This window comes from Cucumis melo, chromosome 2, assembly GCF_025177605.1.
Source record: "Cucumis melo cultivar AY chromosome 2, USDA_Cmelo_AY_1.0, whole genome shotgun sequence".
In the NCBI taxonomy this organism is placed as follows: Eukaryota; Viridiplantae; Streptophyta; class Magnoliopsida; order Cucurbitales; family Cucurbitaceae; genus Cucumis; species Cucumis melo.
Genome location: NC_066858.1, coordinates 2,288,072 through 2,349,019, shown reverse-complemented (window position 1 = coordinate 2,349,019; position 60,948 = coordinate 2,288,072). Strand labels below are relative to the sequence as shown.

Below are 60,948 nucleotides of genomic sequence, written 5' to 3'. Positions count from 1 at the left end.
CAATTGATCGATTAGTTTAGAACGATTTAAGCCTTTGAATTTTATTTAAAATGTTGTCGATTTGTATTTTTTCCCAACAAAAACCAACCAAACCTCTTCTAACTCCCACCGACTATGGTCGATTATGATTGGTCGACTCGATTTTTGATCTATCATGCTCATTCCTATAAACAACAAAATCGAACAAAACAATTCTCTTCACACACCATATCGGTACACAATCCTCCTTGTATTCCACATCAACTTCAAATTTCCATTACACAAATGTACCATGGATCCAAATTTTTCCACAATGAACAAAACAAAATCCAACTTCCAAATGATAAAAGAAAAACAATCTTCTAATCTTCCATTAAAAAAAGATTAAAAAAGAGGGACATTGTTTCATTACATCCCTTTGTCTCTTGATTCAAGATGTAAAACACTACACTACCACTAAACTACTACTAACCCCTAAAATCACCTAAAAACTACCAAATCTTCCCTCCAAATTACAAGTATAATTCCAAATAAACAAATATTAATCTTTCTTTTATTAATTTTTTTTGAACAAAAAATTGTAAATATAAATACAATATTTATGTGTAGATTCTTCATTCTTCATCAAAATTCAATCTCATCAAAGAAACCCTGTCCCAGCAATTCCATGGTGAAGAAGATTGTGAGCAATATGATCTCTAGCTTGAATCGCACTCACCGATCTCAACCCATTATTTTCCGGCAACATTTCATCATCATAAACCTCAAATTTCAGCTCCGGATCGAATTTCTCCTTCCTCATTTCACATATATTATGAAGAACACAACAAGCTCCCAACACCACCGGCAACTCCTGCAGTTTCACCTCTGTTCTTTTCTGTAAACAAGTCCACCGCCCTTTCAACCGCCCGAACGCCGCCTTCGCTGCCGCCTGAATCTCCCCAACTTTCTCATTAAACCCATGTTGTGTCCATGTCAAATTCTGTACTGTATATGGAACTAACAACCAATCCATTAATGGGTACCCTGAATTTCCGACGACGAACACATCGTTCAATAACCCCATACTTGCCCTTTCGTAAAGCAATGATTTCTCAAGAACTTGATCGTCCGGCATAGATCCCGGCCATCCGATGCAAACGTCGGTGAATACTCCGGAGGGATCGACGACGCCTTGAACAGTGATGGAGTACGAAGTTTTTTGGTTGCGTTCTGTGTGGCGTTTGTTGAAGTAAGCAGCTACGTTGTTTTTTGGTGCGATTATTGGGATATGTGTTGTGTAAATTGAACCACCCACTTTGGGAATTCCTGAAATCGATTCGAATTCTTGTTTGATTTTGGTTAATTTTGATTCATCTGGCCATTGGAGGAATTTCGGCATTAGAACTTTACGAATCGCTGAACAAACTTCCAGAACTAATTTATGGCAAGTTGAAATCCCTAACCCAAATCTTTTCGAAACTAATCGGAGTGGCTCTCCGGTAGCCAATCGCCATATACAGACTGCAACACGCTGCCGTACCGGAATCGCAACACGAAGCATTGTGTCTTTTTTCATCACCGTTGAATCCAATTCTTTACAGATCATATCGAATGTGGATTTACTCATACGGAATGCTCGTCGGAACTCCTCATCGGGAAAATCCGGGTGGTTGCATTGATCCCACCAATCCTTGGATCGGTCTTTCACCCATAGCCGTCGCTGCTGAGTTCCTCCACCACCGGCGGGGTTATTTTTCACCGGAGAGGGATTTTCCGGCGATGCACGGCGGGGTTTTTTGGGAATTTGATCGGAGAGATGGAAATCGTTGGTGGGTTTTGGTTTTTGGGAATCCATGAGCCAACTTTGTGGAGATTCGGGTTGGGGATCGAACCAACAAGGGAGTTTTAGTAGTGGGTCATCAGTAGGCTCATCGTTTTCATCAGTGAAAGAAAAATTGTTGAAGTCATCGGAGTTTGGGTCAGATCTTCGCCGTTTTTTGGGTGTTGGATTCACATTGAAAGGGGTGGTGGGATTATTATCCATATCGGAGAAGAGATTGAAGATAGGTAAGAATTCTTCTTGATTAAGAAATGGGAAAGAGGAGATTTCCATGAAATGGAAGTGGGTATGAATGGATAATTTTGTGTTGAGCAAATGTGAAAAGAGAAGATGGAAGTGAGAATGAGAAATGAGGAGAAATGATGATATTTATATGAACAAACAAAGAGGAAAAAAAAAAAAACAGTGTGTTTGAAGAAACGTGTGGGTAAGTGGGAACGCGTAGAGGATTGTTTGACGGTGACTTGAAATTGGAGATTGGACCCATTTTCCTTTTCTTTCTTTTCTCATAAAATTAAGGCAAATTTATTATAAAAGGGAATGCTACTTCAAATATTTACTAAATATATATATAAAAAATAGATTGTATTTATTTTAAAAATTATTAACGAAATTTTAGATTCTATCCACGATAAACTATTTCTAAAACAACTTCTTCTTGCACTTGATTAATTGCTTGTTATTGTTCAAAATGAATAGTTTCATTTTTTTATAATTTTCTAACAGTTCCATATTTTATAAATATTTTGATCTATTTTATTATTTTTGAAAATACTCTTTTAAATCGTACTCAACAGAATAGGCCAAAAGGAATCGAATCGAAGGCTAGTAATTAAGCAATCGAATCGAATCTAAAGAATTAAAATGAGACCGATATGTACTCTTCGATAGATGAGATTGGTTTGAACATTTATTAAATACAATATAGTTGGTTTGGTGGTCGGTTTGGTAGAAAACTAACATTGACTAACCGTTGCATATACCTACTTCCAAAGTATTGTGATAGTTGTAATTATATGCTCAAATTTATGTACATGATAAAGATGGACTCGTGAATTTATATTATTAGAGAAAATGTTCAAGTTTGAGGGGCTAATTTTTATTGTTTAGGGTTTAGTTTATGAGTTTGAATGTCTACTTTAAAACCTGTAAAATTTTGAGAGTTCAAATTTTTCCTAATTGAAAGTAGTTTTTACAATTTAACGTAAGGTTAAACAGTGAAAAACATATTGTTGGTCCTTTCGTAATTTTTTAGTTTAGTTAAAATTTAGTATATAGTTTTAAAATATTACAATTTTATCCATTTTTACTCCAAAACACTTTTTCGTTTTTATTATTTAATTTTAATATATATTAATTAATTAAAAAAATTACAATTAATTATATTATTCACTATCTCCATCTCATAAAAATTAAACTTAAAACTCACATCATAATTATTTTAAATCAATTAATAAACAAAAATGAGTATTTAATAAGATAAAAAAAATATCAAGAACTAAAAGATTACAAAATAAAATCATAACATTTGGAAATAGAAAAACGAAAAATGAAATAAACCCAAAACTAATTGATTTTATATATATATTATTATTTATTTTTGGCAAGGGATCTACGCGGTCAGGGCAGAGGGAGGGTTAAGTAATGGGAGAGCGAGTAGAGGAAGAAGGAGCCGAAGGTTCCAGTTTTTAATCATTTTGGGGTTCAATAGGAAACACGTTCACGCGGACCACTAGGCGCGTTCCCTCGGCATGGCTCACCATCTACGAAGCTTCTTCTTTTTCTTTTTCTTTTTCCTTTTCTTTTTCTTTCTTTTTTTTAAATACATATATGCTATCATTTTCATTTTCTTTTTTCCTATCAATTACTTTTCTTTCTCTACTTTTATTTTTCTAAAAAAGGTTAAGTCAAAAAATATACTTTTGATTTTTAAACTTTTTTTTAAAATAACCATTTAATTTCTGATTTTTGGTTTATAATGAATTAGTTGTATTCTTTAATTAATTTGTATTAATTTAGTTCATGAACTTTTATATGTAACAATTTAGTTTTAATATAAATAAGATTTATCAAAACTCGATGTTAATTTTTAGTATTTTATGACGTAGACATTTAATTTTATATTATTATAGAGTTTTTAAGAAATCTATTGATCTATTTATGCAAACAATCTCATTAAAATTTCATATTCAATTCTACAATAGAGACTAAATTACTACAAATGTTAGAGTATAATAACTAAATTATTACAAAATTGAAAATTAAGAGACTAAATTGTTTGCATTTATAAAAGTTTATGAACATATTTTTAATCCAAAATAAAAGTTTATTTATCTTCGTTTTTTCCTTAGGGAAATTTTTCATTTTTTTTTTCTCAAATTGAGGGTTTCTGATATTATTTCTATTTAAATAAAACATTATAAAATTTCCTAAGAAAACAATGATCTTGTAGGTCTAAATATACAATATTAAAATGTTAGTTCACTATAATTTTAAAAATTATAAAATTTAAATTATACAACGTTGTAGCTTTTCAACTTAAATATTACAACATTTGGAGTTTAGAGACGGGTAGCATTCATTTGGGTCCCTGTTTAGTTTAAATGGTAACATCTTCGTGTTTTAAGACGATAGATTTTAAACTATACAATAATTGCAGTGTTTTCAACTTTAATATTACAACATTTGGAGTTTATGGACAAGTAACGTTCATTTGGGTCCCTACCTAGTTTAAGTGATAACATTTTCATGATTTGAAATGAAAGATTTTAAACTATATAACATTATATTGCAGTTTTTGTCAACTTAAATATTACAATATTTGGAGTTTAGGAGTAGTAGTGTTCATTTGGGTCCATCTTGGTTTAAATGGACATCTCAAGTGAGACTTTACACAATACATCATGTATTACAATGAATTGCATCTTTCTTAAATACATCGGTTGAATTCTCAGTCATATTCTAAAAACAAAAATAATATTTTAAAAGTATTTTTTCTTTCAAAATTTGACTTACCTTTTAGATCGACGTGGATAAAATATAAGTAACAAATAATTAAGGAAGAAAAATGTGAAAAATAAAATAAAGATAAATTCATCTACTAATTTGATTTGGTTTTTAAGTAATAAATAGAACATATATTGATTAGTATTTGGGGGGAAAACATCAAATTGGTTCTTTATTTAAAAAACCAATTAAAACTAAATCAAGTTGGTTTTTTTTTAATTATTGAAAAAAAAAATAAAACTCTAGCCTCAAATGCCTTTGATTAATCTAATCTAGAAAAATGCATTTAATCAATATTTTAATTATTATGGTTTATCTAAATTTGTTGTCTATAAAAAGAATCACACATATATATTATATATATGTGACCCAAATTTAATTTGAAAACAACATAAGGTACCAATATTTCAAACACAAAGGGGAAAAAGGTGAAAAATGAAAAAAAAAAAAAAAAAAAAAAAGCAAACAAACAAAAACCAATTAATTGATTTTCGTTCTTTACCGAAGAATATCATTCTCTTTATAAAAATGACTAATCTGGTTCGATCCAAAACCAAAAAAATATTTATTCAATTTATGAGTCCAAAAAATCTCGATTAAACAAGAAATGGGAAAAAAAGCAAGAAAAAAACAAACTTTTTTCATTGATAATTAAACAGGGACCAGTATTTCCTGTTCCCACTCAATAACTGTTTACACATATCCATACCCACAAAACTTGATTATTTTTAAGTAAACGTTAATTATTACATACCTCCAAAAATTTAATATATAACATTGCAATGACCTAACATATAAAATACATATTTCAATATAGATATAAAAGTATAAAGTTGAATGCTAGACTTAGATATTAAAATTCTAATTTTTAAAAAACATGGTATTAAATATTCTAATTATATATTTTGAAAAATTTCTTGACACAAAAAATAAATAATCCCGTAAAGAATATCTCAAGAATAAAAGATATAATAAAAGACAAAGGAGCGTACTAGGGGATAAATATGATAGGCGGAAAAATCAAGACTGACTGACCAAAACTAACCAACCGAACTGAAGTCGATCGGTTAGAGGTAAAGAGAGAATGGATGGGTGTGTTAGTTGGGAAGGAAATGAAAAGAGAGGGGTAAAGCGTCCTATCCTGTGGGCTGTGGGGAAGAATGAATGTTGGAGGAAGGAGTGGTAGAGTAGATAAAGAAGTAGAATAATAATAAAGTATGAAGCGCACCTTAAGCATGTGCGTGCACTTGGTTGACTCCCCATTCAACCTTTCTTTTTTTTAGGGCGGACTCGCTCTTCAACTTAACCAACCTTTTGCATCAACCAATTTTATATATATATATATATATATATATATTAAACCTTAACCAATAAATAAATAAAGCTGATTACTATGAAAAATGTTTTTTTTTTCGTTTTTTTTTTTGTCTATATTTTCATTCATTACAAATATTTTAAATGAAAAATTATATAGTTTTGAGTTCATATCGTTTTAGAAAGTGCGTTATTATATTATAATTTGTTTGGTAATTTCTTATATAATTAAAGTTAAAAAATCATTTTTAGTTTCTAAATTCTTTTGGGGAAGTAACCATTTAGTTCTTCAATTTTGATTTGTTATGATTTAATTTTTAGACTTTCAATTGTTTAACTATTTAGTTCTCAAACTTTACCGTGTAACAATGTAATCTTTGAATCTATTTAAAGAAAAATCAATAACGGGAAGATATATAATATGAGAATTTTGGAATCGAACTAACAAAATTTTTGAAACCTGGAGTCCAAAAAGTAGGGGTAGTTATTCAAACTACGGTTGGACCATTTTTTTTTTTTTTATTGAATCGAAAATGTTTCGAATTATTCGGTTTTGTTCGATTTTAGCTTTGAAAGTCGAATTTGAAACAAGTTACTAATATATAAATATATCGTTGGTAAACACTAATAATATAAATTAAATGTTTATCATTGATAGAATATGAAATTTTATTATACTTTATAAAATATTTTAGTTCATTAAATATTTATCTAGTTTATTTATTTTAATATTTTACTAGTTGTTGACTTTTTTATTGAAAAAAAACCACACACTAAAATGTATATATTATGTATTGTTTAAAATGGGAAAAAGTCAGAAGGGTGCATCCCAATGGGTAGTTTACTTTGAAATTGAAGTTGAAATGTTTTTTAATAGAGACTTAAAAGTTTGCAATTGGAAGATTAATAATATTTAACCAAATACTTATAAAATTAATAAAATAAAACAAAATTGACTTTGGAATTAATCAAAAGGGTTGATAGATGGTAAGACCTCTTTAAACTTTCAACTTCACGAGGACTACAAATTAATCAATGGATAGTCGATTAGTTCACGAGGACTATAAATTTGTTTGTGTTCGTTTAAACCTGTAGAGTTCTCTCCGTTATTTCTTTTCTTTTTGATATTGAGTTGAGTAATTAATATTAAGTACTTAATGATTTTGTCAAATTTGAGTAGTTTGAGAAACTGATGTTTTACTTAAATTTATCATCGTATTCTCCTTAGATGATTTCACTAATATGCTTGCAAAAGTGAATAAGAAATTGTCTTTGAGACAACGCTTATAAACAACGTACATTATCATCCACCTTTTAAATCTTACGATTAGTTTTTGAACTTTTTATAAGTTTTTATAAGCGTATCTAGTTCTTATATTTTAATTTGCCAAATACTAATATCGCTCATTTTTGTCACTGTACTATAACAAATTCGGTTTCTATCAACAAAAGTTACACCTAAATGTATTGAAAACCAAAATGTCATATCCTTTAATTATACAAATTCCCTCACTCCCGAATGTAATTGCAAAAAAAAAAAAACCTTAATCTCTTCTCAAAGTTGTACTAAAAAAAAAACTCTTCATATAGTATTCACTCTCCTCACGAGAACAAGTTTTAGATTCTTTTATCACTACTCATTTGCCTGAAACAAACTATTTGAACTTGACGAGATTGACATAATTATCTCTTACCCTTCGTTTAGATTAAAACACAATTGAAAAAAATGTAATTTAAAGTCCAATAAATAATTTTAAATCAATTGTTTTGTTTGAAATGAGAAAATTTTAAAATAAATATATTTAAAATGTTTAGAATAGTAATTGAAAAGAAAGTGAAAATTAAAAAGTTACTAATACAAATTTTTATAAATAAACGTATTAATTGAGGATTAGAAAATCTTACGAAATCTAACTATTTTTTACCCTAATTTTTTTTTAAAGTAAAAACACGAAGGAAGCTCATTTTAAATTTGTAGATCATTGTCTTTCCTCCACATCAACAAACAACAAAATATTCATTTGATATTTATTATGAATTAAGTTTAAAAAAAACTTAATCATTAATTTAAAAACAGATTAAATACAAATTAAAAAGATTAAAAAGATAAAAAGTTAACAATTAAAGCTAAAAAAGCACGTGCGGCACGCGATTAAATTACGGCCGCAATTGCCAATTGGCATATATTTATTATCAGTGACGCATCATAAAAAAATCACCTTTTACGTCACAAATACATTATAAATATATATATTTAATTTTATTTACTTCTTCTTCTTCTTCTTCTTCTTCTTCTTCTTCTTCTTCTTTTATGCTTAAATTAAAATTACATCTGCTGGGGGGGTTGACCTTTGACAAACAAGAGTTGTTAGTCAAATAGCGTAGGCGATTATTATTCTTTTATAGGTTTACGATTTTAATAATTAATTTATTGTATTAATCAAATTTCAAGTGGGGAATTTTTTATTTTAAAATTGTTTAGAATTATTTGCATCGTCATCCAGTAATGCCAAGGATGGTTGATATATATTTAAAGATGAGTTGAAAATCTGGGAGGTATTTTGAAACTTGATTCTTTATTTTTTTAAAAAAATTGGATGAGTATTTATGTTTGTTTAATAAAAGCGTGTGAACATTATTAAAAGGAGTAATTTGGGCATGACCGTCGAGTTTTATTTTTAAAAAATTACGTCATATAAAATATATTTGTTTGCTAACCAGGAGAGTGTTATATATATATATATATTTGTTAAGTTATTAAGAAAACTATTTATTTTTAGAATAACTGACCAAGTGCTTTAGATTAAGAAAAATCAAAACAAAAGATGGAGTTAGTGTCATGTGCTTCCATTCTGTGGGGAGGAAGACTAACTTCTTCACGGTTGGGGTTGTCCGATTGAAGTGTGGCAAACTAAAATGACGATATTGTATGTACCATTCTCGTTTTCAATTAGGTTAATCATTTTTTTTGTGTGTGTAGGAGTACCTCTCGTATAATATTGATAAGATGTGGAGCTAATTTACATTTCAAATCGGTTGAATTTTGTATTTGAAAATGTTCTTTTATATATATATATATATATATATATATATATATATATATATATATATATATTGGTTAGGATGGAGATCTCTTTAATTTCCTTGAATTCTCAATTTGACTCTTGTTCCAGATCGAACAAAGGGTAGATAGATTATGTACTGCTTCAATCAAATTGAAAACTCACGAGAAATTTTGCTACTCATTCTCAAATGGTAGTGGTGATTAAGGTGGTGTCTCACTGTAGTTTTGAAAAAAAGGTAGATAATAATCAAGTGAGCAAATCTAAACAACAACGAACTATGGCAAACCTAATTTTCTTTTGACGTTGTTTATGTTTTTCTTTTAAACATCCTGTTTTTAGGTAAAAAAAAAAGATATAATCAATCGAAACTTTCAACGTAGAAGTAAATAATGTTTTTAAATAATTAATCTGTACTATATTATTGTCAGCCATTTAAAAGTAACTTCAGATGTATATTAATTAAACAAGAAAATCAAAAAGTAATAATTTAAATAAAATTTGGATATGAATATATTCCTTAATCTTTTTTCAAGTTTGAAATCAAATTTGTATAACCAAAGACAAAGTGCCACGTAAGTCTCAAGTGGAAAGTTCTATCCAAAAGAACCTTCCCAAGTCTTTCATTTGCAAGAAGACTATAAAAGTAATTGCACACATAACACAACACACCATAATATATATACATACACAATGGGACCCACATGTCAAAAGATGATACGTAATATTATTATTATCTTCTAAAGGTCGAAAGTTCCGTTCCTTAAATCGATAGATATTGTATTTAAAAAACGCACATTGTGAATGATGGAATATTATCACACATATAGAGAGTTAGTGTAATCTATAATCAAATCGTGCAATCTTATGTTTTTTTTTTTTTTATATTGTATAAAATGACGGGAGACTTCTTTTGAAAAGATTTATGGTCACATTTCTTGTGGAGACTTTCTATTTCAAGTTGTGTTGTATGTCTGGGTTTTTGTTATCTTTGACTTTTAGTTTATGTCAGTTTGAATGTTTGCTCGTGTGTTCTTGACTTTAAAGTATGAAGTTTAATTCTCTTTGTTATAATATAATATATTTGAGAAAGAAAAAAAATATAGTAAAAAGATAAGCACAATGTAAGACTTTTTTTTAATTTATTAACATATGGTATATGTACATGTACTTTTATATCTCAACCAATTAGAAAGTATATTTTCATATATATTAAAGTTTTGAGACAAACCCAAAGAAGCAGGAGTAAGGATTTATTCCACTTTATATACCTTCTAGATTATGCATTTTGAATTTTGGTACTTTAGAAATAAAAACATAATCGTTAAAGATTGAGATTCTATTTGGTAAGTATTTTATTTAAAGAATTTTTTTTAATATTTTGTACTCTCGTATTTCAATAATGACATGCATTGACTTTTAATCGGAGAGTTAAAATACGAGCTAAATTTAAAAAAATAACGAATTTTAAAATATAGTCAACAAATAAATCAGGCAAACAAGAAGTTTAATTATCGAGGTCTGTATGTGCACACAAATTTTATTTTTTTTAAAAAAATTATCATGTTTCTTAAAGGAAACGTTTGGAGTAAAGAGTGAGTTATAATAATCATAGGTTATTATAGTTAATGTTATAATAGTTTGTTTTCTTAACATAGATTATATTAGTTTGAGTTGTAATAGTATATTTTTTAAGATGTAAATTATTTTAGTTTGAGAAATAAATAGTACGTAAAGACTGTGACAAAGAAAAAAGATTATGAATGTTAAACAGTAAAAATTATAGTAAACAGTATATTTTGTAGCAAATGAAGGGTTTTGAAGTAGCGTGTTTATGATATATAATTGGAGAATTTTAAATATTACTTGTTATAGCAGAGGGTAGTTGTGTTATAGTCTTAGATAGTTATGGTTGAAAATAACCTTTATTATAGTATAAAAAACATAGTAGTTGACTATATTAGATTCTTATAGTTGGTAAATAACTTAAAACTAAAGTATTAATAAACTAAGTAGAGTTATCAAACTTAAAGTTAATACGTTAGAGTTAAGGAGTTTGTGTTTAGAATGTAATATTATAAAATGCAATATCTCGAAAGGACGTAAAAAAAAAGTAGAGAAACTGAGCTGATCCATCGAATCGAAGTCAGTCGGTTGGAGAATAAGAAGGAATCGATCGGTGTCGGTTTGAAAGAAATTCTAAATCGAGAAATTTCAAAAGATACTTTAAAGAGTTAAATCGATTGACCTGACCAACAAAAATCCAACAGTGGTCGACTAACATTTACTCAACAATGGTCGATGCCGGTATGATCATTTATTAAACCAACCATAGTCAGTTCGGTCGAAAAAACAGACTCCAACTGACCGATCATCACCGCTAATAAAAATATGGATAGATAGAGTTATTCAATAATACAAACTTCAATAGTTCTACTGTTTGTTATCGTTTTTTAATATTTTACATTCATCATTTTTTTTTATTCTTTTCTATATAGTGTTTATTCATTCCTTCTCAAACTAAAATAGTTTATACATCAAATACACGCTATTAAATACAAACTATAATAACCAAATTCTTAATGTGTATAATTGGGTTGGTTAGTTTAAAGTATATTTTAATTTTATTTAATTAATATTTATGTTACTTTTCGAACTTATAAATCACATTTTGTATTCATATATTACTTTTTAAATGGAAAAGGTCTCTCCAACAATTAAAGTGATATAATTTCATCTATGTCATCCTATGACGTTTACATCATAATTACCCTTTTACTTCATTCCATTAGTGATTGATCGACAATATTAATTATTTTAATTATATATACTTTACCTAATGTTTATGGGTACATAAATCCAAATATTATGGACTAGATAAGTTCATCATTTTAGCAACGTCCAATATATGTTTAAATCAAATTCTTTTAGGAATTAATAATTACATTTATTTAATTCTATCGATTAAATATTTAAACTTGAATTTTTATAATTGATTGTAATTTTAGGGATAATAGTCAAGTGTATAACAACACTTAAATATATATATATAACAATATTTGCAATATACCTGTATATAGTGATAGATTTTTTTCGATTTTGCTATATTTAGTGTGATTAAATAAAATTGATGTTGTTTGCCATCCCGATAAATCGAATATTGGTTTTAGGGTTGTGTTGCATGGACCTGATGGGGAGTTATTGACCAGAGCGACAAGAGACTACATTTATTCACTAGCTCCCCCCCGGTCCGTCTCTTCCTTGGTTTCATATTTGTTTGATTGAATCAATGGAAGAAACCAATATGGATTTTTAGATAGAAATTTCTTTACAAATCGTCTATACATTTAGTCTTATAATTTACTTTATAAAATCGACAACAATCGAAGATAATTATCAATGAATTTAAAAGTTTTAATTATTTTAAATTACATAATATTAGTAAAACAAAAATATGTAACACATAGTATGACGTCACATCATAGGTTTTATTTTAACTTAGTTAACACTTTATGACTAAAAAAAGATATCCTGTATATTTGATAGGACACATTAAAAGGCTGAATAAAGATAAGATTTTGTCAAAATTGAAAGATGACAAATCTTAGGAGAGACCAAACTACATTTGGCCATTCAATTTATTAAACAAACAGAATGATTATTATAATGTGTAAAATATAAATTCTTTTTTCTTTTAAAAAAAGAAAACCATTTAAAACGTGGTGATAAATAGAACTAAAAAGAAAAAAAAAATACTCAAATTATAAAGCCACACGTGCAACATGTTTTGCACGTACGAAATTGTCCTTTTAGTATCCTTACCATTTTCCACTTGTGTTGTGTAATATTACTTTATGATGATAAAATTATTTGATTTGGTTCTAAAATCTCACCATCATTTTACCCTTTTTCTCATAATGGGCCAAAACAGTAATTTGTCCTTTTCTTTCATTGATTTCGAGGTACAATTTTTTTTTTGTCTTTTTCCATATTATATAATAGCGTATAATAAAAGTTGAAAATATTCGAACCACAGACCTTTTGGTTAATAATATTGTTGTATGCCAATTAAACTATGGTTACTTTGATATGTGTTATTGTTTTTAGTCTATTTTATCTATGGTAAAAAGAAATTGTGTAATAACTTTATTTAATTAAATAATTTAGTATATACTATATAAACATGGAATATACTTAAAATGTTATCACATCGGCTAAGAGGATGAATCATTTTTCAATTACTTTATTCCTTTACGAATTTTAAATTTATAACATTATCCTATTTTGTAAGATAATCTTTAGGGTTACTTTTGATTTAATTTTTAAAAAATATAAATACCACTATGTATATGATTTTTTTAAAACAAGTATTTATTATTTAATTTTAGAATCGATTTATGCTTTACGATTATTTAATTATAATAGAAAATAAAATCATCATTTTTATTTATTATCCTTTTAAATCTCACACCCATACATAATATGAAAGTTTTATGAATTTACGTTGAAGGGAGAGATTACAAAACTTTTTGTAAACTTTATTTTTCACAACCTTATAAAAACTCATTATATGTTTTATTTTAGCGTATAAAATGGTCAAAATTTCGTATTTTAGAGTTTGTTCAAATTTGATCGATGCATTTTTAAATATTTAATTTTAGTCTATGAAATGTAAATCTTAAATATAGTCCATACTACTGGTTTATCGTAGATTTTTCATTACTTTTTACTTTTTTTTTTTTTTTAGCATTTTCATTATGAATTTTAAAATCATATTCAAATATTGTGTTTGTTTCCATCAGTGGCTCCACTTTTGTATAAAAATTTGTATGTGTTAATACTTCGTAATTTAAGAGAATACTTTTAAGATATAAACTTAAGAAGGTAGGAAATTGATATAAAGTTAATTGTGAAGTGAAGCACGAAAATACTTCGAGTATTCTTTTTCATTATTGGATTTATATAGCAAGAATACTTTGTGTTTTTCCTTCTAGCTCTTTAATGTGTAAAGTTTTGAGTTAAGTATATATGAACCAGAATGTTTTTGTGTTAATCGTGCGACGAATCACACAATCAAGAACCAAGGAACTATAGTTAACATTGAATTCTCACACCAAAGAGGAGATTACTTCAATTAAGGAGATTCAATCAATATCAATTGGTCATAAGCTTTATAATTGATCTAGTTGATGCTATAAGATGAAACCAATTGAACTTTATATTTTTTTTTGTGTTGCAAAAAACACACCTTGTTTGGGTTATTTTATTATTGGACTTTATATGTTTATTTGGGTTTTAGTTCATTTGAGTTAGGAGTAGACTAGACTCTAACGAAGATTTTCTGGTAGAAAACAGAGTCTCATCGTCAATTATTTTGTAATTCTTGATTCAAGGTTGCATATTAGGAACATTCAAGTAATTTTGATCACATTGCTTGTCGAGTACTGTTAGAATTTGATTCATAATTTTCAAATCCGAAGGTTTTCATATCATTTGGTATAAGAGCCTAGGGCTCTATATAGAGTATATGTTTGATTGCTTTTTTGATTGAGTCTAATTTCTAATTAAGGTTATTGTTTTATTCTTGTTTGGAAAAGAAAAAAGGTTGATTGTGAATTTGAACATGATTGTGATGCTGCAACTGGAAGGTTGGATTTGAGAAAATGGAAAAACAAATTACAAAGTATAATTGGTTTCATCTGGTAGCATCTATCGAAACCAATTATAAAGCTTCCAACCAATTGTTTGTTGCTTGAATCTCCTTAATTGCGTTCACCTCCTCTTGATTCTAAAAATTCAATGTTAACTTTAGCTTTTTGGCTCTTGAACGTGTGATTCGTCTTGTACGTAACACAAGAAACTCTTGGTTCTCATAAAAGGAAAAAGAAAAGAAAAAGAAAGAAAGAAGAAAAAATCCCTCTTTCTTAAACGACTCTTCCTCTTCCTTTATGAAAATGAATGATTGGATTACTCCAACTTCTCACATCTTCAACGTTCGAGTCCCTTCAATTTCTTCATTTATTTTTTTTTCTAAAATTTAAAACGAAAAATTGTCCTAACAATAATAAAATAGTCACCTCATCAATATCTTTTAATTTTGAATTAGTCCAATTACCATCATAGTCTATTCCGATAACTTGAATATTATCAAAACTCAGAAACACACGTGTTGAAATTTGAAACATAAAAACTAAACATGAACTAAATAAAAAACGTAGGGACCAAAACATGCTTTTTTTCCGATAAACTTTTAATCAAGTTATATTCAAACTATACTGCACATATTTTTGCAAAAGGAAATAAACTATTAATTTTAGCTTACTTACACGATTATATTACAAATAAAATTGCATATAATTGAAATTTGGTTGAGTTCCTAATTCCATAGTTTAGAAGAAATAAAATTAAAAAAAAAAAGAAAGAAGAATTTAGTCCCAATTTTTAAAATTAGAATGGAATCATTGCGATTTGGTAAATTTCAATTTGATCGAATTTTTTTTTATTCGATAGTTTTTCATATTTGCAAATTGGAAGTATATTATTCATATTTACAGAAGTGGCCATGAAAGAATGTGGCTTTCATTTCATCGTGTTCCTAAACGCTCCACAAATGCTCACTTCATCGACAAGATAAAGCGAGGGAAGGCTGACCTGCTCTGTAATGGCGTCCCTTCTCAGCCCATCAACTCCGCCATCCGCCATTAATCTCAAACGCAAGGTTTTCCTTTTTTCTACTGTTTCTCCGGTTGTATTGAAGCTAAACGTTTCAATTTTACGGTCTTTTTTTTTTTTTATTATTATTTTTATCGTCTATTTCTTTGTCGAATCATTTCTTTTGTCTGTGTTTATGTAACTTGTAGCGTAGTTATCGATTTGTAGATTGTTTGGGAATTTTGTAGTTGAAGTTTTCCTAGAGTTAGGATGCGTACCGTTCGGGAGGAAATTTGTGAAAACAATTGCAATTTCTTTGAGGTTTAGGTAACCATTTGGTTTCTGGGTTTTGAAATTTAAGCCTGTACATCCATTTCAACTCTAAATTTCTTGTTCAGAAACCAAACCAAAATTTGAAAACTAAAACAATTAGTTTTTTTATTTTTTATTTTTTATTTTTTATTTTTATATTTTATAAAATTGGTTTTGTTTTTGGTAAGAATTCTACTCTTGTAATTGGGATGAATTAAGCATTTTCAGTAACTGGAAACCAAAAATGAAATGGTAAGTTCATTTTTAGAATTGATATTTGTATAGCAAGAAAATGGCAATAGAGTATTCCCTCCTTTTCTTTGAGTAATGGTTTTAATTATAGTCTTGTGATATCATTTTGTTTGCAATGTTAAATGAGTGTTGGCCGTTTTTTTTCTTCTTCTGAAGAACAGGTGAATCTTCTCAATTTCAGTTCTATATCTACAAACTCTTCATTAAAAAAATCTGGGAAAATTGAAAGAGTTGGTGGTTGTGGTTATCATGGAATTTGCTTTACAACAAGAGCCAAGGGGGGAGTTGAGCAAGATGTGCTTGAGAAGAGTAAAGAGCCAATTGAAATTGATGTTGAGAACGGTAACCTTCATGTTCTAAATATGTTCCTAGTTGCTTCACAGATGCACGTTAAGCTAACTAATCTCTATTATGGAATAAATTTGACTGTCCTTTTTTTTTTTTTTTTTGGAAATAGAAGCATTTCATTGATGAATGAAATAGGGGAAATCTGACTGTCCTTTCAAACCTTTACCTGTCTAGTTTTGCTCATATTTGTGTTTAGTGAGGTACGAACAAAATGTGCCTAAGATGATAGTAGTTGCCACTTTTCCTTTTCTTTTGTTTGGAGATGTTTACTGAGTTCTATTGAACTATAGATTATGGAGCGGTTGGCGTTCACCACGTTGGAGTACTCTGCGAGAATCTGGAGAGGTCACTTCACTTTTATCTAAATATTCTAGGCAAGTCAATTCTCTGTTGATCACTAAATGCATGTTGAATATTCATAGGTGGTATAATTTAAAGGATGAATTTCTACTGTAAAATAGGTCTTCAAATAAACGAAGCAAGGCCACACGATAAGCTTCCTTATAGAGGTGCTTGGTTGTGGGTGGGTGCTGAGATGATTCACTTGATGGAACTTCCAAACCCTGATCCTTTATCTGGACGACCTGAACATGGAGGCCGCGATCGTCACACTTGTATCGGAATAAGGGACGTATCAAAGTTGAAAGCAATCCTTGATAAAGCTGGTAAAAATCTTCCCTTAACAAAGGGGAATAGCTTGTTACTTTTCATGTTACAAGATTGTCAAGACATAATGGTAGAATTACATTTATTAATTAGTAGCCAATACTAAAAAAACGGGTTTCCTTTTGTTGTGGGTTTTTCCTTTTTGGATGCCCACTTATTCTTTCCTATTTTGTCTTAATGAAAGTTTGTTTTGACATAATAAAATGCATATATTTGTGTGTGTCTGTGAGAGAGATATATCTATGTTTCATACTTTTACTGTCGGATCATGCAGGTATTCCCTATACGCTTAGCAAGTCAGGAAGGCCAGCAATCTTTACAAGAGATCCAGATGCAAATGCTTTAGAATTTACTCAAGTGGATGGCTGATTGAGTTCTTGTCAAATAGACTCCTTTTACTATCTATGAGCTTCCACTGCTTTAAACACCTCACGATCTTCAAATCACTGAAAAGGTCAGTTGCAATATACTATGGGTTCGGATGAACAAACAACATGATATCATCTTACTGCAAGGAAACTAGAATATGAATATATGTATGCATGTCGTGTACAAGTAAGCCAGCAATATGCTATAGCCTGTAAATGTATAAACCGAGCATCTTCTCTTCTGAAAAGATTATCTCTGTATTTCTCTTTTTTTCTGTAAGCCATAATATTAGTGGTGTCTTACTGGTCTAATCTCTGAGGTTGAAGGATACCAGCTGTTGGTAATTGTTTTTAACCTTCGAAGGGTAGTTAAGAAACAGAAGGCTAATTTAAAGTTGGTGCCTAGTTCAACGGCAGGAATAAAACTACTATGCGGATGTGGCCTCCCTTGTTGAAAAGGAAGTTGATAATGATTTTGTTCAAGAATTCAGTTTGAAGAAGAAAGTATTGTGAAGCATTTTAACGCTATAGAATCAGGCGACAATTTTCGCTTTTCAAATTCAACAAAGTTAGAAATAAGTTTTCAAAGACCGAAAAGGGAACAATATTTTACTGAAACAGAAATGATGATGCAGTTGACGATCTTCATACAAACATGTAGGAAAAGGAAAGGAGGAGCTGATTGAGAGAGCGATTAAACTTAGAATTAAGACTGGTGACAGAGAGAGAGAAAGCACACAGAATTTCTAGCATAAGCGGCCATGCAAGAAACGAACCATGTGTGCTCCCTCTCTTCTGTCACCTTCCTTGAGATTACCTTCCATTTGTTGAGCAAATTTTCCTTCAGCCATTAAGTTCTACTGGAAAACGTTGATAAGTTGCACCAGAAATAGAGATTTGGATCTGATTTGATATAAGACAATACTAATTACTGATATTTGTAGGAAGGTTGCTTCTGTTTCCTCTTAAAAAAACATAATAAAAATTTGCTTTAAACTCTTATTGGTCTCCCTATCATAAAGCTCTGATTGGAAGTATTTACACCACTTGGTTGGGGAGTGGGCACTATTAGACGTCAATGAACAAAATTATTCTTAGCCCATTGGAACCAATTTTAAATGTTTCTTTGTTACAGGTCACGTGTGCAATAAAATTGCCGGTCCTTTACTGTGTGATAATTTGTTAACATTTTTTCAATGGAGACACTGGTAACGTTTCTTCAGTTCACAAAAAAAGCATCTAATCCATGCCTTGTACCCACTTCCTATCTCAGATTATCATTTGATTTCATCGTATTTGTTGGTGTGGGAGTTCTTTTGTGAGTTCTTCTTGGGCTATCTGTCGGGTTGCTTCTTTAATCTAGTTCGAGCTGACTTGCGAGAGGGTATGTGTTGTCGAATCGACCATACTCTGATGCCTAAGTTAAAACAAGAGTGTATAGTTCATCTAAACACACAAAGTAAAGTAAATGTTCTCTTTTGGAGTTCACTTGCTTCCTCTCCTTAGGAGTTGTCGAATGTGGCTATTTGTAATGTTCTCTAGTCTCCATTAGCACTCGCATGTGATTACATATAACGTCGGTGGGTCGAGCTTGACTCAGTTATGTCTTGATTAGTACAATTCTCTTGGCTCGGCTAGTTTGACCTGACCCAAGTTTATCACTTTTTTCTTTGGGACACATGTTTCTCCATTCCCCTCCTAGTTTCCAATGGTAGGAACCCATCCATGAGCTTTGAGCCTTGACTGGTGTAACCCTCAACCATATTTATTGTCAAATTTTTGTTGGATATTAATGTTATGTAATCTTTAACTTGTAGGTTTAAAAATAATGAAGCTTTCAGGAAATGGATTAAAGAGGCCCAATCGTCAAAAGGTATTGGGAAAGGAGTTTCTAGAATAACAAGATTCGATTTATTGCTGACTTAATGTTGTCGTAGAAGTAACAAAGAATTTGGAGAGTTTTATATTGTCAATATATTGACTGGCCCATTGAATAATGTGCTTTGCCACTAGGGGGACACTAGGGGGATTATTGATTTTGCTAACAGCCATCTCTATAGAGGAAGAGTGGTGATGGGAGAAAGATTAGGGTTAATATTATTATATGTTGCCATTATGGTGTCGACACGTAGCAAGCAATAAATTATAATTTAAAAAAATAGTAATAATTAACTTTGAGATCTCATAAAATAAATTTGTCACAAAGAGGAGACAGCATTTATGCTTTAGGATATAAAGCAGGTAAATTGTGCCAATTACCATTTCCTATTCTCATAGAAAATAGAGATTATTTTCTGTTTGCCTTCTGAAAAGTAGTTGGATGGAATATTTGGAAGCACAGTGGAACAATCATTATTACTCATTTTATTAACTGTCTTTTGAGCTTAGCTTCCAATAGGAATCTGGTGAGAGGTATAATAGCTATTTTTTAAACAGAAAATCTTAAATTAGTATTGACATGTTACGATCCTTGATTGGTAGAGTTTGGATTCTGGGTGCTTGTGCTTTGGGCAGGGATCGGCTTGCATAATGGCAGAGCTGAGCTCATAAAAGAATCTATTAAACCATTGAAGACAATACTTGATCTGCGTGGATTTGTTAGATATACTTGGTCCACGAACTTGAGTTGAGTTGAGTTGGTTAAATTAATCAACTCATTGTTTAACACTGACTTCATAAGTCGATGTTAAATAACTCAACTTTACCAACTTCACCGGTGTTCACTATTGAAGTTTGCACATTTATTGATAGACTCCATCTTCCCTTCCTCTTCTCTCTGATGTTTCCAATGACTATGTCGACTGTTATTGACAACCAACTCCATCAACAACCGTCGAAATGAGATTACTAAATGATAAATTGTTTACATTTTTTAATTCTCTATTGACATAAAAAAAATTATACTTTTTTATATTACAAAAATTCTTAGTTTATACACCTCAAACACAAACTTTCTATCTACAACTCCACACTCCAAATACAATATTTTTAACTCCCCAGACACATTAACTCTAAACTTCAAAGCTTAATGACACAAAAGTTTTGAATGAAGTTAGCTTGGATGATCAACCACACTTCAAAGAGCTTAGAAACTATGACGAGGATTGGTCAATGAGCTTATCTCCTTCGCTGGATTTCCTGAACGCGTACTTGCTTTTAAATAGAATTGAAATAGACTAATTGAATTGTTGTGAATCAAACATGCTGGATTGACTAGGTGACTAGCTCGCTTGAATTCTTTTGTGTTTTAGCTTGGCTGGTTATATGATCTTAGATGCTCAAAACCCTGCCTTAACGAGTTTTATGTTCTTGAAGGAGTGTCAGAAACTCACTATTCTACTTGCCTATTTGTTGAGCAATTGTTGAAGGAATCTCAAAGCTCAAGTGGGCTAGTTACATGAGCTCAGTTCAAGTTTGGTTTGGTGTAGATCTTTTGAATGACTAATCCAGTTGTGTGTAAGACAAATTTTAATTGGAATTTTATGTTGGAAAATGCCAAATTAGTTTTTATTCTAAAAAAGAATAGGTTAAAATATCATTTCTTTATCCATGTACTTTTAAAAAATCGGTTTTTACTTTTTCAATTAATTTATCTTCCCCTTTCTTCTTCTCTTTCTTCTTCATCCTCATCTTTTCCGTCAAACTCCGTCTCTCTTTCCCTTATTTTTCTTTAATATTTCTTCTCATTTTTTTCTAATCCTTCGCCCAACCTTAAATTAGTTCACTTCAAACTGTTTGGATCATTTTCTTCTAAAATGATTGAATGGTGAAGGAATAACCCCACTAAATGTAAGAACATATACTTAACTTTTATCTTAAAATCTCAATACAGAAAATACGATTCATCTATTACAGAAATCTCTTTTGTGCAATTGAGATTTTTGGATAATTAGATTTATGGGAGAAAAGAACCCATCCACAGACACTAATGCTTCAAATGGGTAGATCCATTGTCGGTGGTTTGGAAGCCTCTGCAATTTGGGTACAACTAAGACTTTGAGTTGGAAGAAGCCATTCATGGAGATGAAAGATGTAGATGAAGGAGAGGGAATGCGAAATTAATTTAAAAAGTAAGAATTAAAAAGAAAAAACCGATTTTTTTTAAAAATTTTTTCATAAATAGAACAAACTATTAAAAAATTTATGGCCTAGGTAACAAAGTCCATAGGTTTGCCTTTTCCTCTTTTTGCTGCAGTTTTTTTTCTACCATCTTTTTTCTTTCCTCTTCTTTTTTTTCTTTTTGCTGCAATTTCTTTCTATCATTTTTTATTATTTTATTATTTTTTATGTTGTTTAGATTTAGTTAATCAAATTTAGAAGATAAAAGATTGTGTATAAAAAATCTTGAAAAAAAATCGTTTAAATTGAAGTAGCCAAATCTGGATGATCGTGTAAAAAAAATAAACGATCATGTACCTGAATTTAAAAAAATCGTTTAGCTAAATCTAAACGATCGTGTACGAAATTTTGAAAAAAAAAATTGTTTAGAATTGGGGTAACAAAAAATAAGCAATTGTGTAAACAAATCTAAACGATTGTATAACTAAAATCTAAACGATCGTGTAATCAAACGATAAAATTGGAAAAATAAATCGTTTAGATTTGGATCCAAATTTAAACGATCGTGTACCAAATATGTTACCTCTATTGTTGACAGGATATTTTTGGTATTTTTTATTGTTGGCTGATATTTTCCACGGTGGATTTATGAGTTTTTCCATTTTTGGAATTGTTCTATACATGATAAATGTTATATTTTTTAGAAGACTCTTTTTTAAACCAGATATTTTATTTTAAATTTGTTTTTAGATTTTTTAAAAATAGAAAAAATATTTACACAATAGAAAAAAACACATTTAAAATTTGTTATACTTGATTTTTATACGGAGTTTTCTAATTTTTTACTATCGATAATTTTCCTTTTCTTTATTGGGAAAATTGTTATGCATAACAAAAAAAAGAAAAAAAAAAACTAGTTACATAATACAATGATGGACTAGAGAGTATTCAATGGATTTTACTGGATTTTATAAATAATTTCAATATTTTGCTACTTTTGAAAATGATCATTGTTTTAAGTCTAATTTAATAGCTAGGACTACTACTAAGCTCTATTGATCGAGTAGGGACCAAAATTGGACAATTGAAAGTACATTGATCAAAATGAAACAATCTTCAAAATATATAGAACCAAAAAGTTAAAATATAATAATCTTATATCGTATAATAAGTTAAAATAGAGTAATCTTATAGCATATAATAAATAAAACATTATAACGTTATTTTAATTACAATAAACTATTAAATATAGTAAAATGTTACTAATTTTATGAATAATTATAATAAGTAGTAATTTTAAGTCTAATAATTAAGTGTATAGTAACATTTTAATAAGATAGTAAAATATAGTAAAATCTATTAATGTAAAGACTTCTGTCATAAGCGATACATTAGTATTTTCAACGTGATCTATTAGTGATAGAATTATATCGAACAATCCATTGAACTCATTACCTCTTAGCTAAATATTGAGACAATATCTCCCTTTTTACTACTAGGTCAGCCCACGATGATTTTTTAATTTTATATATTTATTTATTGTTTATTTTACCCCTCTTTTTCACACACACATAAGCCTCAAAATATGCAATCAAAGTGTTATCGATTAGTAGTTGAATTTCAAAGAGACATTGAAATGGTTTTAAAAAAAATCATTTGCGTTTAAACACTTCTTATAAAGACTAACAAACAAAATTTTGAGTTTATTTGGTTATATCATTTCAAAAATCTTTTTGTTTTATACGCAGGTTTGCTTGGTCTGGTGATATACTCAAGAGTGTAATAATGTTTATAATTTTGTGTTTAAACACACTTTCACTAACCCATTTTTTTAACATATTGGAGTGGGTGGTCGGAGTTGCTCATCGAAAGTTATCGTTGACGTTAGCCATTAGAGGTGGTAGTCATGCTTAGCTAAACATTAGAGATGGTGAGATGATTGTTGGAAGTAATTGATGAATATGGTTGCTGAAAGATTCCATCAAAGCGAGGCAATAATAGTCTTAGACAAAGGTTGTCGAAGTTGATCATCAGAGAGCATGTCCTCAGAGTTAGTTGTTGGCAGTCCTCTGCAGGTGGAGTCCCCAAAACACATTAGAAGAGAAAAAGAAATAAGAGAAGATGAAGTTTCTCGATAAATATATAAACTTCAATAGTGAACATTATTAAAGTTGGTGTAGTTGAGTTATTTAATACTATAAGTTTGTGGGTGAAACATTTTGTTTAGTTAAAAACTTACGTCACTCAACCAACTAAATGTTTTAAACATCCCTTAGTATCTAAGTTAAAATTTAAATGTAGTAAAAAGTCATAAACTTGAGGATTAAAAACAGATTACTTTTCTAAACTTAAAAACTCAGCTTCTTATTTTCATTTAAATCTCTGGAAAAAAAATACTCATCAACTTAAATAAAAATAAAAGTGGTATATAACATAAATAGAAAAAAGAGGAAGAAATTAATGAGTATAAAAAGACCACGAAACATAGAAAATAGAGAAGGGAGAACAAATGGAAAAGCGAAAAGAAAAAGACCCATTTTTCAAAATTAAATCTATATTCTCTTACTTTCGAAATTAAGTATCATGATATGTCTCTTTGCTCTAATATGCATATTTCTCTCGTGAAATGTTAAAACTCTTAGTCAAATTTTAAAAACAAAACAAAATTTGTACTATTCAACCTCTTATAAAACAAATACCGATAAATTTTAATGGACACATTTCAAAGAAGAAAAGATTAAGAAAAAATTATTTTTGAATGTCTAATTTAAAAAATGAGTTATATTAAAAAAATTAGTGTTTGTTAACAAATCAAAATAAAATTTGAAGTGTGTTTTAAACAATTTTATATCGAAAAAATCTATAAAAATGAATTTTCTAAAAAACATTTTTTACTTAAACTCTTATTCAGAAGGCCAAAAGGCCAAAATGAGTTTAACTCACTGTTACCTGTCTTCATTAGAAATCCAAGGTTCACCCCAAAGTTATTGCACTAAACAAAATTTATTCAATGAAACGAATAGGAGGCTACAAGTTAGTTAAAAGGGATAGAAGAATGTATTTAATTGGAACAAAATAATGAGTTGATTGAACAAAAATTTCCACAAAATCTCAAGTTAAAATGATCCTCTCTCTACTCAAAGAACATGAGAATGGCTAGTTTATCATACCAATGGACAAGGAATAAGCATTGATGGGGCCATACAAGTGTAGAAAAATGTATGCAATTCCATAATACAAACTGGCTGCACCTTCAAATCCCTGAAGGATGGGGCCAAAAAAGAAAGAGAAAAAAAAAAAGAGAAAAAAAAGGAGAAAATTCTACAGAAATTAGAAAGCCAACAGAGTGAAAAATCTGCATAACATTTTACATTATCCGGCAAAGTTTTTTTTTTTTTCTCTCGTACTCTTGATGTTTTAGTGCTTAGTGCTTTGCTGTTGACACAGAAGAACAAAACAAAGAAAAATGCATCATCAAACCCTAGCCACCAATAGAAAACGACCAATTATTCTGGTTCACAGTATCAAACCAAAACAGTAACAAATCCCTCCAACTATAGCAGTACAAGGCCAAGTTCACTTGGTTTCAATGCGTCTCGAATCCGATAATTATACAGGTAATAGTGAAGTTGCCCATCACCTGGACCAAATTTTAGTTCCTTCAGGAAGGATTCATTCTCCATGACATCCAATGCATTGAAAACATCAAAGTCTCTCTGTTTTGCAACAATAAGAGCATCATTCATCAACTGTAACAATGGAGTTTTGGTGGAGACGTTGTAATATGAATAAGCTGCCTTCAAAGTCGAGTATGTCTGGTTTCCAAGAATTGATGAAGGAAGAGTATAGAAGCTGCAGAAGTCAGTGACTTCATGAGTTTCGGGACTCTCAACCAAGAAACTGTCGACGACACTCTCCTTGGGAAGTAGCCAATGCTCTACGTCGGTTTCATCAAAATCTGGGGCAACAACAAACTGGCTCAAGTAGTTTCTAAGCAGCCTAGTAACAGCAGGGACATCACGAAGTTCCATTTTTCGAAATCCAGGGGTAGCTGGTGAATCTGGTAACTTATAAAGTTTAATGGTTCGACTCATTGTCATCCTTGCCCCAAGCCTTGAAAACCCAACATCAATTAGCTTCTTTGGGTTTAAAGATCTGTGCCAATATTGGCAAGTAGTTATTGGGGTAGGAAGAACTACCCCAGCTGTATAAGCTGCTTGAAATATATTTTCCAGGTGAACCCTCCTTGTAACCTCTTTGATCATAACGGGTGCAAGTCTCTTGGATCTAAGTTTCTTGTGAACACACAAGAAATTGATCTCTGCCATCTTCACAACATCATTGCGTGCCCGGATTCTAGCAGGCACACCACTGATGAAAGCAACCAACTTCTTAGAAGCTTTAGCACGAACTCCAATATGCCAGCTTGGGTAGTACCCTGGAGGTCTCAAAGCCCAACCAAGAAATTCCTTGGAATAGTTAAATCTGAACAAGTTTTCATCATCTTCAACATAATTATTCTTCAAGAGATTGTACACCTCCAAACAAGTCTCTTCAGAGTCCATATCACAAGTTGTCCATTCATAGGAATTAGGAAGATTATAAGGCTCTTGTTTAATCTCAGATAATGGAGTTGGTGGCTCAATTGGCCCATCAGACAAACTAGAATCCCCAATGTCCTTAAATTGTCCAACAGGTTGAGTCTCCCAGAATTTGTGCCTTTTGCCAATGGACATAGAATCTTGAATCCTCCTAACCATGTTCTCCAATGAGCCATCGTCCTTGGTAACTTTTCCTGCTTCATTTTCCTGATCTGGGTTTTCCTTAGGAGATCCTGGAGAACTATTGTTATCCTCCATCTCAACAAAATATTTCAACTTTAACAATCAATCAAAATCCTTCCACTTGATCAGAACTACCTGACAAACCACAATCTTCAAAATCCTTCTAAAAAAACCCAATAGCATAAAAACAGCGTATGTATATTTCAAAGCCAGAAAAAAAAAAAGAGAAAAACAGCACGAACTCGATAAACAATCAACAGATCTTCAAAAATGCTACAGAATCCAAAAAGGGCAAAACAATAAAATTCCTTAAAACCCAATGCAAAATTTCACATCCTTGATGTGAGTATCAGTCACACGGTCAACGAAATGAAAAGAAACAAAACTGAAGAAGCGAATCAAGTGAAAAGAATAGAATGAATATGGAAGATAAGGAAGTACCTGAAGGCTAGAGAGAATGAGTCGAGGAAGAAACTTGTGGGATGAAAGAATCAGATCCTGAAAGGTGAAGTGGAATTTGATTGAGCGCTTGAAAATTGGACAAGTGAGGTTGCGAGTGCGACGGAAATGGCTATTAGGGTTATTTAAAAGTCCATTTTTTTTTCTCTTTTTTCAGCTTCGATCGATCAAATTCTTCGTTGGAGATGACGATGGGCTTTCGTGAATTGCGAGGCGGGCTTTTGGGCCTTCATCTTTCACCCCCTTAACCACTCCGTAAATTTAGGGTTTCTTTCATTCTAAAACTGTAAAAATGTCTTTTTGCAATGCAACTCCTCATTTGTTTTCTGTTTTTTTCTTTTAAAAAAAGATTTGTTTTTAAAAAACGAATGTGTTTAATAATTAATCAATTTTTTGGTCCATTAAATAAGAAATTTGTTCTTAAAATTATATAAAAAATAAAAATAAAAATAACGAAGAAGTTAAAAAAAAAAACAATTTGCTGTTAAAAAACAGAAAAATATGATTTTTGTTTTTGTTTTTCGTTTTTTTAAATTATAATAATTTTATTATTATTGTTTTTCTTAAACAGAACGTCATGTCGTTTGTTATTCGCCGATTGCTATTCGTCGTTCACCACAAAACAACGATACCGCTTACTAACAGTTCAGGCAGTTGCTTCACGAAGTTTCTCCGGTGAGACATCAAGGGTCGTCTTCCGATTTTCCGGCGTCCTTTTCTGGCAGTCTCGCCGCCGCAACTGAGTTGACAGCTTTCACTATTATCGTTTGAAGCAAATATCGAGCGACTGAAAATTGAGCTGTAGCAACAGATCATCAAATGTTGGCGGACGCAACAAATTGGGACGAAGCTGCCTACAGAGAGAGTATATATAAAGAAAGAGAGATTCAAACTCGTACTGTGTTCAGAACTGCCTGGGCGCCTTCTTTAAATGGCTGCCCTGAGACCATTGTAGCTGCATCCAGTGATGGATCCGTTGCCTCTTATTCTATTGCTTCTTGCATCTCTAAGCTGGTAAGGTTCTTGATTTTTGATATTGATAGTCATTTTGCTGTTTGATTTGCCTATGAAATCAGATGTTCTTCGAGGGCTTTTTTGGTTTGACTAGTGAAGGGCCAATACCGTGTTTAAAACCAAAATTCTTTCTTAACCCATCCATTTTGGATTCACTGACATTGAATCCTCAGAACTTCGCTCTTGGCAAAATTTATATTCTATCTGCAAACAAACTCAAATATCAGTAAATTGTTTGTGATTCAGACAACAGATGAAATTCGAACTGGATAAGACACATGTTGGAACGATTTGACCTCTAGGTTTCCCATTTATGATCATGAGTATTAAAACTTGATTGAAAGAAATTAATTATTTTAAGATCAAATTTAGTGCTACCCTTTCAAAGTTTTATCATGAGTTGCAGAATACTTGCCACTTCTTACGATGGTTGATTCAAACAATATGTAGTTGCAGAAGAAAAAAAGTTTATTTTGTGTATTTGGTGTTCATTGCCTGCACCCCTGTAGAGTTCCTCTTTGTTCTTCATTAGTAGTTTTGGACTAGGTATGTTGTGCATCTTACGAACTCTTTTCCTGATTATACCTATTTTTCATGCCTGTTTCAGCAATTTGGTTATGGAAATACTAAAAGGCAAGTCCATTTATCTCTTGTTTCAAGTTATTTCTAAATTTCCGGCTGCAAACTTGTAATAATGTTTCACTATGTGCCTTGCTTTAGTTTGTTAGCAGCAGAGCCTCATTGCTTCCTTCAAGGGCACGATGGGCCCACATATGATGTCAAATTTTATGACAATGGCGACAATACTCTATTACTGAGGTTCCTCTCTTTCCCAATACTATAATAGTGCGGGGACTTTCTTTTTTACTCTTTCATTTCTTGTAAATTTCATTCTAGTTCTATATCGAGTATTGTAATTGTATCTGTCATCTCATCCCAATGATCTCAACGCTGATTCTAAAGTGAATTTGAATATATATGTATGTTTATCATGGCTATTTTTTTGGATGGTGAGATGAATCCATAAACTTAGCTGTTGGATATCCATTATTTCAACTTCCAGAGGGTGATCTCGTAGTTTTCTTAAATTAGTTGACTTGTAATTATTTGAAATTCAAAGCTGCCTAAATGCTTTTGATTGGTTGTTGAATTTATAGTCATTGAAGAATAAAGATATACCTACAGATTGTAAAATTGAGTTAAACGGCAAGATAGAATGGGAGAAAAACTTGGGCTTGTTCTTGTCTTCTCGATTGAAATATCTGATTGATTGTGCACAACATTTTAGCTGTGGGGATGATGGTCACATTCGAGGATGGAGGTGGAGAGATTGTACAGATATAGAAGTGCCCATTTATTTGCAAGGTAATAGTTTATATATTTGTTATCTGTGGGAGTATCACAGCTTTCATGACCCCAGGGGCAGTCTTTTCATCTGTTTTTTTTTTTTTTTTTGACCGTCTGAAAGTTCCATTTTCTTGTTCTGCTATCACTCATTTTAAGGTTTTTGACTAGGTGTATCGTTTCAATTTTCAACTGTTATAATTACTTCATTCCTTTCTTGTTACTCCAGGTAGTCATATTGAGCCTGTAATGGACCTGATGAATCCTCAATTCAAGTAGGCTATTGACAAATGTTTTGTGTTTTTTTTTTCACTTATTTTTCATTGGCATTCTAATTCGGCCTGTAGTTAATCTGGTGAATTCTGGAAATGATTTGGTCGCCAAAAGATATATAATTCTACAATTGGCAATTATTAGATTTAGGTTTATATTCTGTTTGGCGCCTGTTTTTTTAGCTTTGGTCCTCATACTTTCTGAAAAGTGGTCACTTTTTTAAAGTACAATGGACGTTTTGAAAATACATAGACTAAAATGAACAAAAGTTGTAAGTATATAAACTAAAATGAACGTTTTGAAAGACAAGAGACCAAAATGACCAAAGGCTAAAAATATGAGTTTCTAACTTATATTTAAACCTAAAATTTAATATCCTGTGAATAATATTATACAAAAAGGAAAATCACTGGTTTTCCTTGGTTTTATGTTTCGTACTACTTTCTTCTAATTTATAAGAAACAGACCCCCATACTTTAATTATCTATCTGAAATTTCCGTGTTGAACATTAGTTTCGACTTTCAAGTATTGTCTTTTTGACTCCTTAATGAGATGTTTATCGGTTTATCTAATCATCTATATATATTAATACAGCAGCTGCTCTTGGAAAATGTTCAACATATAATCAAGGATGCTTTTAGTTTTTTTCCTTCGATAGATTTGTCTGACATAGCTTTATGTTTGTCTAATTTCTGATTTATAACTTAGCTGAAGATAAAATAAATATGGATTTGTTTCCCTTAGCGCATGTGATATCTCTTAATGCCCTCTTATTTTTTCATGTATCTTATTGCTGTCTTCTAGAGGTCCTTGGGGTGCTCTTTCTCCAATCCCCGAAAATAATGCAATTGCTACTGATGCCCAGGTTAACAATTTTGATATTTCCCTCTCTTACTCTATAACTTGTAAGCTAACACATGTGTTTTGGATGATTTTTGACTTTGCAAGTATGATTCTATTATATAGAAGTTGTCTTTGTTGATAATGTTGATTAATGCATAAATAGATCTTGTTATCAAGATTTATTAATCATTATCTTTGGTGTACTCTTAATAATTTAATTAAAATACCAAATAATTATATATACACACGTAGTAAGGTTTAGATTAGGATAGCTTCTTATCCACACACAGAATGAAAAGAGTATAAGAATAAGAACAGATGAGGTGATATCTTATTTTATTGGTATTTTACAGAGTGGATCCATTTTCTCTGCTGCTGGAGATTCTTGTGCGTATTGTTGGGATTTGGTACGTGTATTTTAAGGTGGATGGTGTAATTGTAAAAGTTTCCATTCATATCTTCTTTGCAGCCAAATAATTAACTTCCTCTTAGCTCTAACTGAGTTTCTGGCTTTCTGCGTCTTTAATTTCCAGGAGAGCGGTAAAGTAAAGATGGTGTTTAAGGGGCACTCTGACTACTTGCACTGTATTGTTGCTCGAAACACTGTCAATCAAGTAAAGTCTTTCCTTCTCTTTCTTCTTTGTACCATAGATTTTGATCTTCATTTCTACGTTAACCCTCTTTTGTATTTTGTATAGACTAGCGTAGTTTGTTCGTTTGTCTTGATTGTGGTCGGCCTCCTGGCAGGTTAACTAGTAATGAATTGGAAGAAAATGTCATTTCAAGGAAGTATACTTGCACAAATAAAAGAGCATTAGGCGTAGATGCATAAGATAGTTGGGATGAAGGTCTTGAAGTTATAAGACAGTTGAGTAAACAAGTGAAGCATCAAATGGATCCGGATGAAAACTGGAATTTTAAGAGAGTTCCTACTCCCCCAGAAATTGACTTCTCTGGCTAAAATCTTTTCTAGTTCTGCCATTGGCTACTTCTCTTTATCTTCAACTTTATCTCCACCCAACACTGTCCTTCACAACCCCCCGAGTCTGAGTAATCTGTCTCACTACATGTTTGCCAGGAATATTTGCGCTCTTATTAACTCTCCCATATAACATCTCCTCAGTTGTCTCATTTATTGCCTCCAGACTTGATTGTCTGTTGATCTAAATTAATGAATCAGGAGTCTATTGCTATGCCTGGTAATCTTTCTCTTTTAATAATAGTTTAGGTATGCAAGTAGTAGAGTGTTGCCATTTTCCCATACATTTATGGAAAGCATGAATTTTTTTAGATCTGCTTCAAGTTCTTTTCCTCTCCTTCATAGTCAATAGTTTCATGTTCTGTCACCAAGCTCTAAGTTTCTAACTCTATGGCAATTAAATTCACTTCTGAAAGTAAAGATACTTTATTATTATTATTGGTCCATTTCAAAATTAATTATTATGTCTTCGCTTGTTATAGTTTTTCTTTCAGCTTTATGTGTCAAAACATGTAATAATCACTAGATTTTGAACGGTACTTTTCATGTATATTCACACTATTTGTTTCACACCTTGAATTCCAGATCATAACTGGTTCAGAAGATGGTACAGCACGAATATGGGGTAGGGAATTATGCATCTATTTATATTTATTGATCTGAATAAGAAGGCTTAACCATTTTGTTCCTGCACTTGTATCATGCGTATTGAAAATTCCCTTTAACAAACGTAAATTTGTTGAGAGAACATAATTTAGCATGGTGGTTAGGACTTCTCAAAAAGAACACGGGTTTGAATTCTCTTTCGTTATCAGTCTTCAATCAATTGCAATCTTTACTTTATTAGATGGTAAATTTGGTTTGGGAGAATTTTGGGAATATGTAAACTATAAGAGCTTTTTTTTGTATCTTATACATTTTTATACTATCAAACAAACCAGATTGCAAGAGTGGAAAGTGCATTCAACTAATTGACCCTGCTAAGGATAAGAAGCTGAAAGGGCATTTCTCATTTGTTAGATGCATTGCTCTTGATGCAAGTGAAAGCTGGTTGGTAAGTACTTACTTAAAAAATCAGGAAATTCTCCCTTTTTTCTTTGTAATGTCTAATATCAATAATTTGTGTTTACGGCTACAGATTTGGGTATGGGTTTTCTGTGCAGTTGTCTTATTTTGTTGTTTGGCCTGTTTTCCATTTATTGAAAAAGAAAGAAGAGAAAACACAAGGTATACGTAAAAAGCCCCAGTACAGGGAGAAAAATTCACGATAGAAGTCTTTCTTATTATTTTCTAATAATCAAAAGAATAGGAGGGGTAAGAATATATATAGGCCACAATAAGTCTTTACAAATAAGGAAATAAAACTAGGGTATAATAAATTATAAAAATACCATTGCGGCTATACACACACAACTAGCTCCTTATTTCCAACGCCATTCTTCCTTATTCTTTATGGAAGTTATTTTTTCCCTGAAGGAAAATATTTTGATAATGGCTTTATATTACTTCATCATTCTTCGGCTTCTTGGTGGATATCTTGCCATGCAAAATTATTTTGCAATTGGTCTCTTTTGGGGGCATTTGGGACAATGAGAGTATCAGCTAATTACAAGTGGCATATGATTATTTTATCCTTTCTCCAGCTATCCTAGAACAGGAAGGATAGTTGACTTGATCTTAGCCTCTTGTTTCTTATCCTCCCATTGCTTTTACATTCAAGAAAAAGAAAAATCTTTCTATTTGAAATGCAGGCATAGAAACACTTCCTACTTCTTCAATTGCCATACCGTAGAAACTCCAAGAACACAAAAAACACGAGCACTCAAAGACATATTGCAATATATCAATAGCCTTTTGATAGGGCTTTCTTTCCCAAGTTTCCACCCTGGAAAGTCCTTCAATTCTTCCAACTTTGTTCCCAACTCACTTCCTTTATTTATAATAAAAACCCATAACTAAACTCTCTAGCTAATTACTAATATCCTCTCCCCAACAAACATGCATACTAATAGTCCTAATATATTCATATCTAGGGTTCTCGGCTTCACCCACACTCCCGACCTCCTTTCTTAGACTGTATTAATTCTTTACACAAGGACTTGGGATATTTTTTACGCACTAGCTTCTTTAGTACAACAATTGTGGGGTTGAGGGATTGAATCTCCAACCTTTAAGGTGAAACGCTGTGTTGTTAATTATTGTTGAGCTAAGACTTTTTTTTTTTTTTTTTTTTGTGTGTGTGTGTGTTTACATACTAATTAACACCAAGTTCACTAGTTAGAACTTCCTTTTTAAGAACTTCAACCTTTTAGCAATCGATCAAATGAAGTTTTGAAAAAGCGAGTTTGGTTCACATTCACTTGAGAATGTCAATTGTAAATTTGAAACAATGCTCCATCGTTTTTCATTTCAGTTCTATGCAAGAAAGATGAAAAAGTTGAAGACGTGACTTACTTTTTGCTGAAAACATATCTCTTGCTGCATTGATTGGTACAATTGAGTGGCACTCATGTGATGTTTTTTTTATGCTAGGCCTGTGCTGATGGTCGGAGTTTATCTGTTTGGAACCTTCCGTCTTCTGAATTCATTTCAAAAACTTTGACCCGTTCTTCATTGCAGGATATGGTTTTTTGTGATAATCAAGTGAGTCATTCTCCTCGAACTGATTATACTTCCAAATTTTAATTGATTGACACTAGCTTGCAATTAGGTATTGTTCAGAAATCTGTCTGTCACGTTTTCATCTTTCATTAGATGATCAGTCAAGATATATTTACCTATTTCCAAATTTCTTGTACATGATTTAGTGCAACAAGAAGGTCATTTTGCTTGCATAATTATTGTCAGACTTACAAGTTAAGAAGCATACATATTATGACCATGATACGACATGAGACTAGTAAGAAGTTATCAAAACTAGCACATGAGTAAATCAAATAGTGTCATCTTCGATATCTATTGCTATACCAGATTTTTTTGTCACCATTATATGTTCATTATTGTCTCTCCATGACCAGATATTAGGTGTTGGAGCAGAGCCATTCCTAACTCGCTTCGACATAAATGGATCAGTGCTTTCACAAATACAATGCGCCCCTCAGTCAGCTTTTTCTGTTGCATTGCATCCATCTGGCGTATGTATAACTTAATTCCTTCCTTAGTCTTCTCTTTGGAACTACTTCATGTCTCTCAATTCAGCTTGACACTATGGGAAGATTAGAAGTTAGTGATTCCTTGAAACCGAGTATTGGACTCTGAAGCCAACTCCAATGCAGCAACACTTTATATGCAAACCTTGGTGTTGTTCAACGTCTCATAATCCGCTAAGGCTTTTGGTTTAGTGATGATTTAGCATGTTATTAGAAGTTCTATGTTCGAACCCCCATAATATCGTCTTTTCTCCGATTAATATTTATTCCTACCTTCTACAAAATCTTCAAGTCCACAAGTGAAGTAGATTTAATCAAATTTATCGTTAACCCATCAATTTAAGCTTGAGTTCAGTAATGATACAACAAATATTTCATCATTATATTTTACATAATGAATTATGCCATAATGGAACTCCCGAGAGGATAACCTAAATTCAATGAACTTGCCTAGGCTATCGTACAACTACCTCTCATCAATTTGTGGCTGATGCTCATAAAATGATATTATCCTTCTCTCATTCTTGGATGGTTTATTTGTCTATTCAGGTTGCAGCAGTTGGAGGGTACGGTGGTCTCATCGATGTTATCTCGCAGTTTGGAAGTCACTTATGCACATTCTGCTGTCAATACAGATAAGAAGAGATATAACATTGCTTTACTACAGCAGTTGAGGATGTTGGAAATTGGAAGGTGTTGTATTTTGCTTCTCAAGGAGTTCCAATCCAAAAACTTTTTTCTTGTTGTATGTAGATTGCACATAATTAACCACTTTAGTTTGTCAGTTTTGATGTTCCTAGAGTATATGAACACTTCCATTCCAATATAGTCATGGCACTTGTATGGAGAAAGATTAGACTAAGTTTTAGGAAAATTATTTTAAATGATAAAATTTCTAAAATATTTAGAAATATAGCAAAATATCGCAACCTATATATGATACACTATGATAGATTAATTTGTGTTTATCACGATACAGATAGACGTAGATAGTAGTCTATCGCAGTTCATGATAGATATTATGATATTTTGTAAATATTTTTGTTTATTTTGCTATATTTGGAAATAACCCTAAGTTTTGGTATTATATCGAGATTGTTGTTAATATAACAATTAGACAAGAAATATTTGTAGATGTTAGCACAATGCAAAAAAATTTGCAATATACCAAAAGTAGATTCAACGCTCGAGTGATAATACCATATCGTTTGGAGGAGTCTATGTTAGTGGTTGGGTCTCTCACTTTCAAATATTTGAAATTGATTGGATGAACTAAAGGTAGATTTATATTTAATTGAAAGATTGAGTTCATTCTTACCCTTTGAATTATGTTTATATTTATTTTTTAAGCTGAGGTGTTAAAAGGTTGATTAGTCATGGTAATTTTTAGAATTTTAGAATCACATAGCAATTTTAAAACAAATGTACTACCTTGGTGGAGTAAAAAATTTAACGCCATCTTTTAATCTTTGCCCTTTTTCAAATTCTAAATGTCATTATTGTAACTTTTGAAATCTTGAACTAACGTGAAGTTAAATTTAAAACTAAAGTACAAAATGTAATATTTTGAAATTTAAGGATCAAAAAGAAATTATTGTTTTAAATGTTTTTTCAATAAAGAAGAGACATGGGTAAAAAATTAGCCTTATTTATTAACCCTATGAAATCAACAAATTGAGAAATTAAAAAAAAAAAGTGAAAATACATGTTTTTTAGTACAAATGATTTCAAAGAGTTTATATATTGCACTCTTTAAAATTTAGAGTCATAATTGTCACTAATCACGAACAGTTAAATGTGTTGAATATGAATCCTAAATAGATTTTGGAAGCATTGCCTTCATACTCCCATGCCCTCGAGTTCTAGCACGCTAACTAGTCAACGAGATTTCATATTTAATTGTTTATAATATCGACTAACAAATTCGAAACATTTTCAACAACTAAATCTAGGATGGTTCAAACAATATCGAAGCAATTAGACAAGCATGGACGCTTGAGAGAGATTCATCCTTTCACGCAAGGAAAAGACCCTCAAAGGATAGGCAATGCTTACACGCTCTTGCCGCCCTCTTTGTTTTAAATGTTTGATATGACTTTTTAAATCTTTTTAAAAAATATTGTATTAAATTCGTTTCTAAAACCTCGAGACTAAAAAAAAGAAGAAAAAAAAAACTCTTTCACACTTTATTTAAAAGAGAGAAAAGTAATCTTTTTTAGCAAAAAAAAAAGAAAAGAAAAGAAAGCATAAAATTTGGGATACGGACAATGGTGGACTATGGACTTTCGGCCTTCTCTTAGCTATATGTTGGTCATTTATTCGACAATCTGCTTGAATTTGTCAACAAATCGCTGCCTTCACTCGTAAGCTCAGAGCTCCCTCGAGGGTTCCATTTTGATTTTCGATCCCTTTTTGAGAAGAACATCCTTAAGGAGGGTTTCACTCCTCCACTTCCATGTGCTGAATTTTTGAACAAACATACCAAAATCTCACGATCCTGAGTCAATACAATGGACGATTTCAACGATTTCAACTCCAAATCATACCCAGATGGGAGAATGCAGATTCAAACCTACCATGGAACCGAATCAAGAACACCCAATGGTTCTGGCGTAATGGGTATGCAAGATTTTCGTTGTTACAGTGCTTCCTATGCTTCTTCTGCAAATCCAAGTCGAACCCAGATGGGTAATGATTTGAAGCTCAAGAAAGGAAAATCGACGAATGGATTTTCATCCAAGAGTTGGAGTTTCAACGATCCGGAGATGCAGAGAAAGAGGAGAGTTGCTAGCTATAAAGTTTATACTGTGGAAGGCAAAGTTAAAGGGTCTCTAAGAAAAAGCTTCCGATGGCTTAAGGAAAGATGCTCTCGAGTCGTTTTTGGATGGTAGCTTTTCTTCCACTCTTCGTTGTTTAAATTAGCTTATAGTTTCTGAAATATCTCAGATTCTGCTTGTTGATGTTATGAATGATCTATGAAATTTGTTTGAATGTGTAACTACTGTTGGAAGTATAAAATTCTTTCTTTTCCTCTTTTTCCAATGAATTGGGGATAATGGTTTTATGAGCAGATATTGATTGATTGTGTTCCTGTATCCATTTTGTGCCTGCTCGAACTTAATTTAGTTCTATTCCCTTCTTAGAAACGGTTAAGAAATCAATAAGCAAAGAGAAAAAAAAAAAAAAAAGTAAACAAACGATAATCATATTGAGATTTATTTGGTTCACTGACAGTATACGAGAGCTTAGGGAGAGTGATGTTAGTATTAAAAGAGAAGATTAGATTAGAAAGTATCTGGTGCCAATGGAGTTAAGAGTTCCTATAGTAGGGATCAAACTTGTAAATAAGATAACTGTGAATGCAACTTAGGTCGTTCGGAACCGTCAGATAATAAATTCGAGGAATTTCAAGATAAAACAAACCACTGCTGTCTTCTCTGATGTCTCAATTTGAGGATTTCTGGTTTTTTAGTTTAAGAATTGGAATCTTGAATCTATTATGATGGGTCTGATAAGAATTGTTTTGATTTTCAGTTTTGTTATATGAAAGTTGAAACAGTTTAGAATCGTTAAGACGTGAATCTCATTTGTGTTCTAGGTGTGATTATGTTTCCTTTTTCACTTGATGCCTGGAAATAGTGCTTCCTCCTCTTTAAGCCTTGCAAGCATTAGTATGCACTTTGCTTTCAATTTCACATAGGCCACTTTCAGCTTTCTAAATGAAACTTGTTTGCTGAAGAGAGTGATATCATTGGCCATTGAGTATGATCGTTGAAAAGATCAAGTGATACATGAGTTGCTTCTCTAGTTATCGATTCGTTTTGAGATGAAAACTCCATGTTATCGAATATAGTACCAAAGTTCATGAACCCCAAATAGGCATTTGGTCCAAAAAAAATTGGAATTCAATTCAAGAATGATGAACCCAAATAGACACCATCTAGAAAGAGCATGTTTAGGAGGAGCTTTGTTGGTGGTTGTGAATCACAAACTTGTTGGTTTATAAATTAAGAGCAAGGGTGTTCTTTCAGGCCAACTTTCAGACACTTCGACTAATCTAACATCACAATAGCTTAGTCTCACGACGTAGAAAACTTGGAAAATATTTAACATTATGTTTTTTTCCATTACATCCATGAGATTGCTGAGAACTCCAAATTCTTTTTTTGCCTTTAATCTTGCTTCCTTTTTGGATTTGCTCCTGCTATCGTATCATGTTTCGTGTCAATACATTTTTTATTTTTTTTTAGTATAATTTTGGGCTGGAGTATTTGAACATGAAATCTCTTGATTATCAGTACATATGAGTATCGATTAAGTTACGATTAAGTTAAGCTCTTGATGGTATATTTTCTTTGTTTTTATAGGTGTTATGAGTATGTTTTGTCATTTGTCTGTTCTGCTTCGTTTCTTTCTTCTAAATCACAGGAAGGGTAGAGTAATACTTAGATGCTGAATGCAACCAAGTGCATCTTTTTGAATGATAATTGTAAAATGCTATATAAAAGGAAAATCTCTATTTTTTTTTTTAAATGTCTAGGCAATTCCTAGACATCTTACATTACCACAAACAAAGACGGTAATCTAATTTAGATGTTCATTCCATTGACAAAATAGGGACCCCTAAAATGAGAAATGTCGCAATCCAAAGAAGGAAAGAAAGATAGAAAGAAAGAAAAGTCAACGACAAAGAAGCAACTAAATAATAAATCAAAAGTATAAAATTTCCTTTCAACTTTATTATTCTTTTTTTTACGAGAAGAATCGATGTTACAAACCAAATAAAGCTATATAACCTTGAGTAAAATCAAATTACTCTTTGACTCTCAATTAGCCCCTCTACCCCCCAAAAAATATTAAAAAAAAAAAAAAAAAAACACAAACAAACAACAAAGGAATTAAAAAATTGTGTTAACCATTTCCACCAATTGGGCTAAGCTAGTAGCAAAACAACAACTTTGGGCTTTTCAATTAGCGGCAGCGATTGGAGTTCTCGGGCTTGGGTGGCCCATATAAGCCAACCTTGGGGAGAGCCTAATTTTTGGGCTTGGACGTGGAGAAGGAATAGGGCCATAATTAACCAACGGCCCAGGGCCCACTCGTGGCGATAAGTTGACATGTTCCAGTGCTCTCGTTTGTAGCTCAGCTGGGTAGTCTCGTACGCACCCGATCCTGGGCCCAGCTCCTGTCGACCATTTGCACGACAATCGTTTCGACATGTCGAATTGTTTCGCCGTCGCTTTCTCCGGTCTCCGGACGTCGCGGGTGACTGTTGTGTTCTTCTCTTCGGAATCGATTGGAACCGTTGATTTGGGTTTTTCTTCTTCGTCCAACGGTGGTGTAGATTTGAAGGAAGTTTCTCGTGATTTTGGTTTTTGTTCCTCGTCGACGGCATTGTATTGACTGTCATCGTCAATTGCACACATCTAGGGGAGAATTAACAAAGAATTCCAATGTTAGTTTGATTTTTGTTAAATAAGTTCACTAGCAATTTCTTAATTAATTAATTAATTTGAGAAGGGGTAATTAAAAAGTTGAATGATATATGTATTAATAATGATGGAAAAAGGGGAACTTATTTACCTTGACATTGGTGAGATCTACATGGTTTTCTTTAAGGAAGCTGAGGAATTCATTGAAATTGGCTTCTGTTGGGTGATAATGACCACTGTATGGCCAAATTGCCTATACCAACAACAAATAAAAATATGTCAATTATCGATATTATCCCTTTTTAATTTTGTACCATGCAAATAAATAAGGTTTTATCAAGTGTTTTATTTTTAGTAATTATTTGTTCTTGTGAATATTACTTTTTTTTTTCTAGGATATTTTATCTATTAAAACATATTTTCAAAATTGAAGTTAAATTTTTTTATAAAAAAATTTCAGATTTTTGTAAAAAATTAATCATATCTTCTCTTAATTGTTATGATTTGCATCTTTCTTCACTAAATTATCTACATTTTTAGTCAAATTTTTTTAAAAAAATTATTACTTTCTTATGCTTTTCAAAATCTAGATTGATTTTTAAAAACTAGATTGAAAATTGTGTTTATAACCCTAATTATCAAAAAACTAAAAAAATAAAAAAGAAGTGTTTTCCAAATACGACCTTCATTTGCAAAATTTTATTGTTTAGTTTTAGAAATAGACTAGAAAATTAAATAGTAAGATAATAAACACAATTTTGAAGAATAAAAAAACAAAAAAAAAGATCTAAACTTTAGTCCAAAAAGGAAAAAAATTTAACAAATTAGATATAAAAAAACTTATTTGGACATATATTTAAAAAAAGAAAAAATCATGAAAACGTTGGTTTGAGAAATTATGAATACCTGAATGAGACCATCATGGGCAACTAATCGGCCGGCGGCGGTAGTGGCGGCGCCGGAGAGGAAACTTGAATGTTGAAATTGACCTTTCTTCTTTTGGCCAACATATAAAGATCTTGTTGTGCTTAAAACAAATATCCATTTTGAACCTTCTTTTGTTTCCACTATATTTCCACTTTCCTTGTAAATAAGCTTCCCATTTTCCACTATTACTTCATAACCTTCTCTTTCTTTCTATACAAAATTATATATAAAAAAAAAAACAAACAAACAAACAAACAAAAAAATTCTTATTTTAAATTAATAGAAAAATTAAAAACTTTATCGTAAATGGTAAAAATGTTTATCAAATATAGTAAAATTTCATATATATTGGTGATACTCACTGGACCCAAATATTTGATGCATTGTTTTTGGAGAGTTGCCCTCGGACATTTCTCTAGGGTTATTTCTTTGCCATCTCCAATATCCAACCTACATTTTTTTTTTTTTTTGCAAATCAAGGAATCTTAAGATATGGGTTTGGATTCAAATTGTGTTTGATTATTAGAAAAATTCGATTCACTTACCAATAAAAGAACGGTTGATTACTCTCACTCACAAACCAAACGTCGTAGTACAAGTGCAAGTTGTGGCCATATCGATGACGTGGATCGATCTGTGTAATGTAAAAAATAAGTGAGAATTGTGAGGGTACAATCGCGGGTGGAATAAAAGATTAACTACAATAAAACTCAACATTAACTTAAATAGTTTAGATTTGAAAGTAGTGTAATAATACTACTTAATTACAATTTTTTATATAATGTTATAATTTGTTACTATGGATGGATAATTTATTCGCTCAAGCTTTTGAATTCAATAAACATATTTTATATTTGAACCCATAATTTTTATTCTTTGGGACCTATTTTTTTTCACATTATATTGATTCCATCATTTACATTGGATCCATATTAAAAAGTAAATAAATAAAAGAAATATTAGGGTGAAAAATTCAAGAACTTACAGCTTCAAGCCAGTGCTGAAGAGCCAATTTTTGAGCCTTTTCATCCTTACTCAAACCTTTCCCCACCTAATTAAATCCATAAACAAAAATCTTAAGCCAACAATATCAAATTAAAAACACTAATAATAAATTGCTTTTAGAGAAATTATTGTTTCAAAGTAATTTTGTTTTGAAAATGTCTTTGTATTATTAATTTATTATTAATAATTAAAAAGAAAAAGACAAAGCTGACCTTGGCCGCTCTAGTTCTGGCCCTGGCCCACCGGGAGACGGCGGTTTCCGGCTTCTCGACGTTAAAAAAGGAAACAGAGCTCCGTTTCAAATTGGCAGAATCGATAGCCTTCCACCACAATTCTTCAACAAGCACCGCACAATCTGCAAGATTTCTTCTCGTTCTATAACTTTTATAAACCTTCTGCAGCTTCACCGCTGCTGCATCCAGTTCACTCACCGGCCTAGGTGAGAACATAGCTGCCGGCTCCGGCAAAGAAACAACCGGAGTCGCGGTCTTTAAATTCTCCGACCCAGAAATAGAGAAACTAAAACCCGCATCTTCAACAAGTGATTTAAATGAGAGATTCGTTTCGAGAATCACTTTCTCCGGTTTATTCCCTTTCAAACTATTTGGTTTACTTCTAGTTGCTCTGTTGTTCACCGCTTCTTCCTCTGTAATTTTGAAGCTATTTGATTTCAAAAACAGAGCTTTATCACTAGCGGAGAAACTCGAATTTTTGAATATGATGAACAACCCTTGATCTATAATTTCCTTCCAGGCAGAAATGAGAAGTGAAAGGGATAAACCCATGAATCAAAATCCGAAAAACTAAATTAAGAAGGAGAAAAAAATTTTAAAAAAAAATGGGATTTGAAGTTTATGATGAGGGAGATTTGTTGTGAAAAACTCTGTTTTTTATATAGTGGAGGAAAGAAAAACAAAAACAAAGAGATGAGAAAGAAAATCAAAGGCAGGAGTTTGTGGGTTTGTTTTGAACGTTTCAAAGAAGTTTGAATTGAAGAATGTGAACAAATGGATTGAGATTATTTTGATTTTGGGGATTTGAAAAAGAGAAAAAGATTTTAGGGGTTTTTATAAAGTTGAAGATGGAGAGAGTGAAGAAGGAAAAGAGACGATTGGTCAAACAAAGTATGCCTAAAAAAATGAAACCAAGTTTCCATGAAAAAACATACATTGATATTACACTGTCCTTTGTGTAAGTTCTGCATTTTTTCTTTCTTTTTAAAAAGATGAATTAAAGGGATGATTTGATAGATTGGCTAAGACATTGGGTTAAATTGACTCTTCTTTTTGTTGTTTTTTTTTTTTCCCATATTCTTTTAGATATTTTATTTTATTGTTTTTCAACTTGTACATTTGCTTCACATGACGTGGATGGTAACGTCGAGCTTAATTATTTATTTTTTCTTCGATAATGTATAATGGTTGATGGTAATTAATTTATATGTCAAACGAAACAAGTGTAGAGAATAAGGGGAAAAAAAAAAAAAAGAAAGAAAGAACGAACTAAAACAAGGACACAAACTAGAAAATGAGCAACAACGAGAGCAAGAGCAAAAAAGTAAGTTAGAACTAGAATGAAAATTAAAAAAGACGAAAAGAAATGAAGAATAATTTTGAAATATTTTTTAACGATATCGATGTAAGCAAAAGGTTAGAAGGCTTTGTTTTGAAAAAATCGATAATAATCTTTTTTTAGAAAAATGGTTTAGATCATTTGAACAAAAGTATTAGTTTAAACTCCAACTGAATCAAAAGTTCCCTCTAGCTTAAATCCTAAACCCTATTTGTAAAAAGTTTGTATTACATCTTGTTCAAAATATTGATAAAATAATCTCTAGAAAGAAATGTCATGTTAATTACCGTTTCGATATTTGGTGGTTGTTTATTTCTTTTGTATGTTTCATCATTTTTCACAATTTAATAGAACATCTCCATCATCGAAGGTGTGAGAATTACAATGGAAATATCAACATGTGGACCAAAATTTAATACCTATTTAAAAATTTTCTTTTTTAATCTTTCAAAGAATAGCACAATTACAAACCAAACTAATAATAGTATCAATTTTTAGAATTAATTTAGCTCATTCATGATAATTTTCAATTTAATATATATTAACTTTTTCTCACCTATATTTGAATGGTCGTTTCTACTCGAGATGAGTGTATACAAATATCTACTGTGATCACCTAAAAGTATTGTCGGTGGTGAAAACACATCTTGTTTCTTGGGATGGGAATAACTCATTGTGGAGGTGAAATCAAATTTAATCGAAGTGATCAAGCTTTTGAATCGTGAAATATTTTATTTATTTATTTATGCCTATAATTTAACAGCTTTGGTTTTTTCTGTTGTAACTTTTTATTTTCAAGAAGAGTGTTTTCGTTCCTCTATATTCTTACTTTTAAATGCAATCTAAACCATAAATCGGAGAGAAAAGGTTATAATTAATTTATCAATACAATTCCTCATTAATACGAATCATTTTTCGTCGCTTCAGTCTTCTTCTATTTCTATGTAATAAATAAAGTAACTAATTGATAACATTATTTGTCAATAATTTTAGTTGATACGAATCAAAATTTAAATGCAGATACGAGTTAAGCTCAACAATAGTTTATATAGTTTCATTAGTTAAAAATCAAACATTTTGATATTATTTAGTGGTAATTAATTATGAAAAGTAAAAACAAAATTTAGAAGAAGAATTTTATTGTATTTATTTGATATTTGTGAAGTATATTTCACGAGTCATACTACACGTGGCCGTCGGTTAGAGAAAGTCACTTTTCCTTTGATGTGGAAAATTGGAAAAAAGAAACCATTTCATTTCATTGACTGTTATTGGTCAAATTTCTACCATATGCCTCCTCAACGACTCCTGCTTGACTATTTTCATTTCTTTTAGTTTAAAGATTAAATGAAGTTAAAAAGCTCGTATCAATTACGGTTAAATTAAATTTATTTTAAATAATACTATAGATGTTCGTTAGATTCTATTTAGATGTTTTACGGTTTAAAAATAAGTTTTGGGACATGAATTTTTAAGTTTAATTTTAGGGAATTCTCACGTTTTCAAAAGTGTTTAATGTATTACTAAAATTTTCGGTCTTGTTTTAAAAAGAATTTTAGCTAATAAATTTGTATCTAATAAAAATTCTTGACATATCGATCGAGGTAGTTAATTAGTGGTTAAAGAACTACATAGGATGTTTTACGAGCGATGGACTAAGAGAATGAGTATGTTGATTATCATTGTTAGAATAATGGTACAATACCATTTATCTTTCGATCGGCAGCCAAACAAAGACCGTTTGAAGTGGTATATGGGCACCCACGACCTCACATTATGTCATGGTCTCATATACTCATGATGATGAGTCCAAATCCTAGCTATAAGAAAATTAGAATTGGTTAGAGTATTGAATGGGAGTTTGTCAGCTACCCAATTGAAGTAGATATGTTTTGTTATTATTATTGAATTCTCATTTAATTTCCCTGAAGTGTTTTTGTGTCATTTATTGATCTCTTTAGACCACAAAAGAAGTAGGGAAAAGGACATATTTGTGTTAAAAAGAATTGTTCAAACCCTCTTACCTTTGACAAATATGTCTAGGTAAAAGCATTTGAACAAAAACAAAACTCTCTTATTTTATTTTATAGTATGAGTTCACGACTAAGTTTTTTTATTATTATTTTTAAATATAACAAAATTAAAAAAATATATAATACAATAAAACTTCACATTTTATATCCAGTGATCTATATTTGTTTATCACATATATATTATGATATTTTTACTATATTTGTAGATATTTTCGTAAACTATAAATTCAAAAATAATTCTTCCTTTTTTTTTCTTTTAATAATTCAAAGGATAGGCTTTGTGTGACGTAACTATTAAATGACCACTAGATTCCAAAGTTTATAAAGTGATGATTTGTGGTTCCCTTACACATGGTCTTCAATCTATTCTATTTTTGGCACTACATAAACCACCTAAGAAATTAAAATTTTAAAGTTTAGATAATATAGTAGATTTAGTTATTGCAATTAATGTATACGTGTGTGACAAAAATTATAAACAAGAACGATATGACAAATCACAACTCGAACCTCAAAGTTGTTGATCATACATAAAACATATCAAAACTCATTAAAACTATATATACATATATATAATTTTGTTACATTTTGTGTCAGATTATGTATATTTATCATTTATAAAATTTGAAATTTTGCTAAATTTTATAAATATTTTTTACGGTTTTATCATCTACAATCAATTTCTATATAAAAAAAAAAAAAAAACAAAGTTTTGACGACATTCCTTCTTTTACTATTTATTTATTTATTACTATGGTTTATTGTTTATGGTGAACTTTTTCTTTTATTGGTCAAACTCGGGGGGGATTAGGAAATGTAATCAACCACTAATTGCCACCCATGTTAATTGTTAAAGTCAATTTATATTTGGTTATTATAATTACTAAAATTCAATTATTTTATTTTATTTTATTTTATTATTAAGAAAGAATAATAAAAAAGAAAATCATTATTTTATTTATTTATATATATATATATATATAAGAAAAGTGGGAGAGAATTTTGACTGTGTGGATGAAACGATATTTTGAAGAAACAAAAATTTCAAAGTTCATATTGGACACGCCTTGTTGCTAATTACTAATCAATTAGCCAATCTTTGTTTTTGTTATATTATAATTATTTTGAAAACCCAACTTTTTACTTCATTAATTTAATCATAATTCTTTTTACTTTATAATAAAGCCCAAATTTTGTTTTTTTTTTTTTTTATTTCAAACAAATATTTAATGTTTTTATTTTTATTCTCAAGCTTTTATATCGAAAGATAAAAACGGTACAAATATGACCTAGTTAATTAAATAAAGAAAAAAGACGTTTGCAAAAATAGAAAAAAAGTTATGATAATAGGACCAATGTTTCTATATTTTCTAAATTGCAAAACTAGCAGATTTAAAAGCGGATAAACCTTTGATAATCTTTCGATAAACAACTGTCTGATATTATTAATTACTTATCATATTTATCATATTTCTAAACTTCTTTGTCATCTAATTCAATTTTCTTAAATAAAAATAAAGCTTAATGATTAGTTTTAATTGTTTTAAGTATTTATTAAATATTAATTTATTATTTAGATTTTATATATTTCAAACTAATTTGTCTAGAAATTAAATTTTAACTTTTATCTTTAACTGCTCATCATAAAAAAGAATGTTTAGTTAAATTTTAGTGGGTTTTTTTAAATATAGAAAAATATGGAAACTATTTACTAGCAAAATTTATCAAATTTTATGTAGTCTATTTAAGTTTTTCAATTTTGTTTGTTATTCATAGGAAATTCCTTTTTATATATTTTAAATGATTAAATACCTAAAATAACATCAGATTTAATGAAGTCATTTTCAAATATTATTTACAAAATATAGCAAACTATAATTGTCGTATATCTTTGATAAATCACGATAAACTAATATAGACTACTGATAGACTCATATAACAATCTATCTTGGTCTATCATAGATAAATTGTAATAACTTACTATATTTGTGAATATATTCCAAAGTTTTGTCATTTAAAATAATTTCTCTTAAATATACTATTAAATTCAATAATTTATTAATACATTAATTATTCTCCAATATTTAATCAAATATATTATTTGATCTAATAAGAGATTAATTATCTACCATTTTCAAACATATACATTAATTATTTCATACGTTAAAATTCAAACATTTTAATCCTACATATTTAATATTTATATCAATAATAAAACTTCGAGTCGTAATGTATTAAAATACCATTTATCACTATATACTTTAGTTTCATTTAATTTTAAACTATGTAATTTTAATTTTCAATTATTCAATAAATCTTAACTAATGAATTGAAAAGTTCAATATAGAAAAATGGTATTTTAAACATAAAAATAGTAAATATAAAAGGGAGAAAAAAAAAAGATGAAAAATGACAAAAACCTTAGAAATTAGGTGGATACATTATTGCAAATAAGTTGAGTTATGAATGAATGAGACATGTACTTGTAAGTACCTACCAAATTTAATGCTAAATGCATTATTAGTTTAATGTTCTATTGCTACTAGTTGTATACTTCTATCTATTCATTTATTCCTTTTATCACAATATATATTGGTAGTGTGTATTCTAAAGTTTATTCTACACGTGAAATTAGATTTTGTAATCCCTATCATATCATGTGTTAACATGCCATATTTTCATATTCCTAGGATTTGATATTGATCGATATCTTTTTAAAAATAAATACCTTTTAGAAAATATCCATCAATATCACCAACTACATAAATTTGAATAAAATATATTGTTCACTTTAATATCGAAAATAGATTGAACATTTAAGATGAATTGAAAATTAACATGGTAAAATTCATTAATAAAAATAATAATTAAGTATATAACAATATTTTAAAAAAATTACAAATATAGTAAAGTATGTTAGTGATAGACTTCTATTACTAATATACTCTTATAAGTTATAAGTGATAGACCAATATTTACAATATAGTCTATCAGCATAGACTTTGACATATTTGCTATATCTGTAATTTTGTTTAAAAAAAATATTGTTATATACTTAATTATTTTGAATCTAATTGCTATATTTTCAACTTCTCTATTTAAACGAAAAATCATAATAATGAAGATATATATGAACAAACAATCGCATCTTCTTATAAGTTACAATTATTCAAGTACATACATCTCATGTATGAGTATGATTTAGACAACAAATACGAAATATCAATATATAACAATAAAGATACGATTGAACAAATAATCACATCTTTCATATCGACTTATATATAAATTTTACACGTGCATGACACATGTATTATTATTATTATTAATTATTACTACGTGTTAAGGACTAGCAGTAATATATAATTAGATTTTCCAAATAAGGTTAGGGGTAGACTAATGTGTAATAATAGGTCCAAAGCCGTCAAATGGAGGTACCAATTAATTAATGAACTAATAATATGTGTAATATAAACACGGTGTTCCCCTATTTCTATTGTCGTTTTTTTTTTTTAAACTTTTCTTTTCCTTTCTAACAGCTGTCGGTTTTTTGACCTTGACTTTGCATTTTCGCGTTACGCTTGGAAAACGACATGTCGTATGATTTCACATCCCATTAATTGGAATTCTAAAACAGTAAATAAAAAATAAATAAAATAAAAAAAAATCCTCTCTCTTTCCAATCACTTTCACATCTCATCTCATACCTTTTCTTTTGCCAAAACAATAAAAACAAACCCACTTTCCAACATAGCAATATAACAACTAACCCCTATTTCTTATATTTATAAATATTTTTATTGTTGTTTAAAATAATTTTTAAATAATAATTAACATAATAATATTTGAGTTCATTTCTTAATATTTTTGTAATTTTCAATTTTAATTTATTCACCTTTCAAGGTTATCGGTATATGTATTATTTTTATTTACTAATATAAATATAAATAGAGTGATGAAATACTAATTACTTTTTAGTTAATAATTTTACCCTTCATCTTTGTAATTATTGATTGTTTCTTTTATAAAAAGTATTAACTAATTTTTTTTTTGTTACAATTTAGTCATTAAATTTTAGAATAGTTATTATGAATAGTAAAAAAAAATTAAAGTTTAAAGAAGTAACATGTTACTTATACAAAAGTTTGAAAACTTTCTTTTTCCTAGTGATTTAATTTGTTCACACTCGTCATTATGCAAATTGCAACTTTAATGTTCTTGAACGTTTTTAATATGAAAAATACATATGTGTGTGTGTGTGACCCAATGTGCATTTAACATTTAATTTATTAAAGACATTAAATTTAAAAATAATATACTATCTGAATTCCTAATACTAAAACATGAGGAAGTATACATTACATTACATGAGGTTTTTGATGTTAATCAGTAAATTGATTTTATGTCATATCCTTATTCAATATCTAAAATTATAAGTAATAAAATACATTAAATATATATCATCCCATTCCAAATATTTAAAAGTTTAATTTATATGCTATAAATTTAGGGTTTTAATTTTAATACTTAAGTAAGTTGTGAAACGAATTAGGAGTATGCTATTTAAAGTACGTTACATTACCTTTTTTTCATGCAAATTTAAAGTGCGTTATATTATTTTTTATTTTACATAAATAACAATTTTTTTTGCGTACTAAGAATATCAAATGTATATTAATAATGTATCAATATCTCGGTATATGTTTTTACATTTAGGGGCTGAGTTTTTTTTTTCTTACCATTTTTGTAAAAACAATAAATTTGGAGTATGAATTTATATTTTAAAATTTGTTTGGTTGGCCAAATCTAGGAAAGTTGAATTTAAAGGTATAGCTTTCACTAATTTAACTAAAAAGGAATAGAGATAATGTAGTTTAGTTAAGAAAGGACAGATATTGTTAGTTATATATTAATTATAGATTTGACAATTTTTCCTTTTTAACACGAAATTAATTTCTTAATAAGCCGTCTCTATATTTTTGGTCGACATGGTTTCTTATTTTAGTAGGGAGGGATTTTCAATCGCAATTTCTACTTCTATATCATTTATCCATACATTATGTTTCATTAAATAGTCTTTTAGAAGATATAACAAAAGGATGAAATATCTATATTGTATAGAACAATTTTGAAAGTCTGTAAACCCACAATGTGATATACCAAAAATGTTTCCGTGATTAATTATCACACGTTATATATTTGACAAATGATGGTTTAGATTTAATTATTCTTTCCTACGTTACCGTTACCAAATCTAAACGATTTTAAATGGTTTTTTTTCAAAAAAAATTTGGTACACATCATTTAAATTTGGATAGCAAAATCTCAACCATTTTTTTTCTTCAGATTATTTAGATTTGGTATAGGATAGTTTAAATTTGTCTACCCAAATCTAATTTTTTAAGATTTTTTGCTATACGATTATTTATCTTTTATATTTGACCTATGATCTTAAACAACCAAATAACAATTTAAAAAAAATAAAAAAAAAATAGAACTTTAATTATATTTGGTACACGATCTTGGACCAAATAATAGTTTGAAAGAAAAAAACAAAAGAAAAATTGGAGAAGAATAAGAGAAAAAGATGATGAAAGAAAAAATATCGCAAAGAGTAAGAGAAGAAAGACAATAAAAAAGAAATGCAAATATGTAATATTTTAAAATATGGTTAGCTTCATGATTTTTTTCATTTTGTTAGACGAATAGCAAATATTTTGACGGTTGATTATATTTATGAAAATTAACTATATATATTTTATTTGATGATAATATTTGAATCTTTTTTAAAACAATAATAAAAAAAAAATTGTATCTCATTCAATTGTGTTATCTTAAAAAAATTTATAGTGTTATCAAATTCATGTTGAGTGTCACTTACGATATCATCGTTCAAATATTATATACTAGGTTTAGTTGTATTAACTATTTACGAGCGTGAAATGTTTCAAATCTTAATTTATTTCACAAAAAAAAAAAAGAAAAAAAAGAGTAGGATAGGAATACAACTAATTAAGTAAAACTAGAAGACAATCTTGATTTGAAATAAGAGTACTTAGGTAGGTACTTAGGCCTATAGGTTAGCAAGGCATAATTGTTACATTTGATCTATACTAATATTATTTTGCTTGAGACGGGTATCGTAAAAGACTTCATTTCCAATGATTTCACTATGAGAAAGTTCATCAATAAATGTGTAAAATCACAATATCTAGACAACTTAACAACTGTAACATTAATTTAAAATATAAAAACTAAATAAAAGTTAAACTCATCCAATGATAATCGATTTACCAAATGAAACAATATTAAAAATTAAAGAAAAAAAAGATGATATTGTGAATTCATAGAACATAACAAATATAGTCTCCATTTATTTATTGTCCAACATACAACTTTTCTCAAAAGTTTTGTTTACGATGAGCCAAAATCCCAAGTCATCCATGCTAGGGGTGAATTTAGACGTGGCGAAATATGTTAAAAACCAAAAAAGGATCGAAGAAGATAAATCTAAGGTAAATTAAATTATTTGTGATAACATAAGTTTAAGTGTCAACTATTAATTAATCAATTGATGTCTTAAAAAATGTAAATATTAAATCTAATAAATTTGAACATCTCAAATCAATTGACCTAAATCCAGCAACAATAAATTCAATCGACCTAAATTTGCTAAATTTGGAACAAACATAAAGCATAATATCGCCTAACCTAACAAATTTAAAGCACTATAAAAACAATTACTCTAAACCTAACAAAATAAAAAACAAGTAAAATCAATTCAACAAAATTCCAACAAAAACAAATTTGAAAAAAATAGGCACATCAAGGGATAGGAAAGACAATAATTTTTTTTAAAAAAAAATTAAAACCAATTTGACAGAATAGTTTCCTTAATTTTTTTTCGGCCCTTCCAATTGATCTCAATCTAACGTTACCTCCCAAAAAGAAATCCTCATTTGTTTTTATAGGCAGTGAGATGATAGTTTTTTAGAGTTCAGAGAATAAGGCAGAATCGTGAGTGGAGAAGGTGGAAAAAGTTGTGAAGAGAGAAGAAAAAATTGGATAAATTGGGTGAGTTGAGTGAAAATGGAGAGGAGACATGAGATTCATTTGTTTGTTTTCTCGCTTTCTTTTTCAATTTTTTTTTAAAAAGTTAAATTCAATTTTAAATCTATCACTTAAAATAAAATAAGTAAATAAAAAAATATATAAAAAATAAAAAATAAAAATAAAGGAGTTATCTAAATTACCATTGTCACAACATACAAGCAATTTTCTCTGTCAACCATTTTCAATAGTTATCTCATAACCTCTTTGACTTTAGGGAGAGGTCTTACTTTTCTTTTTCTTTTTCTTTTTCTTTTTTTAGTAATTTTTTAAAATAATTTAAATTGGAGTCTTTTTTGGATTTATTTATTTAAATATGAATTTTAAATGGATGGTTGGGTTGAGTGATGTGTTGTTGTGGAGTTCAAATTCTAGGTTATTTCCCAATTCTTTTTTCTATGACCAACCAAATTCCCCTTTTTCAATATTCCTATTTTCCTATTTTCTATTTTATTTATTTTTCTTTCTATTATATACTCATATTTAGAATACAACCCCACATATCCATTTACATGTTACATTAAATTGAGTAACATTTGATTTAATATATAGTTTCATGAATGTTGAGGTCCTACCCATTAGAGTATCAAACATATTATATATCTAAATTATATTTAATTTCAAACATTATCCAAGGATATTGTTAGGACATGTGTTCAATATCTTAATACGAGATGTTTTTTTTTAAATAAAGGAGTTTGAAAATTTTAAGTTTGAAACTATATATGTCTTACCGCGTTGAAATCTTCGAGTTTGTTTAGTATTTCCACGAAGCAACGCATTGATCGACATTTTTTAGTCAAACCTACCCAAACTAAAATCTCTTACTAATAAAGTATATTATAAAACTATTTTAAGAAAGTTGATATTCTTTATTGATCAAAGGAAGTTTTTAATTAGTGTTTGGTAGTCTTTATTCTTAATAAATTACACATCATTGGTTTCATATGTCTATAATTCAGGGATCTTGAACTTGCTAGTGTTTACTATCTTAATTATTGGTTTGTTGTTCTAAGAAAATGTTTCTATCACGTGGTTATTTTATATAATATACATTTTATCTTAAAATCAGTTGGTATGTTAGAGTAGATGACACAAACCCTCGGGACAATGGCAATACATTTAGATTTTTTTGAAAATTAACTTTATGGCTAATACATTTGGTTTAGTTTATAATAATTTCAATAATTATACAATTTTCTTTGATCAATCGATACGTCAGTTTAGCTCATATATATTTTTAAAAGATAGAAATTTGAAAAGTCATATATATTTGTTAAGCGTGAATGTTGGAGTGGTATATTACACACCAAATAAAAGGCAGATTGAATTCCAAAATATATATATACACTCCCAAACATGTTGAACTATGCTTTAATAAAAACACAATGAATGGACATTAATAATGTTAGCAAAATGTACATCTTTTAACTGAGTGTCGACCAAATCGATTGTTTACAGTTGTGAAATGAGTATTGTCTTATCAATTGCTCTCCAATGTTAACACTTCACAGTTCTCAAACATTTATCGAAGAAGTACTGAAACCATGTAAAAACCTTCATCAAACTAGATGAATGAAAACGAACAAACCACTCTCCTAAAGAAAATTCAAAACAACCAATTTTTAAGAAACGAAAAGAAAAGATAGCTAAGATAAATCTTAAAATAAAAGGAAAAAAAAGAAACGTAGTCAAATCTAAATTAAATAAAAAAAAACATTATCAAACTTCGAAAACTAAATAAGAATGTCAAAATTAATTTCACGAGATGATTTTCAATAAAATAAATATAAAAATGAAAAAGATTTAGTTTATAATTAAGAAAATCCAATAACAATTCACTTTTGAAGTGTAATGGTAAAAGTATTTGCCCCAAAAATTCCACAATCTTCTCTCACATGTTAATGTTTTGAATTCTGTATTCAAAGTCTTTGAGTTGTTGTTAGATGGCTAATATTGGAACAATATGGAGTTAGGTTTCCAACTTTTTAAGTTGTTTTTTTTTTTTGAGTTGGTGGTATTTGATTTTCTTTTTCTTTCTTTTCCTCCTCACACCATTTTTTGGGTTGGCCAATGTGGAGCCTAATTTTCCACATTCCTTAGCTTCCTTCTTTTTAATTTTCCGACTTTTCTAATTAAATATCATTATATCTATTATATACAATGATAGATCATGATAAACTATTATCATCTAGAACATATAGATACTGCTACATATTTCTCAAGCTATCTATCGTTGATAGACGGTAAATTTTTGTTAGATTTGAAAGTATTTTAGCGATTTTATAATTTAAAATAACTACTCTTGTTTTTATTAAAACTGATCCAAATAATAACAACAATACTATTAATCATATATATAAATTTTTTTTAAAACATTTATAAATATAGCAAAATATGACATTCTAGACCAATATAGATTATTATTTGTGACTATCAATAATCTATCTTGATCTATCGCAATTTATCATAGATAAGCTATCATATTTTGTAAATATTTTTGTTCTTTTTTTTAGATTTGAAAATAGTCTATAATTTCATATAAAATCATATAATATAAGAATATATTTTTAAGATTTAGAGTAAAATTCTCGTAAATAACAAAAATAAAAATAAAAAACAAGTCGTAAAAAAAAGTTTTTAATTTATTGAAAATACAAGGATTAAAATTAATAATTTTACATGAAACAAAATCGAATAAACTTAAAAAATGTACAAATTTAACTTAACTGTTATCAATTTCAAGGTCAGATGTTCGATTTTCCACTTAATTTATAATCACAACCTCTCTAAAAAAAGAAAAGACTAAAAAAGGTGTATACATACATAACCCACACACATATATATGATATTTTATTTTGATATGTTAAGCTTTTGTTTTTCAACTTTTGAAAGTCAATGTTGGGCCGCAATTTGTTTTGGATTTTGAGTAAAATGATGGTGAGAATTTCTTTCCCAATAAATTATATAAACAAATATTATTACTTTTATAAAAAAAAAAAAATGTTTAAACCAAAAAAATATAACAAATAACAATAATAAAATGAATGAATATAAATCCCCATCTTTGAAACTTTTCAACACAAACTTAGTAGGCCATCTGGCTGCCAAAACTTAATATTATCATAAAGTTATTTCATTTACTTGTGGAATAATCAATCAATTTTATAATATGGGATTACTATCTATTAATCTTTAAAAACAATAAAAATAAATTAAAGCTATATATTTAAGGTTATGCATATTTTAATTACGTATGATTTGTCAAATCAACTATGTCGTATATGACTATTCGAACAATAAGATTGTTCAACAACATGTTTTATGGTTAGACCATGTTTATATACTAATTAATAAATATCAATGACTCGATATATATAATAACATGTTTTGTATATGAAGAAAATATCTTCATTTGAACTTTTATAACATGGTTTGTTTAGCTTAATTTTAGGAGTCCTCTATCCCTCGTTTTTTTTTTTTTTTAATTATATGAACTTAGTTTGTTGTCGATTATATAAAAATAAAATAGATAATTTAAGAGTCCACTCTTTTTTGTTTCTAAAAAAAACAATAAATAAAATAATGATTTAGAAGTATTTATCTTTTAAAATTATAAAATTCTTATTTTATTTTAGTCTTTCGACCTCGAAGGAAAAAAAAAATGGACAAATATGTTTATTAATATTAAATTGATAATTGGTAAGAAAATATTTGGTGAAAAATATATTTTATGTATCGTATATCAAAATAGTTATAAATATTCATGTCTTGTTTGATAAAGATTTCATTTTTTTTTCTTTTTATGAAATAAACATTAATTCTAACCTAATAATTTCTTTGTTATGTTAATTACTTATTGGAGAAGTGTTTTCAAAAGTTCCAACTAAATTTTAGATTCTATAAATGCTAAATCGATAAAAATATTTACAAAATATAATAAATATTTTTAGATTATATAGACCATAGAAATTAATAAAGTTTTATCAATTTTTATAAGTGCATTAATAGATATTAATAAAAATCTATCGACGTCTATAGTTGAAAAAATCTAAAATTTTGTTATATTTTATAAACATTTTGATTTATTTTGCTATTTGAAAATGTGCCAAAAATCCATGATCGAAAAATTGGTAGAAAATCGTGCAAGTTGGAGTGGCATTTCAAAGCCACGCAAAGGTTCCTATAAATAGGCCATTTTCAAACGGACAGTACTTCTATTTTACTCGTGCTGATAGCATATTGTAAAAATGAGGCACAACCAAAATACAGATATTGAAAATTAATAAAATATTAAAATAAATAAACTAAAAAATATAAATAAAAATTTATAAAAATATAAAAATTCAAAAATTCAATTTTTTGTATATTAAAAATCCACCAAATGTTAATGTTTATAGATGGATTAAATTTTAATTTGGCAAGTATAAGATGGATTAAACAACCACTAAGAACGAATATCTTCAGGTTCAAGACGAGAGAAAGAGTGACACATGATTATATGGTTATATAGACGCTAAGGATAATGAATAATAAATGTCTATTTTACTAATGTTTATATCATAAAGTTACAATTCTTTCAACGACAAAATCTTTATGGGCTTTTATACGATGGCCCAATAGCTGCAGATTAGTACCATGGGCCGGAAGACATGTTAATGGGCCTACACCCGGTTCGACCCATTTATGACCCGGATATAGAATTGGTAGAGAACCGGAACCCGGAGCCCTACCCAGTGAGAAGTGGAGGCGCCAGTTTCTGTTCTGTAATCTATCGTCATTTCAGTTTGGCGAATTTTCAAGATTTTTGTAGGGTTTTACGAGCTCGAAAATGGTGGTTCGAATTCGATTGTCCAGATTTGGTTGTAAGAACAAGCCGTTTTACAGGGTCATGGCTGCCGATAGCCGATCTCCTCGTGACGGCAAACATCTTGAGATTCTAGGTTACTATAATCCCTTACCAGGTTAGTTGGTTAATTACTCATTGCTAACTTGCGTATTGGAATTTAGATTCTTGATTTGAATGTTTCTTTTCTGTCTTTCCTTGATTTGAGTAATTTTTTTTTTTGTTTGTAGGTCAGGATGGTGGTAAACGAATGGGTATTAATTTTGAGAGAGTGAAGTAAGTGATTGTTTTTGACTTATTTATACTTTAATTCATTCTAAAATATGCACTGGGTTGCAATTGTAAATGCTTGATTATTTGTTAGTCAGAATAGACTACTCCATTGTCCGTGCTTTTCAATCGTCTTTTACTTGGTTTTTTTGAAATTTTCGATTTGTCTCCATGTTGCTTAGAGTGTTATTAAGAAAATGACTAACTTATTTTCATTTAGTTTTGGTTATGGGACACAAACCAGCCCTTAAATATAGATATTCTGGTATATTAGTAAATGAATGGTTCCCAGATTTTCTTCCAGACGATATTCATTTTTATTTCTCATTAAAATGAATGGCGTCTTCTGTCTTCCTTTGGAAATCGTAGCCCATAACCAATGGGGAGACTAATAACAGACCTACTTTCATGATATTATACCTCTACCTTGTAGATCTCGTCTTATTGACCATACCTGACACCTCTAGTCCGTCAAAGTCACTGAATGAGTATGTTGTGAATTCCTAAAACAGACTATACGTCATATTCACGATTGTTTGGTTTGTTCATTCTGTACCAATACAAATCATGGAACCCACCCTGAATAATCCCACCTTTTGCGTGATCAAATCCATCATCAAAATTGGAGGGATCACTAATATTTGACTTTCTGGCGCATGAACAAAGCATTTAACTTATCTTGCTGTCAATGTACTTATTGTAGTTAGTCTAATATGTTGACAATACAAACTAGCTGAAACTGTAAGGCCTGGTGGTGAAGCAACGTGCTATAGAAACAAGAGGTCCTAATTCCAATTTTATGCTATATTTCTTTGTATGCCATTTCGTACTAACAGTTCACATCTTGCACCTGATGAATCAAAGAATGGAAAACGGTTTGGATGGTTGAGAAGTGATCGTATTTTCTTAATATCATAAGCTTTTAACTGTAGTAGCTGGCTATCAAGTTGATGGAGAGGATGAGGGAATCCTTACTTTTTGGAGCATCTAGTCAATTGATGAAGTGATTAGGCTGCTCCTTGGGAATTTAAAGTCTTCTGTTTTTAGTTCAAGTTCTGATTAATGATTTGTAGACATCTCAGAGGACAAAAAATTTAAGATGAAATTGTTGTCTTTGAAGACCATTCTTTTTGTATGATCTCATGCAATGTATAAAAGTAAATCATCAGGCATAAGTTTTTAGCATTCAGAGTTTCGTCTCTGAGTTCTTTGTGGCTTAGAACCTATCAGTTCTAAATTCCCCCAATCCCTTGATTGCTCTAAATTCTCATAAGCCCTCCTTTTCTTTTTCTGTTCTTTTATTTGATCCTATATTTCAAAAAGAGTTGCTATTAGCTGAGACTGGATAATTTAGATTATTTTGCTGCATCAGCTGTGATGTTTTACTATGGTAGTATTCATCTAACTCATGGGCACAATAACCTCGTCTTTCATACTAATCATTCACTCATCACCGTTTCCCATCCATCTAGGTATTGGCTTTCAGTTGGTGCTCAGCCTTCGGACCCCATGCAGCGTATTCTTTTTCGAGCAGGGTTACTTCCACCACCCCCAATGGTTGCAATGGGACGTAAAGGCGGACCACGTGATACTCGTCCTGTTGATCCTTTGAGTGGGCGCTTCGTCACTCCAGAGAAGAAGCCAACTGATAGTTCCAATGGTGAAGTTGGTGATGCCGATTCATAGTTTTCTTTCAGAAGAATCTCGGGCTCTGGAATTATCATTCAAATGTGATTTCCAACTCATCCTGTTGTTCAGGTAAAATAGTTCAATAAATCGGTCCATTTACTTTTGATTACAAGATGCAGTTTTTGATGGGGAATTAGAAAAAGCAAAGTAGTTTCAGTTTATTCTGGAACATTAAAATGGAGTCTGTAGATATTATCAACGTCCAATCCTCCAGTACCAAGGCATAGTAGGGTTGTTGGACTGAGCTTATCTCACCGAAGACTAGCCATTACGTTGAGAAAACATGACCTTGTTGTCTAATTTAAACATGATTAGATCTCTGTTTTGTTCTTTCTTTGTTATGTTATTTTGATTAAAATGAGAGAAATATTCATTTTGCTTTTCTAGTAGCCAGATTCTGAAAACACCATCCTTTATCACTTTTTACTCATTTGATATTTATGTATACTGATTTGCTGAGCCGAGTTAATCTTCCATCTTGAAAATCTTCTGTTTGAGACAAGGAGTGATGTCGTAAAGCCTTGAGAGTTATGAACTCTTGAGTTGCACAATGACACTAACAAGACATATAATTGATGTTTATAGTCATGGGCCTACAAACTCCTTACTCCAAACAATGAGTGTAGTTTCAATTCTCCACTCCCCAACTCATTTGCCTGCTGGTACAAACATCCCTTGTGTGACTTTATTGCTCCCTCGGGTGCATGAAAGAAAATATTTCACTTTGAGAAAATGAAATTCCCTTTTGTAGTTTTGGTTGTTAACAATTTCATTTTTCAATTCTTTGTTTTAGAAATTAAGGCTTGTTGTACTCTCTCTCTATACCTTAATTCTTTGTTAAGTCTAAGTTTCAAAACAATAATAATAAAAATTGAAAATCAAACGGTCATCAATTAAAACCCATTTCGTAGTGAAAATAGAAAATAAAGTTTAAGTATTCAAATCTACGATTAGAGTAGTATTGCCAAATGTACATGCATATGTGATGTGGAACATTCCATGTTGTATTAGAAAAGTATTCAAAATTTGTGAGAAAAGTTGAAATCTCCATATCCACGTGAAGTTATGAACACAAAATGGAATATCTATAAAGTAATACCACTTCCATTAAACCCAAAGATTTGACATCTTATTATTAGCTGCCTCAGTCAATTCAAAATCCCAAAACCTCCAACTTGGTGCAACTGACAACATCAAAGGTTTCTTTAAACCCAAATTGATCATTAGAATAAAGTAATTCCAATTCATCAAATCCAAAGACAATGTAAAAACTGACAAAAATAAGAATAGGTCAGCAATATGATTAGTATAATAATAATAATCTTAATGTTGTATCCTGGAGGTAGTAAAAAAAAAACGTCACAATCCCAATTCTCTAA

General features: G+C 29.8%; 7 protein-coding genes and 1 non-coding gene across 10 annotated transcripts; 4 read left to right on the top strand and 4 right to left on the bottom strand.

Moving 5' to 3' along the window:
* Nucleotides 1–323: 323 nt before the first annotated feature.
* LOC103492343 (protein ALP1-like) lies at nt 324–2,208 on the bottom strand. The gene has a single exon (XM_008452660.3). It carries the CDS (start codon nt 2,072–2,074, stop codon nt 620–622), a length of 1,455 nt encoding a protein of 484 aa, XP_008450882.2. The 5' UTR covers nt 2,075–2,208; the 3' UTR covers nt 324–619.
* Nucleotides 2,209–15,659: 13,451 nt separating this feature from the next.
* LOC103492342 (glyoxylase I 4) lies at nt 15,660–18,092 on the top strand. The gene is made up of 5 exons (XM_008452659.3): nt 15,660–15,901; nt 16,560–16,740; nt 17,037–17,120; nt 17,208–17,411; nt 17,687–18,092. Exons 1-5 carry the CDS (start codon nt 15,845–15,847, stop codon nt 17,779–17,781), a joined length of 621 nt encoding a protein of 206 aa, XP_008450881.1. The 5' UTR covers nt 15,660–15,844; the 3' UTR covers nt 17,782–18,092.
* A 394-nt stretch (nt 18,093–18,486) lies between these two features.
* Nucleotides 18,487–18,590, bottom strand: MIR156G (microRNA MIR156g). The gene has a single exon (NR_120775.1). It is a non-coding gene; the product is annotated as a microRNA MIR156g (primary transcript).
* Nucleotides 18,591–24,986: 6,396 nt separating this feature from the next.
* Nucleotides 24,987–27,280, bottom strand: LOC103492341 (glycylpeptide N-tetradecanoyltransferase 1). 2 transcript variants are annotated; one of them, XM_008452658.3, is made up of 2 exons: nt 27,065–27,280; nt 24,987–26,754 (listed from the first exon to the last, which is right to left on the bottom strand). In XM_008452658.3, exon 2 carries the CDS (start codon nt 26,696–26,698, stop codon nt 25,394–25,396), a length of 1,305 nt encoding a protein of 434 aa, XP_008450880.1. In that variant the 5' UTR covers nt 26,699–26,754; nt 27,065–27,280; the 3' UTR covers nt 24,987–25,393. The 2 variants fall into 2 exon arrangements, with proteins under 2 accessions (XP_008450880.1, XP_008450879.1); XM_008452657.3 differs by having other exon boundaries at nt 24,987–26,758; nt 27,065–27,272.
* Nucleotides 27,281–27,399: 119 nt separating this feature from the next.
* LOC103492340 (THO complex subunit 6) lies at nt 27,400–35,606 on the top strand. The gene is made up of 13 exons (XM_008452656.3): nt 27,400–28,096; nt 28,704–28,729; nt 28,817–28,915; nt 29,385–29,461; nt 29,670–29,715; nt 30,519–30,579; nt 30,911–30,964; nt 31,091–31,171; nt 32,122–32,161; nt 32,478–32,590; nt 34,069–34,179; nt 34,554–34,670; nt 35,235–35,606. Exons 1-13 carry the CDS (start codon nt 27,902–27,904, stop codon nt 35,322–35,324), a joined length of 1,110 nt encoding a protein of 369 aa, XP_008450878.1. The 5' UTR covers nt 27,400–27,901; the 3' UTR covers nt 35,325–35,606.
* A 1,262-nt stretch (nt 35,607–36,868) lies between these two features.
* LOC103492339 (uncharacterized) lies at nt 36,869–37,727 on the top strand. The gene has a single exon (XM_008452655.3). It carries the CDS (start codon nt 37,196–37,198, stop codon nt 37,574–37,576), a length of 381 nt encoding a protein of 126 aa, XP_008450877.1. The 5' UTR covers nt 36,869–37,195; the 3' UTR covers nt 37,577–37,727.
* A 1,675-nt stretch (nt 37,728–39,402) lies between these two features.
* Nucleotides 39,403–43,150, bottom strand: LOC103492338 (IQ domain-containing protein IQM1). Of its 2 annotated transcripts, XM_008452653.3 has the most exons (7): nt 42,262–43,147; nt 42,030–42,095; nt 41,590–41,678; nt 41,407–41,494; nt 41,024–41,254; nt 40,269–40,370; nt 39,403–40,111 (listed from the first exon to the last, which is right to left on the bottom strand). In XM_008452653.3, the coding sequence occupies exons 1-7, from the start codon at nt 42,832–42,834 to the stop codon at nt 39,653–39,655; spliced, it is 1,608 nt and encodes a 535-aa protein (XP_008450875.1). In that variant the 5' UTR covers nt 42,835–43,147; the 3' UTR covers nt 39,403–39,652. The 2 variants fall into 2 exon arrangements, with proteins under 2 accessions (XP_008450875.1, XP_008450876.1); XM_008452654.3 differs by lacking the exons at nt 41,407–41,494; nt 41,590–41,678 and having other exon boundaries at nt 42,262–43,150.
* Nucleotides 43,151–57,494: 14,344 nt separating this feature from the next.
* Nucleotides 57,495–59,958, top strand: LOC103492337 (30S ribosomal protein S16-2, chloroplastic/mitochondrial). The gene is made up of 3 exons (XM_008452652.3): nt 57,495–57,728; nt 57,841–57,886; nt 59,353–59,958. Exons 1-3 carry the CDS (start codon nt 57,596–57,598, stop codon nt 59,564–59,566), a joined length of 393 nt encoding a protein of 130 aa, XP_008450874.1. The 5' UTR covers nt 57,495–57,595; the 3' UTR covers nt 59,567–59,958.
* The last annotated feature ends 990 nt before the right edge of the window (nt 59,959–60,948 follow it).

Excerpts from the sequence above, each read along its gene's own strand:
- LOC103492343 (XM_008452660.3), bottom strand. The coding sequence starts at position 2,074 with ATGGAAATCTCCTCTTTCCCATTTCTTAATCAAGAAGAATTCTTACCT.
- LOC103492342 (XM_008452659.3), top strand. The coding sequence starts at position 15,845 with ATGGCGTCCCTTCTCAGCCCATCAACTCCGCCATCCGCCATTAATCTC. Across the intron at positions 17,121-17,207 it reads CTTTTATCTAAATATTCTAG|GTCTTCAAATAAACGAAGCA; the intron begins GCAAGTCAATTC and ends ACTGTAAAATAG. Across the intron at positions 17,412-17,686 it reads AGCAATCCTTGATAAAGCTG|GTATTCCCTATACGCTTAGC; the intron begins GTAAAAATCTTC and ends CGGATCATGCAG.
- LOC103492341 (XM_008452658.3), bottom strand. The coding sequence starts at position 26,698 with ATGGAGGATAACAATAGTTCTCCAGGATCTCCTAAGGAAAACCCAGAT.
- LOC103492340 (XM_008452656.3), top strand. The coding sequence starts at position 27,902 with ATGTTGGCGGACGCAACAAATTGGGACGAAGCTGCCTACAGAGAGAGT. Across the intron at positions 29,716-30,518 it reads CTGATGAATCCTCAATTCAA|AGGTCCTTGGGGTGCTCTTT; the intron begins GTAGGCTATTGA and ends GCTGTCTTCTAG. Across the intron at positions 32,162-32,477 it reads TGGTACAGCACGAATATGGG|ATTGCAAGAGTGGAAAGTGC; the intron begins GTAGGGAATTAT and ends CAAACAAACCAG.
- LOC103492339 (XM_008452655.3), top strand. The coding sequence starts at position 37,196 with ATGGACGATTTCAACGATTTCAACTCCAAATCATACCCAGATGGGAGA.
- LOC103492338 (XM_008452653.3), bottom strand. The coding sequence starts at position 42,834 with ATGGGTTTATCCCTTTCACTTCTCATTTCTGCCTGGAAGGAAATTATA. Across the intron at positions 41,679-42,029 it reads TTCAGCACTGGCTTGAAGCT|ATCGATCCACGTCATCGATA; the intron begins GTAAGTTCTTGA and ends TACATTACACAG. Across the intron at positions 41,495-41,589 it reads AATCAACCGTTCTTTTATTG|GTTGGATATTGGAGATGGCA; the intron begins GTAAGTGAATCG and ends AAAAAAATGTAG.
- LOC103492337 (XM_008452652.3), top strand. The coding sequence starts at position 57,596 with ATGGTGGTTCGAATTCGATTGTCCAGATTTGGTTGTAAGAACAAGCCG. Across the intron at positions 57,729-57,840 it reads TTACTATAATCCCTTACCAG|GTCAGGATGGTGGTAAACGA; the intron begins GTTAGTTGGTTA and ends TTTTGTTTGTAG. Across the intron at positions 57,887-59,352 it reads ATTAATTTTGAGAGAGTGAA|GTATTGGCTTTCAGTTGGTG; the intron begins GTAAGTGATTGT and ends CCATCCATCTAG.